This window comes from Callorhinchus milii, unplaced genomic scaffold, assembly GCF_018977255.1.
Source record: "Callorhinchus milii isolate IMCB2004 unplaced genomic scaffold, IMCB_Cmil_1.0 Scaffold37, whole genome shotgun sequence".
Classification (NCBI taxonomy): domain Eukaryota; kingdom Metazoa; phylum Chordata; class Chondrichthyes; order Chimaeriformes; family Callorhinchidae; genus Callorhinchus; species Callorhinchus milii.
In genome coordinates this window covers 36,900-108,988 of record NW_024704778.1, presented here as the reverse complement: position 1 = coordinate 108,988, position 72,089 = coordinate 36,900, and the positions used below count along the sequence as shown (strand labels likewise).

The 72,089-nt window shown below is 47.7% G+C and overlaps 2 protein-coding genes across 4 annotated transcripts in view; both read left to right on the top strand.

Annotated features, from left to right (window-relative positions):
- The first annotated feature begins 13,571 nt into the window (after window positions 1-13,571).
- On the top strand, window positions 13,572-60,372 carry LOC103190588 (leucine-rich repeat transmembrane protein FLRT1). 3 transcript variants are annotated; one of them, XM_007911426.2, is made up of 4 exons: window positions 13,572-13,835; window positions 46,796-46,946; window positions 47,223-47,593; window positions 57,945-60,372. In XM_007911426.2, the coding sequence occupies exon 4, from the start codon at window positions 57,991-57,993 to the stop codon at window positions 59,941-59,943; it is 1,953 nt and encodes a 650-aa protein (XP_007909617.2). In that variant the 5' UTR covers window positions 13,572-13,835; window positions 46,796-46,946; window positions 47,223-47,593; window positions 57,945-57,990; the 3' UTR covers window positions 59,944-60,372. The 3 variants fall into 3 exon arrangements, with proteins under 3 accessions (XP_007909617.2, XP_007909618.2, XP_007909619.2); XM_007911427.2 differs by lacking the exons at window positions 13,572-13,835; window positions 46,796-46,946 and adding an exon at window positions 46,953-47,054; XM_007911428.2 differs by lacking the exons at window positions 13,572-13,835; window positions 46,796-46,946; window positions 47,223-47,593 and adding an exon at window positions 52,269-52,378.
- Window positions 60,373-71,692: 11,320 nt separating this feature from the next.
- The window catches only part of LOC121851419 (RILP-like protein 2), a 1,005-nt gene continuing 608 nt past the window's right edge, over window positions 71,693-72,089 (top strand). Inside the window, exons 1-2 of the mRNA XM_042345278.1 lie at window positions 71,693-71,757; window positions 71,866-72,089. The exon at window positions 71,866-72,089 is cut by the window's right edge and continues 608 nt beyond it. Coding sequence (XP_042201212.1) covers window positions 71,901-72,089 — 189 coding nt within the window. The 5' untranslated portion in view covers window positions 71,693-71,757; window positions 71,866-71,900. The remainder of the gene's footprint in view (window positions 71,758-71,865) is intronic.

Sequence of the window (72,089 nt, the reverse complement as noted above, 5' to 3'; positions counted from 1 at the left end):
TGTGGGCGAAACGCATATTATATTAGATACAGAAATAATATTATTATTATTGCGACACATACAATCCAGTCATCTCTTCACAATGCTATTGATCACGTTCGTTATGATTATTCCTGTTGTTTTGCTCACAAAACACACGGTCACTGCACTTTACAGTGCGTTCCGTGATGCGCTTTGAGACTTCGCGCAGACCTGATAGGGCCCTGTATCAAGCGCAGGGACTATTATAATTTCGCCGCTCTGCGTTGAACGCAGCGGTTTGCCACTTGTCTGTCGCCGCGAAATAAGTTATTAATTTGTTAAGACTCGCAGATAACAATGAAATGTGTTTGCAGCTGACAAACATTGGGGAAATCTCCACAACAGGTTGACTGCCTGCCCACATCCACCAGCTCCCAGATAATTAGTTTCCAACACAATCTACTCCCCAGGACACCCTGAGGCCACGGAGCCACAAGGCAATCACTGGTAGTGGCTCCTGCGTGGGCTCTGCCTGCGACAAAACCTCCGGCTGCTTCGCAGGCGCTCTCAGCCTCTCGCGGGTTCTCCATCGGGGTAACGATCGTAATCCGTTGCGTTTGACCCGGCGCCATGTCACGTCTTCGAGGCGTCTCAAAGCGCTTCACGGGACACGCCGTCGAGTGGAGTGGCTGTGTGTGTTCTGTGGGCGAAACGCGGCAGCCGATCGCGCCCGGCGACGTCCTCACAAACAGTCGTGGGGTTGAGTGACCGAATTATTATTATTATTATTATTTTGTTTTGAAGGGATTATTGCCCCCGGAAAAGAGATCCACCAATCGACTGAACTGGGTTCCTACTGAGTGCTAGGTGTACATGTGTGTGTGTGAGTACGTGTGTGTGCATATGTGTGTGAGTAAGTGTGTGTGTGTGCGTGTGCGCATGAGTGTACGTGTGAGTATGTGTGTATGTATGTTCGTGTGTGCGTGAGTGTAGTGTGTGTGTGAATGTGTATTTGAAAACGTGCGTGAGTGTATGCGTGAGAGTACGTGTGCGTGGAGTGTACGTGTGAGTATATGTGTGTGTGTGTTTGTGTGTGCGCGTGAGCGTACGTGTGCGTGAGTGGAGTGTGTGTGCCATCCAGGCTGGGGAATGCGGTCGGGATGAAAGGGACCTGGGTGAATGCAGGCGGACAGGATGGAGTGTTTCTAGGTGTGCCGGGACTGGCTTTGTAAACACAGTCAGTTAGTGGTATTACTGACTGCGGGTGACACATCATCAATACGGCACCAATCTTTCCTTTCGTTGTGCTGACAACCTACTTAACGTGACGGCTTGAAGTCCTGTTGTGCCTTGTAATCAGCTTGTGCATCGAACCGTCCAGCGGGCAGGAGGCCCACCTCTAACCTCCCCGTCTGTGGCGTCCTTCAAATCAGACGTCACTGGGATTGAACGGGGGTCCTGGGATGCCAGAGGATGAGACGGACGCACCGAAGGAACTTTTTCCTGCGGATGTTCGGGCTGGGTTTCCCGCTGGCACTGTTGACCCTTTCGTTTCCTTACTCCGCGCACGCGCGCGCGCGCACTCACACACGTTTACCTCGCAGTAAGTAGGAACTTGGTTGTTAATCCATTGGTTTTCTGGGAGGGGGTGGGGGGGGGAGAGGGGGGTAACAATCCCTTCAAGAAAATAAACAAATAAGAAATAATAATAATCATTTGGTCACTTCAACCCACGGCTGTTTGTGGGGACGTCGCTGGGCGCAACGGGCTGCCCGCGTTTCGCCCACAAAATACACAGTCACTGCGCTTTACAGTGTAATCCCGTGAAGCGCTTTGAGACGTCTCGAAGGCGTGATGAGGTGCCGGGTCAAAGGCAAGGATTATTATTGCTGTTAGTTCGCACACGAGCACACACACTCAGGCACGCACGCGCACACACAGACAGACACACACACACACGCACGCAGAGTGACTCGCACACATACACACACTTTGCCGGTTCTCTGCCCTAGTACGCATCCCCGGACACGCGCGCGCGCACACACACACACACTACTGAGTACTACACACATTGTAGGACTGTACAAGATGCCAGACGGTCCTGTGATAAATCTGACTACACCAGCGCTAAAGTGTTGGTCAGCAAGAAAAGCAGCAAAGTACTTTATGACAAAGTGATTCACTACCGCGATCACGATGTGAAACAAATGGAATATCCCGGCTCGACTTCAGCTCTAACCACTGCATGTTTATGCACATGTTATTTCCGTGTGCTTTGGGAGCTGTGAAGGTGGTTGATGCGTGTGTCGTGTCAGCCTGGCCCAGTTAGTACCTTAAGCGCTCTGAGACGCTATCCTGCGTGTCCAGGTGTGGGGGGGGGTGTGGGGAATTCTACAGTCGGGTTTGGAGACTCTTAAGCAACGGTGACGGGTTTTCGTGTGTGTGTCAGACACCCGGCCGGTCACGGTGACGGGTTTCCGTGTGTGTCAGACACCCGGCCGGTCACGGTGACGGGTTTCCGTGTGTGTCAGACACCCGACCAGTCACGGTGACGGGTTTCCGTGTGTGTCAGACACCCGGCCGGTCACGGTGACGGGTTTCCGTGTGTGTCAGACACCCGACCGGTCACGGTGACGGGTTTCCGTGTGTGTCAGACACCCGACCGGTCACGGTGACGGGTTTACGTGTGTGTCAGACACCCGGCCGGTCACGGTGACGGGTGTCCGTGCGTGTCAGACACCCGACCGGTCACGGTGACGGGTTTCCGTGCATGTCAGACACCCGGCTGGTCTCGGTCACGGGTTTCCGTGTGTGTCAGACACCCGGCCGGTCACGGTGACGGGTGTCCGTGCGTGTCAGACACCCGGCCGACCTCAAAAATATTTCTTTCTGGTTGTACTTTGAAAAATAGGCTTTAAGGTTGACTTTGAGATAGTTTTCCAACCCTTCTGCCCGAACTTTAAGGCTCAAACCTTCGGCTTGAGAGGAAACGACAGGGATAAAGCGGGAGTGGGAGAGAGAGGCGGATAGGATCGTGGGATAAAGGGGATGAAGAGAACAGCGCTTACCTCCACCTCCTCCCAACAATGAAGAGTTTGCTGCAAAGAGAGAGAAAAGATGGGTTCAGAAACTGTGCGCGCAATACCCACATATAAAATAACAATGATAATAATCCTCACATTTGTGACAGCGCCTTATCACGTCTTCAAGACGTCTGAAAGCCCTTCACGGGATAATACTGTAAAATGTAGTGACTGTGTGTTTCGCGGGCGAAACGCGGCAGCCAATTGCGCCCAGCGACGTCCCACAAGTGACCTCACTGTTATTATCATTATTATTATTTTTTAAGAGATCATTGCCCTCCGAGAAAGCCGATCGACTAACAACCGGGTTCCCGCTTACCGCGAGGTACGCAGAGGGCCGTGTGCGGAGAGCTGGGGAGGTGACATCGAGCCGCTCGGCGATAGGAAGCCTGGCGAGGATGGGCGAGAGCGGAGAAGCAGTCACCCTCTCACCTCGTCGGGACGTGTTCTCCCCATTACCATCCCACGTGCAAATCTGCGTCTGCCTTGGGAGCTGTTTCCAGGGACGTGTCAGCCAATTAACTGGTTATTAACGAGGGACATGTATAGCTTGTCACTGAGTCTTGCAACACGCCCTCCCTCCCACTGCGAGCGACAACACAAACCGCCCCCCCCCCCGCCCACCCCCCACCGCTCAAACCCACCGCCCGGTGTTTTGATTTGATTTTCACACATCCGATTTCTGTCTGACGTGCTCAGACTCCTCATTCCTGCCTGAAAGGGACCCCCTACAGGGAGAAATTATAAAGATGGCTTCTACATCGTTTGCTCTGTTTACCAGCGGTGAATAGGAACCCCGCTTGTTAGTCGATTGGCAGATCGCTTTGCGAGGGTGGGAGAGGGGGGGGGGGTAATAATCCCTTCAAGAATAATAATAACGCGGCCACTCAATCCGCGAACGTTTGTGGGACGCTGCTGTGCGCAATTGACGGGCACATTACCCCCAGAAAAGCGATCCTCCAATCGACTAACAAGCGGTTCCTACTTACTTAAACACAGGCGTGTGTGTGTGTGTGTGTGTGTGTGTGTGTGTGTGGAGTAAGGAAACTGCCTAACATGTTGCCCTGACCCTTTACACATCCACAGGCAATAAGAAATGAGGGTGGATGTGTACAGGGACATGGTTTTACCGGTGAGTCAGAGGATGTGGATGTGGATGTGGAGCACAGCTGGCGGCGCTGATATTGTTAAGGAGCATTGAGAACCCGTGCTCTAGCTCTGAGACGTCGCTTTTCAAAGGACCGCAGGCGGCGTTGACAAGTTAACACTTAATGCCAGTCGCTGCTTCTCAATGCCTGGTCGCTTTAGGCTGAGGATGGGGCAGGAAGGGGGCAAGACAGAGGGAGGGATAGAGGGAGAGAGTGACAGAGTTTCGGGGGGCGTCGTGGCTGAAGGGATTATTACCCCCAGGAAATCGACTGGCAAACGGGGTTCCTACTTACTGCCGGGTAATAAGAATAAAACAATCCTTGCATTTGATGTAGCGCCTTATCACGTCGTTGAGACGTCTCAAAGCGCTTCACAGAATCCACTGTAAATTGTGGTGATGGCTGTGTGTTTTGTGGGTGAAAATACACGGGTCAACAGGGGCGTGGTGCGTGCGAGCGTGTGAGTGTGCGGGTGGAGTAAGGAAACTTGCCCAACGTTTCGCCCGGCCCGACCCTGAAGGGTTATGATCGAACCCGGGTCCTCTCGCTTGCGCGCGAGGCGAATGCTCTCACCGCTGAGCTCCAGGACTTCGTGCAAGGAGTTAAAATAAAGTGGCTGAGCCGAGCTGAGTTTCAACCCGAGCTTTAACGTGGGGAGTGTACGACGGTGTCACCCGGAGTGAAAGGCCTCCCACGGGAGCAGCCACCGCGACGGAGCCACTGCACACTTGTCATTTGCCGAGCGGTTCGGGGTTTGATGTGGGTTCCAGCTGCTGTTTCAGACAGATCTCGGCAGGAGCCGTGTCCTGTGGGGGCGGACTGACTGACGCTCAGAACTCTCTGCCTTTCTCGCGCTCGGTTCTTTTGGGAGCCCAGCAGAGAAGCGTGCGTGAAGGGTTGACAGAGGTGTCCCATCCCACGGGCTCTAACCCGGGCTAATTAATGTTCAACAGGCGGCAAGAAGGCAGCGCAGATGAGGACAGGCGTCACGCGCAACTTGTCAATGTTACACTGAGAAAGAAAGATGGTGCCTGGATGGTGCACAACAGCTCCGATCAGGACCCGAAATAGACAGCCAATCTCAAAGCGCTTCACGGAAAGCGAATCAAATTACTGTTATCGTTAGAATTTTTCTGCTGGGATTATTACCCCCCCCCCCCCCGGTTTGCGGGTCGCTGCCGTGCGCAACCGGCTGCTGCGTTTCGCCCACAAAATACCCACTCAATTAATTTTACAGCGTATCCTGCGAAGCGCTTTGAGACGACCCGAAGACGTGATAAGGCGCAAGGATTATTATTGTTATTATTTTAAACGGAAGGCGAAATTGAGACCGGCCCCTGAGACACAAGAGAGCATCCACAGGACTCGCTATTTACTAATCCATTTGCAAATTGTGCAATTTAGACTTCTGAAATTCCAAGCAACTGCTTTCACGGAGAGAGAGCGAGTGAGAGAGAAAGACAGCCCATTCTCCTGTGCTAATTATCACATAATTTCCACGCAGCAGGCAATGAATTGGTGTTTTTTAGCTGCTCGCTACTTAATGGACTATGATATTAGGCTGTCATGTTAAACAGCGGTTTTCCGTTTGCTTTGCTGATATTATACTTCGCAGCCAAAGACATTTTCTAAGCGTTATAAAAACACTCCAAAAAAAAAAAATGTCAGATCCGTGACGGTTTCAGAATAATGATGAACCACGATTCGGGCAAGGTTCAAAATAGCGTTCCCACCTCTGAACCTGTTTGTGGAGTCCTGCATCTTAGTGGTGAGAGTGCTCGCCTCGCAAGCGAGAGGACCTGGGTTTGGTTCCCGCGTGGACCGGGCTAAACATTGGGCAAGTTTCCTTACTCCACACACACCCACGCACACACCCACACACACCCACACACGCGCGCGCGCGCCTCTGTTTACTTAGCTTAAGTAGTAACTCGGTTGTTAGTCGATCGGCGGATCGATTTTCCGGGGGTAACAGACCCTCTTAAAAAAAAATAATAACAGTAAATTTGGTCACTGAACCCGCCACTGTTTGTGGGGACGTCGCTGGGCGCAGGTGGCTTCCGCGTTTGGCCCGCGAGCGACACAGTCACCGCACTTTACAGTACATCCTGTGAAGCGCTTTGAGACGTCTCGAAGACCCGAGATCGGGCTATACCAAAGCGCTTCACGGAATTCAAGTGAGTTGACTGTATATTGCTCTAGGTGAACAGAGGCGCGTGTATGTGCGTGCGTGCGTATGCGTGTGCGTGGTAAGGAAACTTGCCCAACGTTTCGGCCTGACCCTGCCCGGCCCGGGAATCGAGCCCAGGTCCTCTCGCTCGCGAGGCGGGGGCACTAACCGCTGCGCTGCAGGACTCCACTGCTGCCACGTTCCGCTACCCCTCTCTCTGGCGTGGCGCCCGAGCTGGAGGCCGGCCGGCGAGTTCCTGCCAAAGGCACAGTGTGCGCACTTAATTGCCCAGGTCAGCGAGAACAATGCGGGTCAAACCTCTCCCGTTTCCTTTCCTTTCTGCCCGCCCGCCCGCCAGCTGCAGGCTCCTTCCCCCCCAGTGTCAGTCTGAGGCCCTGCGGCATTCCTCTGGCGGGCTTCAGGAAATGCTTTCTCAAATGAGGATTAAACGTGAGCTGAAACAATGGGTGTTGGTCTTGGCTCAGTTCCCCGTCTGTACACTCAACATAAACTCTCTCTCTCTCTCTCTCGCTCTCTCGCGAGGAGGAGTCCTTGTAGCTCAGTGGTTAGAGCGAGCGAGAGGACCTTGGGGTTCGATCAGGGCAAGTTTCCTTGCTCCGCGCTCGCACACACACACACACAAGCCTCTGTCTACCAGCAGTCCGTAGGAACCCAGTTGTTGAGTCGATCGACGGATCGCTTTTCCAGGGAATAACCCCTTCAAAAAAATAATAATGATAATAATTTGGTCACCTAATCCCCGACTGTTTGGGGGGGGACGGGACGCTGCTGTGTGCAATCGGCTGCCGCATTTTGCCCCGTCAAGTCACTTCTACTGAGTGTTCCGTAAGCGCTTTGAGACGTCTCAAAGATGTGATGCTTACTGCTCGGTAAACAAGAGGCGCGCGCGCGTGAGTGTGTGTGTGTGTGGTGTGTGATGTGTGTGCGGTGTGTGTGTGTGTGGAGTAAGGAAACTTGCCCAACCTTTTGGCACTGACCCTGCCCGGCCCGGGAATCGAACCCAGGTCCTCTCACCCGCTTGCCAGGCGAGGGGGGGGGGGGGGGGGTCTAACCCGCTGAGCTACGGGACTCTGCGAGGAACGAGCTGCTTCGGCGGTGGGTGTGGAGTGTGAGCAATTAGCCGAGGCTTGGCTCGGTTTGGAACAGCGCTGCCTGAACACATTCACGGCGGGCGTTTTAATTTTACACAGCGGACGGAATTAGCCGCATTCAGACCTCGGCAGTCAGACCCTTTGGAGGGCGAAGATTAATGTGCAAATGACAACATGTCCCTGAATGTGAGCAGAGCTCTGATGACGCTCCCAGATAACTACTCCCAGCCACGCGTTGCCATGCACTCGCAGACGCCAAGCTTTCCCACAGCCAATTTTCTTGTTGACGCGGATGCGGCTCTGGGGAGAGCAGACGGTTTTAAGTGCGATATAAGCAGCCGCGAATCACGGGCTGACTGACTCCGAAAATAATAATAATAATAACTATTTGGTCGCTCAGTCCACAATTCGCTGTTCGTGGGGACGTCGCCGGGCGCAATTGGCTGTACGGTCACTGCACTTTACAGTATATTCTGTGCAGCGCTTTGAGACGTCTCGGAGACCCATAATCCTGGGTCAAACGCCAGGATTATGTATACTGTGTTTTGCGTGTGAGCGCACGGTCCAGGGGCTGACATTCCAATAGAGTCCTGGGGAAGTGCTGTATTATCAGAGATCCTGTCATCATTATAATAATATTAATCCGCGCGTTTGACCCGGCGCCTCATCACGTCTTCGAGACGTCTCAAAGCGCTTCACGGGATACCCCGTCAAGCGTAGCGACTGCGTGTTTGGTGGATGCAACCCGGCAGCCAATCTGAAGATGGGGAAGGAAGGGGGCAAGGCGGAGGGAGCGAGGGAGGGAGAGAGGGAGGGAGAGAAGGAGGGAGGGAGGGAGAGAGAGAGAGAGGGAGGGAAGGATTGATTGATTGATTGAGGGAGTGTGTTCCAGAGTTTCGGGGCTGAGGACGGTGGAGAGGAGGGCAATAGGGACAAGCAGGAGCCCACTCTCTACGGCAGGATGTGAGGATGGAGTCAGCCATCGCGATTTCCTCATAAAAAAATAATCCCGTTACTGAATAAAAACGACGTCAACTCTTTGCCGTTTCCAGTGACGCTGCTGTGTTTCGCCTGATCTCAGCCGACCCCCTGCCGAGCCAAGCACACTCTCGCTGTAAGTACAGTAACCGTACTTATTGGAGCAATTAATGGTGCGGCCAGCGACTGAGTGACTCTCGGCCGCTGAAAGCTCTCTCTTTAGCAGGCTGGGTTCACTCAATCAGAAATAAATCAATGAGCTTGTCTTAACAGATCCATTCAGCCTTTAAAACTTCCCATCAGGATATCTGGGAAAGTGTTTCGGTAAATTTGAGACCGCATTTAACGCACCACAAAGTAGGCTGAACAATAAAAACATAATTGATCGCCATTCCTCCCCTCTCTTACAATCGGCCTAATTAAATGTCTCGCGAGCTGTGGATTGGCAGTGTGCTTCGTGGGCGACACGTGGCAGACCACTGCGCACGGCGTCCCGCGAGCAGCCGTGGACTGAGCGACCAATTTATTATCGGTAACAGTAATAACTCGCGCATTTGACGCAGCGCCTCGTCGTGTCTTCGGGCCGCCTCGAGGCGCTTCACAGGACACGTGTGGGTGACTGCGCATTTTGTGGGCGAAACGCGGGCCCCGGCGACGTCCCCCACAGACAGTCGTGGATTTAGTGACCAGATTATTATTATTCTGAAGCGTGACTCCCAGATAAAGCGATCCGACAATCAACTAACAAGGGCTTCCCCCCAAACACAGTTTGTGGATCGAGCGACCAAATTATTTGGCGACCGATCTTGTCACTCTCTCCCTCAATCCCTCCCTCCCTTCCCTTCCCATCTTCAGGTTGCGCGAAGAGACCTTCCTCTTTGACCAGTGCCTACGGTCACCTCTCTCCCCACCCCCCCCACCTTCTCGGATTCGTGCTCTGCCACTGTCAAATGCTTCGTGACTTTACCCTGTGTGTGGGGGGGGGAGGGCGGTGCTGTGTAAACGCAACCTCTTGTTGTTGGCTGAAAAATAAGCCTCGAAATTGTGGTACTCTCTTGTGTGGAGACCTCTCGTGGGTGGGTGACCTCACGCATTTTTGTTTTTGTGTTTGTTTTCCACGGAGCGGGTTATTTTTATATTTCTGGGAGAGGGTGAGGTGCGTGTGATCAGGTTTTTGGAACGCGTGTGTGTGTGCGTGCGTGCGCGCGCGCGTGTGTGTGTGTGGGCGCGGTAATTAAAATGGAAAAGGCTGAAGGAGGGGGAAGCCTTTATCACAGAGATGTCCGGGGACTCCTTGCACATCAGGGAACCGAGGGAAATGGGCTCAGCGCCAAAGCACAGCGCTGTGTGCTCATGTCCAGAACAGACTCTGTGACCGCTTTAACCGGGTCTCCAGTTACTTATTGTCCTTTCCTCCCCCCCCACCCTTCCCGCCCACCCCTCCGTACTCCTTATGCACTGAATTCTTGTGGGGCGAAAAGGGATTTGATGATAATAATAATAATCCCTGCCGGGTAGATGGTGTCAAGTGATAAAGGGATTCGATTGGGTGGCCGCAGAGAAACGGTTTGCTTTTTTGGGTGGAGGGGGAATCCAGAACAAGGAGAATCGTCTTAAAATTAGAGCCAAGGCCCGACCTGAAGGTGTGGAAGGAAGGGGGGGGCAAGGCGGAGGAAGGGAGGGATTGAGAGAGCGAGAGAGAGAGAGAGAGAGAGAGAGAGAGATTCGGGGCGTATTGGCTGAAGACGCATCCTCCGATGGTGGAGCGGAGGGCACGAGGGACAAGCAGGAGGCCGGGAGAAGTCGAGCGGGGGAAGGTGCTGGGGCGTGAAGGGGTTCGAACACCACCAAACCTCAGAGAGGCGACTGCCAAGGGGATAGACTGGCTTGCCTGTCAGCGCTGACAGTGACTGGCAAGCAGGGACTTGAATGGAAGAAAACGAAAGCCAGACAGTTATTCCCAGCGCTTGAGCCGGGGCTGGGGTTTGCCGCTGATGAGGATTTGTGCTTCCCTCTGGTGCGCTCACGGTCCAAGTGGATTAACGGGATGGGTTGACACACACACACAGACGCACACACAGACGCACGCGCGCACGCAGTGAGTGACTTGGGCAGTGCAGGCGACACCTGCTGCTGTCACTCAGACACTTAAGATTAACTGATCAACCTCTTGCCGGATGGGGAATTGGTAAATTCCCGAATACACATCCAACGCACAGCAAACAAAGCAGATCCCGCTGTCCTGCTGCCTCCAGGCTGCCTGGAACAACAATCCTTACCTCCAGTCAATGCTGTGAAGCGCTTTGAGACAAACCTGAAGACGCGATCAGTTGCTATCTCGAATGCGAGGATTATTATTGTCGGATAACGCCGACAAAGCGCTTCGCTGTCAAAGCGTAGTGGGCGTGTAATTGGGCGGGCGTAACGCGGCAGCCGACTGCGCGCAGCAGCGATCCCCCCACAAACAGCCGTGGGTCGAAGCGATGGAATTATTATTATTTTTTTAATGGCCGGAGACAGGAGTTCATCGCGTGGGGAGCCGGGCGGAGGACAAGCTGCTTTTGTGTTGGCCTCACAGCGCTGTCTGTTCACACATCAATGCTCTCCCAGCAGGGCTCAACGATCTGCCACTCGTCTTACCTCCACCCGCTGTCACCAACAGTGCCCAGATACCCACACACACACACACCACACACACACACCACGCCCGCACGCACGCACCACGGCACTCTGAACAACAAAGGGTATCTCTGTAAGGACACAACGCTGTGAAATGCCTTCTTTTGAACAGCATTTCCTCTGGCTCGCTGTGATTTTCTGCACCGTGGGAGGCCTTAAATTGCAGTGTTCCTTAACGGGATTCCTCGATAAGCAACTGCGTTAAATAGGGGCTCCTTCCACTCTCCGGGAGCACATCACGTCGACTTATCCATAATAATAATAATACTAATAATCCTCGCATTTGATACTGCGCCTTATCACATCGCTGAGGCATCTCAAAGCGCTTCACAGGGTATACTGTAGAGCGTAGTGACTGTATATTTTCTGGGCGGAACACAGCTGGAGATTGCATACAGCAGTGCCCCCACAAACAGCCGTGGATTGGGTGGCCAAATTATTATATTTTTATTGAAGGGATTATTGTTATCCCCAGAAAGTGATCAGTCAATGGACTGACAACCAGGTTCCTAGTTACTGCTCGGTCAACTTCGGCGCGTGTGGGCGTGTGCGCGTGTGCGTGTGCGTGTGTGGAGTAAGGAAACTTGCCTGAGGTTTCACCCCGACCCGCCCTGTCGGGAATCGAACCCGGGTCCTCTCGACTGCTTGCGAGGCGAGGGCTCTCACCACTGCAGTACAGGACTCCACAGCTCGTGCAGATGATTAAAAAATGACTCTGGCCCTCTCTTTTTTTTTAAAAGATGAATTATTGTGAGTGGAACGTAGCCAGCTCGTCCCAACTCTTAATCATAAGTGTAGTAATTGTTCATGTATAATGGTTTGCCTTCATATAAAATTAGTTCTAATGAGACTTCAGCTAACACAGTTCAGCCTCATGACTAATATTTCCACACACGGCACAACCTTAGCCTCGTAAATTATAATAAACAGCCACTCGGAGATTGATGTTAGAGGCTGGTTAATTGCAAATTTAAATTTAATAAAGAATTAACCCATCCACACCTTATAAATTGCAGGTTTATACATTGAATGTAGCGCAGGGTGGCAGCTATTGCGCTGTGATTGACCTCGCAGTAAGTAGGAACCCGGTTGTTAGTCGATTGGTGGATCGCTTTTCCGGAGGTAATAATCCCTTCCAAACAAACAATAATAATTTGGTCGCTCAATCCACGGCTGTTTGCGGGCCACTGGCTGCCGCCTTTCGCCCACGGTCACTACATCAGTACAGAATATTCTGTGCGGCGCTTTGAGACATCCCGAAGACGTGATAAGGCTCGGTATCAAATGCAAGTATTATTATTATATCAAATGCAAGGATTATTATTATTATTATTATATCAAATGCAAGGATTATTATTATTATTATTATTATATCAAATGCAAGGATTATTGTGATTGCGCGGCTCTGTGTTCTGGCCATGTCTGCGACAGCCTGATTGCCGTTTAGCTTCAGTTTAATTTACTGCCTGAACAGAGTAATCCTCTCCTTATCTCCCTCCCTGTTTAGTTTTGTTTCGTTTCTCTCCTCCGATAGCCTTTGCGGGTCATGTGCAGGCTGGGGCTGGGCAGGCTGGAACCGCGGTCCGCGATGAGGTAGCCGAACGCGGAGTCCTGTGGCGCTCTAAGCCCTCGCCTCGCAAGCGAGAGGACCTGGGTTCGATTCCCAGCCGGGCAGGGCGAAATGTTGGGCAAGTTTCCTTACTCCACACACGCGCACACGAACCACACACTAGCAGTAAGTACCAACCCGTTTGTTAATCGATTGGGGGCAATAATTCCTTCCAAAAGTAAAATTGCTGGCTCGATCCACGGCTTGTTCGCCGGGACCTCGCTGGGCGCAGTTGGCTGCCGCGTTTCGCCCGCAAAGCGGGCAGTCCCCGCGCTTGCCGAGGTGTCCCGAGGAGCGCTTCGAGATGTCTCTTGCATCGAACTGCGAGGATTTATTATTTTTCACCTTAACCTTCAAGGAGTGAAAGTGTGACATTTTCGAGGTAGTAATTCTGACGTCCAAGGTGGCACTTTTCACACTCACGCACACGCACACACGCCCATGAGCGCACCCACCCACGCGCGCACCCACCCACGCGCGCACCCACCCACGCGCGCACCCACCCACGCGCGCACCCACAGAGCCCCTTCCCTCCTGCCCATTATTCCTGCCTTTCATTTCGCTTGTGGTGTTGAGTGTAAGACACCCGACTGATTTACTGCGCTCTGCACGGAACAGCCCACTTAAGAGGGTGCAACTCACATCCCCTCAAGACGCCTGGAGATGCGAGAACCCGGGCACCTCACGGCCTGTCTGTCAAGCTCGCAGCCCGGCCCACTGGAGACCTCGTCACACTCACATTCACAGTGAGCCTGGCAGCAGCTCTCGCTCTCTCTCGCTCTCTCTCTCTCTCTCTCACACACAGTTGCAGTTGAGCTGTGAGCTCTGGCAGTGGGTAGTGACAGACTCGACCAAGGAATCGGTGGCAGCTTCCAGCTCCCAGACCTCCACTGCTTGTTTCGGCGTGTGCTCGCTCTCTCGCTCTCTCGCTCGACCGCCCGGTGGCTTTTTAACTCGCCCTTCGTGCCCAGCGACTTCGGGAATGTTCCTGTACTTTTGCCCGCCCTCCCTTGTTGGAATATCCGAGTGTGCGTTGACGCGGTGGAGGGTTTGATTTGAGCCGCTGCTTTGCGAGGATGCGTAAACCTTGACCGGGTAAGTTACGTCGTTCGTTAACTGGGATGTGTACAGCCCTTTACTTTGCAAATTGTCGCCCACGTGTTTGTTGGAGGGGAACCAGCTGTGGAAGCCTGGGCTACCCAACACACACAAGTTTCTCGCCGTGTCTAGTGGACACGGGCAGATGTGAGCACAAGTGAAGTGGGAGGGGGGGGGTGGTGGGGGGTGGTGAAATGGGGAGCTTTAACCCTGCAGGGACTAGAGCCCTCTACACCTCTCAGAATAGCTCCGACTTGCATTCCGAGTCCCCCGACGGTGACGATTTTCTGAAGAGGAATGTTAAAAAGAAGACTTTTGCTTCAACCCTGAAGTTATACGGAATTTAAGTGGTTAACGTTCATCTGTCTGTAATCTTGGATTAGGGTCATGCAACTGCGTCCTTCCTTTTTTTGCCCCCCATCATGATCTTTGCCTGGATAATTCACTCACTCACTCACTCACACACTCGCTCACTCGCTCGCTCGACCACTAACTTCTCTCTGGAGGTGGAAAGTTACACTTGACGTTGGCTTTTTTAGTTATCAAATGGGAAATGTAGTGGTTTGATTCATTCACAGCCGCCTCGGTTTTCTCCTGTGTCCTTTGTGATGTAGAAACAGTTGTGGTGGACAACCCTCGGATACTCTCGATCCCCTTTCTCTGCCGATACAAAGCCATTTTGCTGTTTAGGGGGTCTGGTTGGGTGATCAACCATGGCGGTGTGGGCGAACGCATATTAGCAGGAGCAACGGTTAATGATCGGTTTCGTGGGGGCATTGAGGAGCAACGGGCAAATAATCCCTTAAAACTAACCACCCCGTGCTCTTCAACTATCTTTACTACGAGTCTTTGTAACCTAGAAGCAGGGAACCAGTGTGGTGCTGATTCAATCCAGAAAGAAAGAGAATCGATGTGGACCCGAGCCGCTATTCAGACATTAATAATAATCCCCGCGTTTGATACAGCGCCTTATCACGTCTTGGAGATGTCTCAAAGCGCTTCACAGGATACGCTGTAAAAGCGAATTGACTGAGTGTTTTTGTGGACGAAATGCGGCAGCCAATTGCGCACGGCATTTGCTTTTGAGACGTCCAACCGACCGAACATGCGGCAGCTTCCAAAGCAGTTTTGAAGTCCTTCTACCCCACACCCTGCCTCGTAACGTTCAGCTGCAAAGGCAAAACCTTACACCTCCCCACCACGCCAGCCTTTCCTTCTACCCCTTCCCTCTTCCCCCTTTCCCTTCTCTCTCCACACGACTGAATTTGGGAGCAGACAAATGAAGTATAATCCTCACCCCCCCCCCCCCCATCAAACCCACTGCACAGAATCCTGCTGTCTCTTTCCTCAGCTCTTTCCCGCAATCTCTAAACTCACTCCGGCTACAGTACATCGTTGCAAGGTTTTCAACAGCAGTATTTCTGTGTGTTTTTTTGTTGGAACATCTTGAATATTGTCCTGCTCCCCTCCCAAAAGTGTCCTCTAGCATCGTAATAATAATAATAATAATAATCCTCTCATTCGACACAGCGCCTTATCGCGTCTTCGAGACGTCTCAAAGCGCTTCACAGGATACACTGTGCAGTGAATTGACTGTGTATTTTTGTGGGCGAAACCCTACAGCTGTGTTTTGGGTGGAAGCTGTTGTGCGACGCGCTGTGTGAATGGCACATCTATAGCTCCTCTGCTTTCATGCCTAGATTTAAGAACCATTTGTACTGGTTTACAGATTATTCTCAAGGAGAAATTAGTTATGCTTTTTTACTGTTTGATGCGCTGACTGTTAATGAATCCGTGGAAAGAGCTTTAGGGCTCAAACAGCAGATGCTTCGCAGATATCGCAGACAGAAGTGAGACCACGAACGAGACATGAGAAAACTGATGGAAAGAATAAGGTCGAGTGGAGTCCTGTAGCTCAGTGGTTAGAGCGCTCGCGAGCGAGAGGACCTGGGTTTGATTCCCGCGCAGACCTAGCGAAACATTGGGCAAGTTTCCTTACTCCGCACACACACACACACACACACGCCTCTGTTTACCGAGCAGTAACCCAGTTGTTAGTGGATAGGCCGATCGCTTTTCCGGAGGTAATAATCCCTTAGAAAAATAAATAAATGGGTGTGTGTCTGGCTCCTGCTCACTGCGCCGTCTTGATTTGCTTCGAAGGTGAGGCGCGGCCTTTTATTACAAATAATAACAAATAATCCTTGCATTTGCTACAGCGCCTTATCACGTCATCGAGACGTCTCGCAGCGCTTCACAGGATACGCTGTCAAGTGAACTGACGGTCCTGCTTTGTCTTAAACCACCCGGGGAAAAGTGCAGGAGCTTCGCCTCGCCTGCGAAGGATTACTTGCCTCTTTCAGTGGAAGCCGCGACAATTTAGGCAGCCTTTAACAGTCCTCTGCACGGCTGAGTGAGTGTCAGGGCTGAGTGAGCTCTGTGTGTGTGTGTGTGCGTGTGTGTGAGAGAGCAGGTTTATCACCAGTCGCGCTCCCCCTCTGGCTTCCAAATCTAGGCGTCCATCCAGCCTTACAATAACATTTATAATCCTTGCATTTGACCCGGCGCCTGATCACCTCTTCGAGGCGTCTCAAAGCGCTTCACAGGATACACTGCAAAGTGGAGCGACTGTATATTTCGTGGGCGAAACCCGGCAGCCAATTGCGCTCAGCAGCGTATCCACAAGCAGTCGTGGATTGAGCGACCGAGTTATTATTATTTATTGATCGATGTGTGGGGCACATTTGTGAGACACTCATTTTATTTAGCAATTTCCTATTAATAATTACCGTATCTCTTTCAAAGCGATCGGCCAAACGACTAACAACCGGGTTCCTACTGACTGGTAAACAGAGGCGTATATGTGTGTGTGTGTGTGTGTGGAGTAAGGAAATTTGCCCAACGTTTCGCCCGGGAATCGAATCCGGGTCCTCTCGCTCGCCAGGCGAGTGCTCTAACCACGGAATTACGGCTTAAATACAAGGCTCAAATAATCTTGTTAATATATTCAATGCTTTCAGATGCGCAGGGAGATGACCTTTGTTTTGGATCCTCGACTTTGTGGAAGAGTAACTAATATTCCGGCTGTCAGTTTCTGAATGCGCAACACTTTTAAAAGGCTTTTAAGGAACACGAAGGCATTTTGTTTTAATGGCACTTGATTGGAGGGCACGACGACCACAACGACTTGCGGTTGCATCGCGCGCCCCCTCACGCAGGGTAGGGTACCGGAGCGATGATTCCAGTCGAGTGTAGTGACTGTTTTCGCTGGAACGGATGGAGGTTGTGCAGTGATTGCATTGTGCACTGTCTGCCTTTGACAAGCTCTCATTCATGCCTCTGCCCCTAAGAGTATATATAGCGACGCTTGTTGACAAATTACTAAACCCTTCTCTGTTTGACAATTACAGAGGATTCTCTTAGATCAGACTGACGGGGACAGACCACAAACGTTGTATTATAAGTCAGGCTTCTATCTAACGGAACGCAGTCCATGACTGGCTACTGAGACAGCATAAGCATTCCTGTGTCTTCTCCCTGTCACCGGCTTTGTCTGCGGACAGCAGCATTCGCACTTGGGGACAGATTGTATATTCGGAGCAAAAAACGTCTCTGAATCTGTGAACTTCCTCTCTGACCTTACAATTCAGAACCCGGCCTGTTATGGTCGTTTGAGGGACACGTCGTGTTTTTTTTTAATATGTTCTATTACGTGTGAAACCTCTCAAAGCGCCCTCGCCATAATTCCTGTCAAGTGCGGTGACTGTCAAGTGTGGTGACCGCCCAGAAAATACGCAGCCAATGATAATAATAATAATCCTTGCATCTGATACTGCGCCTCATCACGTCTTCGGGAAGTCTCAAAGCGCTTCGCGGGGTACGCTGGCGAGTGAATTGACCGTATATTTTGTGGGTGAAACGCGGCAGCCGATTGCGCACAGCCACGTCAAGCTGTGGATTGAGTGACCAAATAATTTTTTTAAATATATTTTGCTGGAAGGATTATTACCCCCGAAAAGCGATCCGCCAATCGACTAACAACCGGGTTCCTATTTACTGCCGGGTAACCAGAGGCGTGTGAGAGGAGTAAGGAAACTTGCCCAACATTTCACTTTACAGTATATCCTGTGAAGCACTGTGTGACGTCTCAAAGGCACAATATCAAATGCAAGGATTATCGTTATTATTATTTTATTATTTAGTCTCTGCTAAATTTAGCAAGTTGCCAAGAGACTTGGCAAATGGTGGAAAGCTTCTTAGGGCGTACCAACCCACAGACCTGCTCAACTCCGCTCTGAATTACAGTCCAGATAAAATGCTTCGGGGATTAATTACAGTGCCGCACAGTTTTGCTGAAGATTTTTTTTTCTCCAAGGTTAATCGAAATCAGTCTGGCTCCATGAAGTGCCTGTGTACCAACAAGCTGTCACACAAAGCTGCAGCTCGGGGCCTCTCTGGAACACGGTACGCGTGGGCGCTGGTGAGCTCAGAGCGAAATTTAATCGGAAATTGCTCAATAAAACGAACGTCTCCCAAACACCCCGCACACATCGATCGATAGATGAGGTAAAGAAATAATCAGAAAGTGGTCGCTCAATCCACGTGTCGTGCGTGTGTGGGACATCGCCGGGCGCAATTGGAACGAGCTAGGGGTAAGAGAGGGAGAGTCTGTCTGGAACAGCTCTGCCGCTGCCTGGGAGCAGAGGCAGTAAGCTAATGTTGAATTGCTCTCGCCTGGCAGCGGTGGTATTGGCAAGGACAAGTTAAACACCGAGGTTTGTTTTCATCAAGCAGCAAATTTCCCTCCGAGTTCACGTGTGGGTGAGGGTTTCAGCAAATCCACTATTGTTCTAAAGAAAGGCTGTATCAGGTTACGGATTGAACGGAAAGGGCTACAATCCTCACCATTCATCTCTCTTTACTGCTCAAAGCGTAGGTGAGCTTTTAAATCATAACTGCGTGGAGTTCTAATAATAATAATAATAATAATAATCCTTGCATTTGATACAGCGCCTTATCACGTCTTCGAGACGTCGCAAAGCGCTGCACAGGATAGGTACACTACTCTCCACCCCTCCTGATACCAACCCCACCCCTGTTCAGCTCGGGGCCAAATCCCTGACTGTCCAGCACCTTGGGACGTCCTCCCCGCGCGAAAGGCGCTGTGCAGATGTAACTTGGTAGTGCATAAAGATGCCTTGGTATTGATTAGAACGGTGCCCTCAGAGCCTGGGCACGTCAGCAGATTGTATACAATTACCTCCTCAAGTGAGAAATATTGGATATTGCCCACTTACCCGCTGCACAGACCCACCAGCCTCTTGTGCTGTTGACCCCTCGGGGCAACGAACAGTGCGATGTTGTCAGAGCGCACCACCCTGGTGACTGGGAGGATTCGGTTGATTGGCACATTTTTAAAGCACCAGCGACTTTAATAGGAAATGCTTCTGGTTGAGTTAGTATCTCAGATGGGGGAATACATTCCCTTCCCATCGTACGTCAGTCACCAGCAAACGCCACATGCTAACTTTGAGCCGCGTATAATAATAGAAAGTGCCTTTATTATTTCGATAACTAGCGGTCAGATCGCTCCCCTCCCGAGCGAAAGGACCGGGGTTCGATTCCCGGGCGGGCAGGGCGAAACCTTTGGCAAATTTCCGTACTCGGCGGATTGTTTTTCCGAGGGTAACAGTCCCTCAAAAATTTGTCGCTCAGTTCACGGCTGTTCGCGGGGACGCTGCTGTGCGCGGTTGGCTGCCGCGTTTCACCCACAGGATATGCAGTCGGTTCGCTTTACAGCGTATCCTGCGAAGCGCTTTGAGACGTCTCGAAGACGTGATGAGGCGCTGTATCAAACGCGAGGCTTATTGGTATTATTATTATTACTTCCTGTGCGGAACGTACAATATTTCTTGGGATCATTCTCTCACCTCGATCTCCCCTGAGCGCGAGTTTACAGCGACTGGAGGCGGAGGGGTGAAAATCGTGAGGTGTTAATTGACACCTGTGGTGCTAATTAACACTTGAGTTGAGGTTAACGACCTGATGAAAATTAACACATTGACTGGTCCTTGGGGTGTTGGAGACTTTCCCCCATCCCCTCGACACCCTCAAGGATTTGGGGCTGCAGGGATTTAACTAACCAAAAAAACACGCACACGCAAACCGGCAGCACCGCCTCGCACGAACCATTGTTTTCTGGTCTGATGTCGGTGTGAAGCGTCCGAGTTCCTGACTGCTTGATCGGTTGGATGTTGACCTATAACGCCCGCAGTGTGTGGCAGCACTGAGGAGCCTGGGCCACTCTCTCTGTGCCGATTCCGCTCGCTTTCAAATCTCCTCAAGCCCTGTCCTCTCCGTCCTGCTCGCTCCCCAACCCGCCACCCGTTGCCTCCGCTCCACTGGCTCCGGCCTCCTGCTTGTCCCTCGTGACCACCCCCCCCATCATCGGTGGTCCCACTTTCAGCCACTACGCCCCAAAACTCTGGAGCACTCCTCCTCTACCCGTTCCCTCCGTCTTGTCCCTTACGTCCCCATTCGGTCACCTCCCCACTTCCCCGGAGGGACTGCGTGTGTAAACGCAAACTGTTGTCGTGGTGGTTGGGCTGCAGTGGTTTGTGCCGGTTACAAAGGGACTCGCTAACCCAACCACCTCTGTAAGCAAGGCCTCCTCGCAGCAGCGATAATAATAATAATTTGACCCGGCGCCTTATCACATCTTCGAGATGTCTCAAAGCGCTTCACAGGATGCACTGTCAAGTGTAGTTACTGTGTATTTTGTGGGCGAAAGGTGGCAGCCAATTGCGCACAGCGACGTCCCCACAAGCAGTGGTGCATTGAGCGACCAAATTATGATTATTCTTTTTGTTGAAGGGATTGTTATCCCCGGAAAAACGATGCGCCGATCGACTAACAACTGTTTTTCCTGTGACTGCCTCTCTCTCTCTGCCACGGAGGCAGTGAGGTTGGGCTTCACGTCAGCCTCGCATTGCGTTGAACAATCAAACTGAGCTAAATTCCTGTCAACATGTTTTCAGCTTCAAACTGAAAGGCCGGGCCTCGTTTAGACGATTTGACAATGAGCAATGACAACTATTAGATGAATTCCTAACAGGAACTCTCGCCAACGCTGAGCTCTCCTTAAAGGGTAACTGGATCTCTGCTCACCCACCAGGAAACAGACAGCGCACACCCTTTACAGGACACTACCCTCTCTATTCTCTCTCTCTCTCTCTCTCACTGCCAAGTGGCTCACAAAAACATATTAATCCGCTATCTGCCCGCGATACTTTTCATTTGCCTTGACAGCCTTTTAGTTAATTGTTGAAATCTCTTCAAATCGCTGCCCCCTTTCGCGCACGAAATGCAGTCAATCTACTTTATCCCGTGAAGCGCTTTGCGACGTCTCAAAGACGTGATAAGGCGCTGTATCAAATGCAAGGATTATTATTATTATTATTATTATTATTGGAGCGCCACGCAGTTATGATTTAAAAGTTCACCTACCCTTTGAGCAGTAAAAGAGAGGTTCCTTACAAACCCGACTGGTGAGGGCTGCAGCCCATTCTGTACAGTCTGTAACCTGATACTTACTGCCGCCTTTCACCCACAACAAATGCACAGTCACTACACTTCACAATGTATCCTGGGAAGCGCTTTCAGACGTCTCGAAGTGGTGATGAGGCGCTGTATTAATTGCAAGGATTATTACTATTAACTATATTCCGATGCTAAGCCTTGCCTGCAGTCCTCCTGACGTGAAAAGCAGCTTTTATATATATAAATGTAATTTTGTTGTTGTTGTTGTTGCAGTTCAGACTCCAATGATACTGCAATGTGACTTCTAACTCTGTGAACATGAACCTCATTTTCCCTTTTGCCAATAACATTTATCTTGTCTGTACGACACGTTCACATTATTCTCCTCCGCATTGCTGTCTCCCTTATTACCTAATTACCTTTTTCAATTTGCTCGGTTTTCACACAGGGGCACTGTCTAACTTCCCATCCAGGAAAAGCGGAGGAAAGTAGCGTTCAATTGTTCACGCCTTTGGAAGGGATTGGCATTCAGCCTCTCTGCCCCCACACTCTGGAACTATAATAATCCTTGCCTTTGATAACAGCGCCTGATCACGTCTCGGAGACGTCTCAAAGCGCTTCACAGAATATCCTGTAAACTGTAAACTGTATACTTTGGGGGTGAAACGCGGCAGCCAATTGCGCACAGCAGCGTCCCCACAAACAGTCGTGGTCTGAGTGACCAAATTATTATGGATTCATCTTTTTTTTAAGGGATTATTACCCCCGGAAAAGCGATCCTACTTACTGGAAAACAGAGGCGTGTGTGTGGAGTAAGGTAACGTGCCCAAATTTTGGCCCTGCCCGACCACGATTCGAACCCAAGTCCTCTCGCTTGCGAGACTAGTGCTCTAACCACTAAGCTGCCGGACTCCACGAGTTAAGATCTGTACTGAAGTGGATTAAAAGATGTTTAAATGATCTCCAAAGCTCTTTGAGATGTCATTCGAACAGGGTCCATCCAGAATATCGTCACCTGCATCGCTGCACAAATCCTCCCTCTTAATTATAATCACAGCAAAGATCAGCAAATGCAGGCCGTTTACTTGATGTGCCATTAGTAAGTCTATGAATGTTTACCTATATTATATGCGAGGTAGTAAATAATTTGTCAGTATAAAGCAAAAAGTCACCTTTCAGCACTTCTGCAAGTTAGATTCATGTTATTTATATCACAAACCGTATGGAGATGAATCTGGATAAACCTACAACTCATTTGCCAAGAAATCTTCTGCTTAGATCAGGAATTCTACGAATGCAGACGGAAGCAGCCAATTTGCAAAGCTAAATCACCCGAATTCACGATTTATTCCAAATAATAACAATAATAATCCTTGCATTTGATACAGTGCCTTATCACGTTTGCGAGACGTCTCAAAGCGCTTCACAAAATATACCGTAATGGGAATTGGCTGTATTTTGCGGGCGAAATAAACACAAACAGTTTACATAGCTTCTGCTTATGAAATGCCACGGTTCCTCTAAATCACATTAGCCTTAAGTGATGTGTATCGTTACAATTGTGGAGTCTTGTAGCATAGTGGTTAGAGAGCTCGCCTCACAAGTGAGGACCTGGGTTTGATTCCCAGGCGGGGGCGAAACTTTTGGGCAAGTTTCCTTACTCCACACGCCTCTGTTTACCTATTGGTGAGTCGATTGGTGGATCGGGGGGGGGGGGGTAATAATCCTGTCGAAATTCACTTTACAGTATATTCTGTGAAGTGCTTGAGACGTTTTGAAGATATGATACGGCGTTATATCAAATGCAAGGATTATTAATTTTATTATTATTGATCTGACCTTGCATCCAAAACACAGATATTAAATCCCACGCCAATGTTAAAGTACAGCTCCTACTTAATGAACACATTTGCCTTATTAATTGCAAGAGTACAAACCTCAGCAAATGTAATGCTCTGTTTGTCACAGCTCGAGCAATTATTTTAATGTTTGCCTCACAATATATTGGTCTCATTCCCCAGTAAGTCCAGCGTCCTCGCCTTCAAAGCCCCCAATGGCCTTGCTCGTCCCTGCTTCTGTGACCTGCTAACCGTATATCAACCTGTCCACTCCCTGCGCTCAGTGGACTCCGGCTTGCTCCCCGCCCGATCCACCCCACCATCTTCTCTGCCCCCACCCTCTGGAACTGCATCCCACAGTCCCTTCATCTTGCTTCCTCCCTTGCTTCCTCCAACGCCCATCGCCAGACCCTCCTGTTCGACCTGCTCAGCCACCCTCCTACCCCTAACCTCCCTGCCCTCCACCCCCTCCTGATCCCAACCCCCCCCCAGTTCAGCTCGTGTCCAAATCCCCGACCATCCTGTCCAGCGCCTTGGGACGTCCTCCCTCCGGCCGTGAGAGCGAGTCGCTGCGCAAATATCAAGTGTTGTTGTTGATGTTGAACGTGGCTGGATCGGAATCAATCATCCTGTGTCGTTACCCGCTTCATATTGATTCTGAATTTCCTTACTCCCAACACTGCCTTTGAATTTGCCTGGGAATGGTTACACAGCACGCTCACGCATTTGTACATTTTCACATCAATTGAGAATTTCTCTCTCTTTCTCTCTCTTCTACACAGACCGCCTCCATCTCTCGCTCTCTCTCTCTCTTCCAAACATACCGCCTCTGCCTCTCTCCCTCTTTCTTTAGAGACTGTGTGTGAATGCTTCATCTAATGAATGGCACCTCGCCCAAATGACTACTCTTTCCCCTGTGTGAGCCCGGCCCAGACAATCTGTCTCAGAACGCCACTCAATCACGGAAAGCCTGACTGCCAAGCACTGAAGCATTCACACGCTATCTACATGCGTGCACTTTCCATCGGAGGTCACTGGGTACGGTTGAGAAGGGTTCACCTCCTGGCTCACTGTTCTCTCGCCTGTCACGGAGCAGCTGACAGCACACCATTCAGTCCTGTGGAGTGAGTCCCTGTAGCTCAGTGGTCCAAGCATTCGGGTCGCAAGCGAGAGGACCTGGGTTTGATCCCCGGCCGGGCAGGGCAGAGACAGGGAGAAAAAGTTGGGCAAGTTTCCTTACTCCACACACACACTTGCGCGCACACACACCGCTGTTTAACTAGCAGTACGTCGGTTGTTAGTCGATTGGCAGATCGCTTTTCCGGGGGGAATAATTCCTTCAAAAAAATAATAATACATCGGTCACTTCAATCCACGGCTGTTTGTGGGGACACTGCTGTGCGCAATTGGCTGCCGCGTTTCGCCCGCAAAATGTACAGTCGATTCACTTTGCGGTGCATTTGGTGAAGCGCTTTGAGACGTCTCGAAGACGCGATGAGACGCTGTACCAAATGCAAGGATCTCCTTATCATTTACGGCACCGAGGCGCACATGCGAGAAAGAGCCAAGCAGATTAGCTTTGCTTCCCTCACAGTACAAGGCTCGCAGTACAGTTTCCCTTCTGTGCTTTCTATCCCAGTCAGGTATTCATTACCACAAGTTTACAGCAGATTAAGTAGCCACCCTGCGGAGGGCCTGCAAGTGGAGTAACAGTGAAATAAATGCCGGAGACAGAAAGCCGGTCAGACTGAGTTCCTCCCTTCTCTGAACATGTGGAGCTCCAGTGGGGTGTGTGAGCAGGCCACACGGTACCTCATTAAACCCATCTCGGGGGAGACGCAACTCTCCAATAATAAGATTACCAAAGCCACAAGTCAACTCGTGAGATTAGGCGCAAGATTTTCTGAAACCACGATGCAGGGCACAAGGTAGAGACGCTAAAGCGTTGCATATTTCAAGGTAATTTATTCACTTGCAACAGGAGTTAATGCTCTGATGCCCACAGCTATTGCAGACTTATTTTTCTCCTCACGTAGTGGGTGGAAGCTGCAGAAAATGCCCTGTTAATATTGTTTCCTCCCAGCGGCGTACATCATAACGGTGCTGGAGTGCAGGATTGTGTAGGCGACCGTGTTTATCTTCTTAACCTCTCCCCCTTCTCGCTGGTTTTCAAATCCCTTCATGCCCTGGAGCCTCCATACCTCTCCGATCTGCTTACCCCCCCACTTCAAGCTCTGCTCTGCTGGCTCTGGCCTCCTGTTTGTGCCTCGTCCCCTCCGCTCCACCATCGGTGGCCTTGCCTTCAGCCACTACGCCCCGAAACACTGGAACACTCTCCCCTCCCTCCCCACTTTCAACACCCCCCCACCCCCTAATGACCCTCCTTTTTGATCGTGCTTATGGTCGCCACCCCCCCTCCCTCTCTCCAGGCTTGTTGTCAGACTCCATCACTGTCAAGCTCTCCGGGACACTACCCCTCTATTCAAGTGCAAGTTGCTGTTGTCAGTCACACAACCAACCCCAGGGTTGTGTTTACCAGCAGTAAGTAGGAACCTTCTTGTTAGTCGATTGGCGGATCGCTTTCTGGGCGTAATAATCCCTTAAAAAAAATAATAATGTGGTCACTCAGTCTCCGACTGTTTGTGGGACACTGCCGTGCGCAATTGGCTGCCGCGTTTCGCCCACAAAACACGCAGTCGCGCTTTAAGACGTCTCGAAGACGCGATAAGGCGCTGTGTCAAAGACAAGGATTATAATTATTGTTAATATTATTTCATTTAAGCAAACTCCTGGTCTCCTGTGAACCAGAACTGTATGGTGTAGCATTCATCTTGTTATGTAGTGTGGAGTTTCAGGATTTACATTATCACCTCATTCGAGCTCTGTCTCCTACTCTGCTCTGTTCTTTTGGGAAGACTTTGGGGAAGTATTGTAATCCGACAGAACCTTTTTGCCAATTAAAACAAAATAAGTTTATTCGGAGCAATTAAAACAATGGCAAAATAACTACCCTGAAGAACACTATCATCAGTCATAACTGGTACGTCCCAAAATAGATGCGGGAATTAAAACAGACATTTGCAAGAGAAAATAATCATAATGGTTTATGCATTTGATATAAAAATCAATTCAATTAAAAAAAAAATAATTTAGTTACTCAATCCACGAGTGCTTGTGGAACACTGCTGTGCGCAATTAGAGGTGCATTTTGCTGGAGAAAATGTCTCTCTGGAGGGATGGGTCCTGATTATCCAATTCCGGAGAGTCTTAGGTGCCGGTTGGGCGCGAGCCAAGGCTTGTGGGGGTGGGGGGGAGCCCAGAGTGTGCGTTGGGGTAACTGCTGGAGTCTATCCAGCTAAACCCACACACAGCTTGCCAAAGCTCAGGTCAAAGCAGAGGTCTCGCACACTTGGCCGTCAATCCCTCCCAGAAGCTCATTACATCCTGAAGCACGTTATCTGCTGCACTTTCCCCAGACCACCACGTGACGTGTAGCTGTCAATTTGTCAGCACCAGACAGCGTTCATTCCCACCGTCAGCCTCCCTCTCGGAGCTCTTGCGAAGCTGAGTGTCTGGCAAGTCTAGTGCTAACATCGCTGAGAAGCTGACAGGGTTAGAGTAAGACACGGCCAGGACACCGCCCGAATGACGATCTTAAATGCAGTGTCAAGTCGTAAGTTCAAGTTCACCTTTGACAATCCGAATTCGGGATCTGTCGTACTTCATGAAATAGTGAAAGCAAAATAGCGCTTTAGGTCTGGAAACGCAATACTAAACAAATAATAATTCTTGCAGTTCATACAGCGCCTTGTCACGTCTTCGAGACGACTCAAAGCGCTTTCATGGGACACACTGTAAAGTGTAGTGACTGTGTGTTTTGTGGGCGAAACACGGCAGCCGATTGCGCCCAGCGACGTCCCCACAAACAGTCATGGATTGAGTGACCACACTAAAGTGATCCACCATTGGACTAACAACCGGGTTCCTATTTACTGCTAGGTAAATAGAGGCGTGTGTGTGCGTCTGTGTGTGTGTGTGTGTGTGTGTGTGTGGTGTGGTGTGGGGGGGGGTAGGAGTAAGGACACTTGCCCAACGTCTCACCCTGACCCTGCCCGGCCGGGAATCGAGCCCGGGTCCTCTGGCTCGTGAGGCGAGAGCTCTAACCCCTGAGCTACAGGGACCCCACAACGACTGGTCTGCATTTCGCACACTTGCTAAAGAGGAGCAATGTTTAATCTGTGGAGACTTCGGGCCGAGAGCTAGAGTGAGGCAGGTGTTGTGGGGAACTGGTCTGCGCTGCTGACTGTGCACTCCGCACAGAGCACCATGATGGATTGCTTTGCAACATCTGCAAAGCGATTTGCCACACGCTCAACCGAGGGAAGATGCCAGTCAGGGTTAAGTGTCCATCTCTCTCTCTCTCTCTCTCTCTCTCTTTCAGCGTCAAAGATGCTCACTGATCCCTCGACCTTGGCTCGCGCACAATCCAATATTGGCAGAGCAGAGCCGAGAGTCTCGGAGCCCATTAAGAAACCTTGTGCTGCCTTTAGTGAACTCACAAAAAGGCCTGTTTGAGCCAAACTGTTCGGCGTAGGTTGGTTTACTGAAGAAACAGAAGCTCGGGGAAAGATATTCATGATCCCAAAGGGTGCAAATAACTGGACCGTTTACAGTAGGATCCTGTATTGTGAGGATATATGTGAGGGGATACTGGGAATCCATAAAATCTCAACCCATCTGACAACTAGCCAGTCAGTCCGCGTTTTCACCCAGCGAGCAGCCGGAGGCTACTGTGCCAGTAACATCAGGAGGGAATTTGGCGACAAACTGGATTGAGGAACGTGTGAGATTTGTGTGTTGGCCTGGCTCAGACTTGCAGTCTTGGTCAGAAGCCTTCAGCCTCTCTACCCCCCCACCCCCCACCCACAGTCCATCCCACAGTCCCTGCTGCTCGCTCCCTCTCCCTTCCTCGCCTCCTTCAAGACCCTCCTCTTTCGACCACGCCTTCGGTCACCCTCCTCCCCACGCCCTGATGCCAACCCCCTGTTCAGCTCGGGTCCAAATCCCTGGCTGTCCAGCGCCTTGGGACGTCCTCCCGACGTGAAAGGCAGGCGCTGGGGGAAATGTCATTTGTGGTTGTGGGGGCTTTAAGATGTGCCGCGACATAACATACGTGCTTGAAAATAGACGTACGTTCAGCTCAGCAGATTTAGGAAGCGTAAACGTAATTACACTAGTGCTGTGCTGTGTAATGGGATCGGGTCCTGATGATGCTACAACTTTGGGATATGCCGTCGATAAACCCCCTGAATCTCTCATTCATTTATATACTCTCCAAGTGTTTTGCTTGCTTATGGGCCAACCATATCATTGTAAAGGCTTTTTAATGTGTATTCATGCATTGTTTGTGAGGAGCTGACATCATTCGTGACTGTCTGACACCCAAGGGCATAATAATAATATAATAATAATAATAATAATAATAATAATAATAATCATAATCCTTCCATTTGTTACAGCGCCTTATCACGTCTTTGTGACGTCTCTGAGAAGCTACCCTGGGTGGAGGGTGCGATGTAAGTGCAAGTTATTGTTGTTGTTATTGTCTCAAAGCGCTTCACGGGATACGCTGTAAAGTGTAGTGCCTGTATATTTTGTGGGCGAAACCCGGCAGCCAATTGCGCACAGCAGTGTCCCCACAAACAGTCGTGGATTGAGTGACCAAATTAAATTCATAATTAGGGATTATTACCCCCGGAAAAGCGATACGCCAATCGACTAACAACCGCTTTCCTACTTACTGCCAGGTAACCAGAGGCGTGCGTGTGCGTGTGTGGAGTAAGAAAACTTGCCAAGGTTTCGTCCTGCCCGCCCGAGAATCCAACCCAGGTTCTCTCGCTTGCGAGGCGAGGGCTCTAACCACTGAGCTACAGGACTCCCCAATGAAGCCTGGATTTAAGAACTCAGAAGGTAGAGTTTGGGGACCCAAATGAGAGCAGGAGATGCACAGAGTGAAAAGGGAGTGAATGTGTAGGTCTCAGCTGGTCGTTACTGAGCTACCGGCAGTACCACAGGCCTTCAACTGAAGGTTAATCTGCCATCAGCAACAAAGCACAAAGATGATTGTCTGTCTCTCGCTGTACTACACTTGATCTGTCGTTCCACACCGAAGCGTAAGGTTAGCGAGTTTAAAGTCACAGCACCCTGAAAAGTACATTCTACTGCTTGGCCATCAGCTTGGCTCAGTTTGTAGCGCCGTGAATCAGAAGATTGGCTGCTGCTCTTCGCCCACAAAATACACAGTCTCTACACTTTACAATATATCCTGTGAAGCACTTTTCAGACACGTCAACTCGATAGGACGCTAGCAAGGTGCAAGTTCTTTCTTTTCTCGAATGAAATCGACGGTGGTGCAGGGGGGCGCGGGGGGGGGGGGGGGGGGGGAGAGAGGGAGATTAAAAGAAGTAAAGGCCAGTTTTTTCTCTGATGGAGAGGGTAATTCTCACAAAATAATCTCTCCGATTTGTCTCTCACTATATTTAGAAGATTCCCGTTGCTGCTGGGCGAATAAATGGCATTATAATAATCCTTGCGTTTGATGTAGCGCCTTATCACGTCTTCGAGACGTCTCAAAGGGCTTCACAGAATAGACGGTAAAGTGGATTGACTGTATATTATGTGGGCGAAACGTTCTTAAAACACAAAATAAATCCTCTGAGCTACAGGGATGGGTTAGGCACCAGGTACTGTCTATCTCAGTGGGGGGAACCCGTTGCTGAGCAACAGCTTGGTCTGATGGAGCAAGACTTAGACTCATTACTTGAGACTCACTCCAGAATCAAACTGAGACAAAGTGTACAGCCGTGGAGCTGTTTAATACTGTTTAGCATTCATTTATATTCCACCATTTATTCCCTACTCTATTTACTGGGTAATAAGTCACATTGGCCCAATTTACATGAAATCAATAATGTACGTTTCTTTTGTCTCCCAGTTAAATCGAGTTGACAAAATAGGGCAAACTTGCTATTCTAAGCCTTTTGTCTGCTGTTGTGCGGTTGACCGGATTGGAGTGGGATAACTAGCGCGCTCGCACATCGTAGCCAGTTCTGTGGCTTTCAGTGGGCACGCGCTGTCATCTCGTACGCTATTTGATGCAGCGCCTGATCACGTCTTCGAGACGTCTCAAAGCGCTTCACTGAATATGCTGTGCATTTTGTGGGCGAAACCGGCAGCCAACTGCACGCAGCAGTGGCCCACAAGCAGTCGTGGATTGAAATAACCAATTTATTATGATTTTTTTTTAAGGAATTATTGTAGTGCAGTGGAAAAGACGATCCCGTCCATACCACTCCTCAATTTTTACAAAAGGTTCCCTTCAGCTTCAGCCTGATGTGTGTCTGCTTATCCGGAGAATTCCCGACTCGGGATTTAACTCGGGTATCAAATTCAGGATGACTTGGCACTGCCCTGTCTGTAAAATCAATCGCGTCTAACACGTTTGGCCTCTATTCTCCACGACCAATGCACGTTTGCTGCAAAATTCACCCAAAGCTCTGATTTCTTCCGAAGGGCCTGCAGATGACCAGACATAGGATGATAGACTGTACAGCAGACAGACAGGTCATTTGGCCCAACCAGACCATAGTGCTGTTTGGACTCCGCTTTTGCCTGATGCCCACACTCCTGTGATCCTATTCAGACAAGGAACTTCTATATATCCTGGGCAGGGTCAGGGCAAAATATAAGGCAAGTTTCCTTACTCCAAACACACACACACACACACACACGCCTCTGTTTGCCTATCAGTAAGTAGGAACCCGGTATTCAGTTGATTGGCGGATCGCTTTTCCAGATAATAATAATTTGGTCACTCAATCCACGACTGTTTGTGGGGACGCTGCTGTGCGCAAATAGCTGCCGCGTTTCACCCACAAAATGTACAGTCAATTCACTTTACAATATGTTCTGTGAAGCGCTTTGAGAAGTCTCGAAGGCGCGATATCAAATGCCAGGATTATTGTTATTATTGTATAATATAAACTCAAGTTGTTGCTGTTGCTGCTGCTTGACTGAGCTTGACGGTAAATTTAATACAGTAATAATACGCCTATTTTTTTCTTGACTCGTGCTCTTTCAAGCAAACCCACATCTAAGCTGAACTGCAGCACGCTCAATCACTAAACTGGTTGAGTGTGCAGGGAGCTTTAACCAAATATCAATTTGTTTGTCAGCTCTTTGAACGAGGGGTATTGATCAAATGAGCTCAATACGCTTATTTTGTAGACCTAAAAAGAATAAAGAATAATTGGCAAAAGAACCAGAGGGGAGACGGGGAAACATTCCAGGTCTGGAATGCACAGCCTGAAAAGGTGGTGGAAGCAGATTTGCTGGTAGATTTCAAAAGGGAATTGGATAGGGACTTAAAAAGAGCTATTGGGTAAGAGCGGGGGAGTGGGACGAGGACTAGTTGGGGTAAGAGCGGGGGAGTGGGACTAGATGGGATAAGAGCGGGGGGGTGGGACTAGTTGGGGTAAGAGCGGGGGAGTGGGACTAGTTGGGGTAAGAGCGGGGAGTGGGACAACTTGGGGTAAGAGCGGGGGAGTGGGACAACTTGGGGTAAGAGCGGGGGAGTGGGACAACTTGGGGTAAGAGCGGGGGAGTGGGACAAGATGGGGTAAGAGCGAGGGGAGTGGGGACTAGTTAGTAGCCAGCACAGGCACGATGGGCGAATGGCCTCCTTCTGTGCTGTAAGATTCATGACTCTGTTAAGCCAACAAAGGCAATAGTTTAAATATTTTAACTCCCTACAAACTGCCGTCTCCACTCCCCAGGGTATTTTTTTGTGGTGCTGCAGAAAGAAAGCTGTGTGTTTCCCATTTCTATTAATGGTTGGTAAATCGGAAAGGGAGGAATAAGGTTTAAGCTTGATGGATGGCAGAGCAAACTGTGAGGAAGCAAGCAGGGAACCCCAGGCTGTCGTAAATCACCTTGCAGAGTGGGCAGACGGGTGGCAGACGCAGTTTGTTGTTGAGAGAAAGGTGTATTATCCAATCTCTTTTGGTTTCGTGAACATCCACCGTATTTGAGAGGAGAAAAATGACTAGTTGTGAACTCTCTCGACCTTCTTGACTGCTACGTTTCGCCCACAGTCACTACATTTTACAGTGTATTGCGGCCATCAAGACCTCTTTGACTGTGCCTTCGGTCACCCTGTTTGTCCAGCGCTTTGGAAAGTTCTCCCGACGTGATAAGGCGCTGCTGCATCAAAGGCAAGGATTATTATTATCAAAGTGAAAGGCAGCAACAGAATAATCTTGATTAGAATGGCCTCCTTGTGCTGTATTTTCAATGAATGCTGTGTTTGCTCCCTTTGCTCCTCAAAGTAAGGGAGAGCGAGCGAGAGAGAGGGAGCGATATACTAATCTCTGGAAATTGTTAGATGTGGGAATCAATGTACAGGCTTTGCAGCTTCACAAAGGGGAGATAAATAAATAGTAATTATTTAGTTTAATTGGGCTGACATCTCCCTCAGGTCACAGGGTGTGAGCACAAGGATGTGCCTGCCCTCGGCTGAAAATCGCCTGACATTTGAACACTTTTTCTTTTTTTTAAAAAAGAACTGCTTTAGTTTCAAATTGAAATTCAGCATTTTTCTGCGGAAGGTAAGAATCTCGATGTGGAGGAGCCAAGTTTTCACTTTGGGCAGAAAGCAATCTGAACAATTTGGGCGCGATGGTCGGTCTGACTGCCTTGGGGGTCAGCAGGCACATCCGATCAAACCAAATTAAATAGCTGAACGGGCAGTGGGCGGAGGAATCCTTCGCCTCACGCTGTAACATTCACCGAAAGATGCTGAACGCTGAGGATTTTTCTTATTGAACAATTTATCTTTAAGAACCAAAGTCCTGAGTAATTAATCACAAGCGAGAAGGGGCCATTTGTTGCTTCCAACGCCTCTTCCAAAAGTTCTGCCTAATGTGCTTGAGAGAGCAGAGGAACAGTCTGCAGGCACTTCCATGAATATCATCAACACCGAACATTAATAGGCTTGACAAGATGCTAAATGAACTGAGATCCATGGAGTGCGCAGATACAGTCAACGCTCTTGTTTACCTCGCAGTAACTGGTTGTTAGTCGATTGACAGTGTATCCTGCGAAGAGCTTTGAGACATCTCAACGACCTGAGAATCATAAAAATAATCCTTGCATTTTGATACAGCGCCTGATCACGTCCTCGGGGCGTCTCAAAGCGCTTCACAGAATATACTCTAAAGTGAACTGACTGTATATATTTGTGGACGAAACGCGTGATAAGGCGCTATATCAAATGGAAGGATCATTATTATTATTATTTTTACTATTATTATTATTATGGTCTATTAACCTCCACCTGGACTTTTACCCGGACGGACTAATGAGACCTCAGTATAATGATTTAGGACCGAGAAGGTTTAAATCACATACAACAAAGAACTTGAAAAGTCGGAGGGGTTTACTTTTAACCCCAAGGTTGGAGTCAAGCCTTTAGCTTTCAGAGCCTTGGGACGTCCTCCTGACGTGATGAGTGCCATACAAATGGAATTTTTTGTTGTTGTTGGGCGTTGTTTAAGATTTGGCGAGAAATTAATCCAAAAAGCAAAACTGGTCGCCCTGTGAGCAGTTCCACGTTTTCAACCCCCTGCCGACAACAAACACGCAACAAGCGACGAGAGAGAACACAACTTGTTTCTTGTGAACCCTTGGATACGTTCCAGTCATCGAATTCTTTGTTCCACATGGGCCGCCGCGGGTGTGTGGAATGATGAGGAAAGTAATGACTGTAGATTCAGTATAAATGAGAGAAGCTCATATTCTGTTAATAAATGCACTCAAAGTAAATTTACTGTCGCATGCTATAATTGCGATCTGCCAGACTGAATTGATGCACTGGCTATTGCCTTTCATGTTAGTCTGTCCACACCATGTAATAACAATCCTTACCTAATCCTTGATACAGCGCCTTGTCACGTCTTCGAGACATCTCAAAGCGCCTCACGGGATATACTGTCAAGTGTAGTGACTGCGCATTTTGTGGGCGAAACCCGGCAACCAATTGTGCACAGCAATGTCCCACAAACAGTCGTGGATTGAGCGACCAAATCATTATTATTTTTTGAAAGGATTATTACCCCACGTTAAAGCGATCCGCCAATCGACTGACAACTTGGTTCCTATTTACTGCTTTACAGTTGTTTAATCAGTTCACTTTACAGCGCATCCTGTGAAGTGCTTTGAGACGTCTCAAAGGCAAGGATTATTATCAATATTATCAGTAAAAACACCAATGCAAGCGCGTCCCAACACTTATATAAATCCTCAGCCGTTTTCAGTTGTAACATGTCAGTAACTTAGCCCAGTTATCGGATTTTGCACGAAGATTGTAACTTCGGATTTCCTAAAACATTCCTCAGGAGACGTGGTGGACTTGAGTTTGAGTCTGTGTCGGCCCCAATCATCCCTCAGGCTAACTGGTTGTTTTAATTGTGCTGACTGGCTCGCTCCCTCGAGGGCTACAGGTGGCCTTTTACTGTAGCAAAGAGAATGACGCCGGGTAATTCTTTAGTTAAATAAATATATGCTCACTCTGATTTCTACTGCTCCCAGGGGCTGCGCCTTTAAACTGTGTGACAAGGCTTGAGTAGGTAATGAAAACATTTCACCGTGCTTCTTGTGCTGTTTCTGGGACGCGGGATTTGTGGAATGCAGGTAGGAGACTGTTTATTTAACCTCCTGCTGTCCCGGAGGACACTCTCCTCCCTTCAAAACGTGCTCTTTCCTTCCATGGGATTGGGAATGTCTGCCCTGTTTCCGTATCTGCAATGGGACGGGGTCCTAAGTATTGTGGATAACAGGCTCGATACTGTAGGTAGCCAAGTGGGGGACCGAACATCAGCACAGACGCCGTGCTGTTCACTGGGGGTCAGCCGAGTGTCTGACACGTCCATCACCGCGCTCAAGAGTCTCCAAACCCAACTGAGAATGCCGCACATCACATGGAAATCCCAGAGATAGGTTGTCGGAATGGAATGCGCTCTCTCTCTTGCTCTCCCTGGAGGGACGCTCCCCCCCACCCACCCCCCCACCCCTCTTACTTAATTCCGGAGAGTATTAGGCGCAGGTTGGGCGAGAGCCAAGGCTTGGGGGAGCCCAGAGTGTGTGTTGGGGTAAATGCTGGAGTTTAACCAGCTACAATCACACATAGCTAGGGTATTGTGAGAGAGAGAGAGAGAGAGAGGGCTGTCTGGCCAAGCTTTCCCATTGCTTGTCCAGATAGGACCACCCACCCCGTTAGTTAGGGGGTTTGGCTCCCCAGGCGTTAAAGCGGAAGATGACAGGGACAGAATGGGGGAGCTTCAGCGCAGGAGCGAGCAGCACCACAGGCACGATGGGGGAAGAGTGATGGGGAGAGCTCCAGCACGGACGCGAGAACAACAACAACGCAGGACATTTACACAGCGCCCGTCTTTCACGTCGGGAGGATGTCCCAAGGCAGGGAGGGTGGGGAGAGCAGAGTGAGAGAATGGAATAAGAGTAGATAACAGCAGGCGGGTATTCAATGAGCTAAGTGGCCACCTGCGTTGCAATTTCAATGACTCCGATGCTCGGAGCAGACTGATGCGTGTCACAGCGAAGTAGGTTCCATGTTATCACCTCAGGATTCACTTGACAATTCTTCCCATCGGAAGACACTCTTCTGTATGTCTCTATGCAACTGCTCCATTGTATGTGTGCAGGAGATACTCATACATGTTAGGCAGCTGGCTGCAACAGTCTGTTCTGTTCTTTGCAAAACACAAGCAGCTGTAGAATTAATGGGCGCCCGAAGGGTGAACAATACTATGTCACAACAATGCACCATTTGTATCGGAGGTTATAGGGTATCAGAGAGGCAAGGGCTTGGCTACATGGCTTGGAAATATAAACCCTCTGCTTGGCTTACACGCCACTTTATAAAATGCCGCTTATAAGTCATTCCTGCCCCGTCTGGCTTCCTCTGCACATGGGGCTGTGACTTTATGGAATCTTACAGCACAGAGGGAGGCCATTCGGCCCTTCGTGGCTGTATACCGGCTCGTTGGCAGTGTTTGTGGGACACTGCCGGGCGCAATTGGCTGCTGCGTTTCACCCACAAAATACACAGCCAATTCACTTGACAGTCAATTCCGCTTTGGGACGTCTCGAAGACACGATGAGGCGCGATATCAAATGCAAGGATTATTATTATTATTCAAGGCATGGAGAAACTGTACACTGAGCTGCCACAGCAAATCACTTTAAACCACAGCAACATCTGCCACTCTGTATTAACACTCTGAACTGCTTGTGAATCAAACGCGAGTGTTACAAGAAATTAGCCCCGGCTGACAATGCCTGACCTCCCGATTCTTCGGAGAATCAACTTAATTCGCACTAACAGGGGAGAGAAACGGATGGCAATCGAGTTTCCGATGTACGTAATGAAGTAAGTGTCTGGAAGACTAGATCACCTTACACGCGCTTCGGGGTTTAATGCAACGTCTTGCCACGACAGAGGTGCGCCTGGCAGCTTGAGTGTGTAATGGAACACCGTACACTTCCCAGCACTGTTCGGCTCCCAGCGGTAGCTTCCAGTCAGTCACCGGGCAGGGCTGACATCAAGCCACATGGGCAAATGACACGGGCGCCAGCGAGGGGGTGAATCATACAGTCATACCATCTTACAGCACAGAAGGAGGCCATTCGGCCTAGCATGTCTGTGCCAGCTCTTCTGAAAGAGCTACCAACTGGCCCCACTCCCCCGCTCTTACCCCAACTAGTCCCACTCCCCCGCTCGTAGCCCACGGCCCTGCACATGTTTCCTTCTTAAAGTACCTCTTGAAAGCTACTATTGCCCCACAGAAAACACAGCGGATTCACTTTACCGCATATTATGGGTAGTGCTTTGAGACTTTTCGAAGACCTGATAAGTCGCTGTATCAAATGCAAGGATTATTATTATTATTATGATGATGATGACGATGAAGAGAAATTTCAGGCCTCAGTTATTTAAACAGGGCTGCTCATTAAACCCCGAGACTTGATCGCACTGTGCAGCAGGCAGGCAATCAAACAACATGCCCAGTGTAAATAAAGCACAGCAAATGGAAGCTCTGGGCCAGCTGCTCCGCTAGTTAAAGCCCAAATCCACGTTGGCACCAGTGTGACCACTGTGGGACACAGCTGTACGGTTTCTTGACAACATGATGTCTCCCACGGACGCTCGAGTGCGGTGGACGCTGCAGAGCTGCCAGGCGTGGGCAACTGCTCGCTATAGCAAGATGTACACACAGCAGCCAAGCTGGAGAAGCTATGATGCTTCACCGGGCAAATCCACTCAGACTGTCTTCCTTGCCGCCCAGCAGTGCCAGCAATAATCTAACCATGACAATAATCCAATAATCCCCCCCCACCCAAAAAAAATAATAATAATAATAATTTGGTCGCTTCAATCCTCCACCGTTTGTGGGGACACTGCTGTGCGCCATTGGCTGCCGCAAGTTGCCCACAAAATATACAGTCACTCCGCTTTACAGTATATGCTGTGAAGCGCTTTGAGATGTCTCGAAGACGTGATCAGGCGCCAGATCAAATGCAAGGATTATTATTAGCTACAGCTCTATCTACAGCCGCGCGGCAGCCAATTGCGCCCAGCAGTGTCCCACAAACTGTCATGATTTAGTGACAAAATTATTATTATTTTGAAGGAATTACCGGAAAAGCAATCTGCCAATCGACTAACAACCGGGTTCCTGTTTATTGCAAGGTAAACAGAGGTGTGAGTGTGTGTGCGGAGTAAGGCCACTTGCCTAAGGTTTCGCCCTGCCCACCCAGGAATCAAACCCAGGTCCTCTCGCTTGCGGGGCGAGCGCTCTAACCACTGAGCTGCAGGATTCCACGTAACAAAATGTGGATTGGCATTACGATTGCAGCGGTAATCAGAGAATTACAGCAGCAAATGAATAAAGCGCCTAATTCTGTTTGTGGTGAGTAGTTGGGAGCAGATCATTTATATGTAAATTACTGCAAGATGGTCATCGACAACGAACAAAGGCAGCCAGGATGCTGCACTATAATCTCCTTGAGAAATAGAGGCAAAGAATTGAAAAGGGACAAAGGAACGATTTCTCAAGACTTGCCCAATTTATGAACCCATTTCTTTTTGGACTTTATTTAGGCACGAACACCGTTGCGCACCAAGATACCATTATTTTTCTGATTCCGAGCAGTCATTTACATTTTACAAGTCAGATCCTTAAAACCCAGCTTAGTCGAGTCCTGTAGCTTAGTGGTGAGAGCGCTCGCCTCGCAAGCGAGAGGGCCTGGGTTTGATTCCCAGGATGGTGAACAAATTATTTATTGATGATTTTTTTTTGAAGGGATTATTACCCCTGGAAAAGCGATCTGCCAATCGACTAACAACTGGGATCCTACTTCGTACTGGTAAATAGGCTCGTGTGTGTGTGTGTGTGTGTGTGTGTGGAGTAAGGAAACTTGCCTAACATTTCACCCTGCCTGCCCGGGAATCGAACCCTCACTTGCGAGGTGAGCACTCCAAACATTAAGCTGCAGGACTCCACATAAATCTTTAAGGGACCTAAAGTGAGTGGAACAAGGGGCGAACAGGAGCTACAAAACATAATAAATAACCACTTCCAGGAGGGTTTTTTTTCCCCCGGGGAGGACAGTCAAAGCATGCCATCTGAAATACGGTATCTGTCAGGACTTATGACGTGAGTGCGGTTAAGGCTCTATATAGGCTTAAGGGGCTGTAGAATAAATCCCGGGACAGATGAACTGTACCCAAGGGTATTTGAAGAGACAAGGCAGGAGATTTGTGAAGCACTGACAGACACTTTAAAGGAGGGAGTCAGTGATGAGGTTCCAACGGATCAGAAACAGCAAATGTGGCTCCTACATTCAAGAAAGACAAGTGAGCCGAACGTGGTTACCGCAGACCCTTTGGCCCCAGCTCAATAATTAGAATACTTAGAGGAAAAAATTAAAGAGCGTCTGTATTAAATTAATAATAATAATCCTTGCATTTGAGACAGCACCTTATCACGTCTTCTAGACGTCTCAAAGCGCTTCTCAGAATACACTGTAAAGTGAATATACTGTACTGTACGATTTGTGCTCCCAACGCAGTCGCCAATTGCGCACAGCAGCGTCCCACAAATGGTCGTGCATTGAGTCACCAAATTCTTATTATTTTATTAAGGACAGGTCCAGCAATTTTAGGATGAAGAGAAATGATTTCTTGACACAGAAGGCAATCCAAAGGCTAGAACTGCGAAAGGCCAGAACGCTGAAACTCATTTAAGAACCAGCTCGATCGTGTAACTGGAATATAAAAGACTGGAAGATGGGTAGTAGCCAGGATCATCGTGTTAGATTTACGGTTAAAGTCTCACTCGCTGTTTACGATGAAGAAACAATTTATTTAGGTAAAATTAAAAGTTTACCGCACAAAATGCACAATTCACTTCGGTTTATTCTGTGAAGCGTTTTGAGGCGTCTCGAAGACGTGATAAGGCTGTGTCCTTGCCTGGGATAAGGCAAGAATTATTATTATTATTATTATTATCATTAAGCAAACGACAATATTCCAGCAGTTCATGTCTGGGAATCAGTGGCACAGAGGCTTAAAACATCTGTGTGATGGATGAGCGTAAAGTTAAACTATTACATTCTTATAGGAGGAGGTACATCACCAATTTATTTCTGTCCTGTAACTGTGCACAATGTAAGTGAATGACTATGCCAGGGGCTCCTATATATATTGCATCTTTCTTTTTACGCTCTTTTTACGCTCCACACATTCCTTAGCCCAATAAGCAGCATAGCAATATATCCATTATACCTGAACTCATTCATCTTTGCTTAATGGGGCCCACTCTACCATCGGCAGCCTTCCTGCCTCGCTCCCTCCCTTGCCTCCTTCTAGACCCGTCTCAAGACCCTTCTCTTCGTCCGTGCCTTTGGTCACCCTCCTACCCTTACCCTCCCTGCCCTCCACCCCTCCTGTTCCCAACCCCTCTGCTCGGGTCCAAATCCCTGACTGACCTGTCCAGCGCCTTGGGACGTCCTCCCGACGTGAAAGGCGATGTGTAAATGTTATCTTGTAATGTATTGTGCTGGGATAACACTACCTCTGAGCTTTTTGCTAATTAAAAGGTCGATATCCTGCTAATTGAAAGCGAAGAGAATTCTCCAAAAGAATAATCCTAATCAGTTGGTCACTCAATCCACGACTGTTTGTTGGATGGACGTCGCGGTGCGCAATTGGCTGCCGCATTTCGCCCACAAAATGTACAGTCACTGCAGTTGACAGTATATCCTGTGAAGCGCTTTGAGACATCTCGAAGACATGATAAGGCGCTGTATCAAATGTTTAGGATTATTATATAATCTCAACAGCGAATGTCATCGGGAGATTTCCCAACAAAGAGTCATGAGAACCCAACCGTGCCTTACTTGTTCCTATAAGAACATAAGAAATACTAGGTAAGAAAAAGACCAAAGTCTATCTAGTTCTCCTTCCACCTTCCTGGCGGTCACTTGCACGCTATGTCCCAAACTCCCAATGCACTATATCCTATCATGTTATATCCTAAAAGAAAAGGACCTTTTCTGCGTTTGAAGGAATCCAACATCTCCAGCTTCAACCGTCTCCATAAAGAAACGTGCTCTACATGTGCTGTCCTCCAGACTTGATTAAAATATTAAATGCGGGGCTAAAACATATGCACGCATTCTCCCTTAAAAGCTTACCTCACAGTGATTACGTCAGCACCATTAGCGTTCCATTAGCCGGACTGAAAAACAAATTGTCGATTGCTGAGTGGGCTGATGGCTGTTTGTGAGGTTGGATCGTGAACTCTTTTGAGTTCCTTCCATCAGTTTAAAATGCAACGCCGCTGAGGTATAAATGTTTTTATGACGGAATATTTTTTCCCTGGGTTGAATCAACGACTTTCTATCATAAGTGAAATGTTTATGCGCCTCTCTAATCAATAGCTGGTGAAACAAGTGCGAGAGGCGAGCGTAGAGCTTTGCCCAGCCCGTCACTGCGCCAATAACACTGCGCGGAAAGCTGTGGTCGTGTTCTGTTTTATTTATTTGTTTGTTGATTCTGCAGCGGCTGGTGCTAATTTTACGGCAGGTTACTTAACGTGGATTCTCCCCGGCGATGTTCAACGCGATGAGATGAAACATGTGGTTTCGTAACCGGTTCGATGTGAATTATCGCAGATTACCGGATTCTGAATCACCCCACACAGAATCGGCCGTCCAACTTAGTATTTTTCCATCTGTCCTATTTACTTATTTCTTTGGGAGGGAATATTACCTCCTAGGAAAACCAATCTGCCAATTGACAAAGCGTTCCCGTTTACTGTTAGGTAAACAGAGGCGCGCGTGTGTGTGTGTGTGTGTGTGTGTGTGCGTGTGTGTGTGTGGATTAAGGAAACTTGGTCAATGTTTCGCCCTGACCCGGCTGGGAATCAAACCTCGGTCCTCTCGCTCGCGAGGCGAGACTACAGGACTCCACAATGATGTTAAATTGCTCTGCTTCTACCCCTCAGGCTTTCGACGTGCAAAAATATAAAAAGCAGCCCCACTTTTATCGGTGCAATAATAATAATACTAATCCTCGCATTTGATATAGCGCCTTATCACGTCTGTTTCATTAGTCCAGAATAGTAAAACCAGAGGACACGGGGGGGGGGGGGGTAAATTCAGAACGTATCTACGGAAACACTATGTCGGTGAGCGAATAATAAACCTGTGGAACAGGCTCCCTAGGGAGACAGATGGTTGAAGCAGGAAATGTTGATTCCTTCAAACACAGATTAGATAGTTTTCTTTTAGGAAATAACATGATGGGATACAGTACATAGGGAGATCGAGACATGTGTGCAAGTGAGCGCGAGGAACTAACATTTCTTATGTTCTTATGTCTTCGAGATGTCTCAAAGCACTTCACAGAATATACTGTAAAGTGAATCGACTGTACATTTAATGGGAGCAACACATCTGGATTTATAATTAATCAGCCGTGACCATTTCATCAGGAAAACATTTACTTCTTGCGCGGGATTTTAATAATGAGGTCACACTGAACCACGCAAGCAATTTAATGAAATATCTGTCTGCACTGATAGTCCATTTAAAGATCATCACTCCTAATTTATTACGCATTTGTGCAGCAAGTTGTCTGGTGCGAGGTGGGTATTTAAAAACGCGTGCTGAAATTTATGTGCTCGTTAGCGAAATGTAAGTATGAAGGCTTTACATGATCACATTGTGAGACGGAAACTCATTTGAAAGAAGTTTAATGTGAAATGTGATTTCCAGAGTGTTCACAAAGCAAGATGCCCAAGATTTAAAGTGGTTGCTTTGCAAAGAGGTACATTTCTCAGCCTTACTGCTAAATCCTGCAGGCTTAAGCTATAATACTGCCACAAATCGCATTCCACCATGTGTGGAGAGATGATGGAAAGGAAAGTCTTGTAATAATACTCTAAAATTCGATTGCTCTATCAAATAATGATGAAATGCTTGTGGTGTTCAGGGCAGAAAGCATCCAGATCACCAGAGGGGGTATGGATTGCAGAGATTTTTTCTACCTGTGGTTCTGAAAAATGTGATTTTAATTGAGTAATATAGGAGGAACTTATGGTATTTCCGCTTGTTTTATGCCAAATAGATTTTAGAGTCACTGCGTCCCAAAACTCTGTGACTCTCTCCCTCAATCCCTCCATCTTTCCCCCTCCATCCCTCCCCACCTTCAAGACCCACCCGGCTAAAGACCTTTTTTGATTGTGCTTAAGGTCACCTCTCTCTCCCTCTCCCCCGGCTTGTTGTCAGACTCTGCCACCGTCAAGAGAATTGGATAAGTATTTGACAAGGAAAAATGTGCAGGGCTAAGAGCAGGGGAGTGGGGCTAGTTGGGGTAAGAGCAGGGGAGTGGGGGCTAGTTGGGGTAAGAGCAGGGGAGTGGGGGCTAGTTGGGGTAAGAGCGGGGGAGTGGGGGCTAGTTGGGGTAAGAGCGGGGGAGTGGGGGCTAGTTGGGGTAAGAGCAACGGACCCTCTTTTTGGAGCAAGGATCCGCGGGACTGACTGCTGACTCCCCCACAAGACGAATTGGAGAAGACACAAAAACATCAAAATAACTTAAAAGCCACGGCAGGTGGTGCATCACTGTGTTCTGTGTTGAGTGCTAAGTCAGAAGTCATTTGCAGCATTGATAATGTCGTTTAAAATTTCAGTGCCAGCAGTAACTAAATATTCATTACTTTCCACTTTCTCCCATTAGCAAGATAAATCTTTGTACACAGTCGCGCATCCTAATAACGGGAACGACACAATCTATCAGGGAGAGAGATGAGGTGATGTTATTGAAGTGGTCACACCATTTTCCCTTCTGCTTAATGGACTTTCAGTGAGCACTGTGCTCACTTACGAAGGCAACCGATTCACACTGCAGCAAAATGGAAGCTGGTTGAAAGGTTTTCGGTGAAGGGACCCGTGTTTGGGTATGGTTTCCCACAAACATTACTCCCGCTGTGCCTTTCTGTAGCGCAGTGATCAGAGCGCTCCCTTCACAAGCGAGAGGAACTGGGTGCGATTCCCGGGCAGGGCGAAACATTGGGCAAGTTATCTTACTCCACACACACACACACACACACACACACACGTGCCTCTGTTTATCTCGCAGTAATTATGAAGTTGATTGGCGGATCGCTTTCCGGGGTTAATAATCTTTTCCAAAATATAATAATAATAATTTGGTCGCTCCCTCCACAACCGTTTGTGCGGGGACGCTGCTGTGCGCAATTGGCTGCCGCGTTTCGCCCACAAAATACAGTCACTGCACTTTACTGCGTGTCCGGTGAAGCGCTTTGAGACGTCTCCAAGACGTGATAAGACGCTGTTATCAAAGGTAAGGATTATTATTGTCGCCATTGTAGTGGAGGGGGACACAAAGATTTAAAGGGCACTCAAACCCCAGAGAGGTTACAGCCGGGCGGGTTGCGTGCTGCTTGCAATAACGAGTTTATCATCCCCGAACTGTGTGCTTATGCCTCAGATCAACTCGTGCCACTTGACAAATGTTCTGTCAACATTTCCCTTTAAAACAATTTAAACCCTTAACGCAGCGTTCACTTGATGACATACATTTGTCGTGTGAGAATGTTGCAGAATTAACAAGGCAAGATGAACAGGGAGAGATTATCGTAAGGCGGAAAACACGGCTGCCCGTGTTTTGAACATAAAATGTTCCTGGTGAATTCGTCGCAAGATAACCGCCCGCTGTTTAACGAGCTGTAAGCAGGAACCAATCTGTCACTCAATTCCGCGGCCGTGTGTGGGAACGTTGGCTGCGTGCAACTGCCTGCCACGTTTCGCCCCGCATAATGCACAGTCACTGCGCACTCTACAATATATTCGGCGAAGCGCTTTGAGACGATGTGATACGGCGCTGCATCAAATGCAAGGATTATTAATATTACTAATATTATTTTTGCTAAGAAAATCTTCACCGGCGACAGATTTAAACGCAACAGTCAGAACAGAACCCGTGCCTCTGTTTCGATATTTTAAGCAGGCGCTTAACGTTGCCCGTAACTCTCACACCTGACCGCCCACGCCAAAGTTAAGGCTCGCTTATCTTTTCACCGTGCAAATCAGAGAGATGGAGAATGAAGCTGGTGTGAGGTAAGCTTTGCTGACAGCAGCTTCACACTGACTGGAAGCTTTCAGTCGATGATCAATAACAGAGAGGTAGAATCAGACAGGCAGGTCAGCCCAGGCTTGTTCAGATCGAGCAGAACAGAAGCTGGGGCTGAGCGATGGCTGAATATCAAGCAGCCTTTGCCCCTGGCGGTTTCCCTGCGCTCCTGTTATTTTGGTAGCGGTGATTTAGCAAAGACATTCCTGAAGGCGTTACGTACAGAGTGAGGTCAACCTGGCGCTGTCGGTAACACTCTCGCCTCTGGCAGACGGCTGTAGGCTCGAGCCCCGCGATGTGACTTCGAAATCTTAGTCGTCTACCGGGGTGGTCCGAAGGGTGGCCCGCGGGTCGATTTCGTCACCCCCCTCCCCACCAGCACCCACTCCATTTCATCTGGGCCACCCACCCCCTCCTTCCATGATAATACTGCTACTAATAATAACAGCCCTTGGATTTGATAGTTACTCCTTATCGCGGCTTCCAAGACGTCTCGAAGCGCTTCATTCCGCCCGCAAAATACGCAATCGATTCACTTTACAGTATATTCCGTGATGCGCTTTGAGACGTCTCGAAGACGTGATAATTAAGGCGCTGTACCAAATGCGAGGATTATTACTATTAAACCTCTTGTTTAGGACAGGTTTTAAGATGTGTTTTATCCGTGTTTCTGTCCATCTGCTAATTGTCACTTCGTGTGAAGTGCTTTGAGACTTTGACAGCATAATAAAGGTCCTGGATCTCATGTACAAGCATTATTATTCATAAGGATTATTATTAGTTCAGCTCTGCATATTGTTGTAGCTGGAAATGTTAACAATGAGGGCGAAAGTCTGTGATATCGCTTCTTCCGTGGGGCCTGGATTAATCAGTTAGGTAGCAATCATGCTACCCTTAAGCTACTGCTTCACATAATCCTTCCTCTAAGTGTCAACCGCAGTGGAGTTAGGAGTGAAAAGCAGCCAAGTATCTGCTTTGAAAGAAAATTGTTCTGAAATGCGTTCCCAGCAAGCGACCACATTTGCTGATAAACATTTCGACGTCTTGATTTTTCTAATAAAAGAACAAGTCATGTTGACAGCTCAAGCCTAGAATTGGGGCCAGATAAAACCCTTACTCTGGATGTGTCAAGCCAGTAGCTTGTCTTTGGACGGACTGGTTCACGGTGGAGACCTCTTCTGTAATAATAATAGGAATAATAATAACCCTTGCATTTGATATAATGCTTTATCACGTCTTCGAGATGTCTCAAAGCCCTTCACCGATTGTACCGTAAAGCAAATTGACTGTATATTTTGTGAGCAAAAGGCAGCAGCCAATTGCGCACAGCAGCGACCCCACAAACAATTGTGGATTGAATAAATGACTAAATAGCTCCTTCCTACCTCTGCGATCTACTTACGCCAGATCAACCTGTTCGCTCCCTCGGCTCAGCGGGCTCCAGCCTGCTCCACATCACCCGCCCGGCCTGCTTCACCATCAACGGTCGGGCCTCCAGCTTCTCTGCCCCCACTATTCGGAAATCCATCCCACAGTCCCTTCACCTCACTCCCTCCCTTCCCTCCTTCAAGACCTATCTCAAGACCCTCCTCTTTGACTGCACCTTCGGTCACCCTCCTACCCCCACCCTCGCTGCCCTCCATCCCCCTCCGATCCCAAGCCCAAGCTCCGGTCCAAATCCCTAACTGTCCAACACCTTGGAACGTCCTCCTGGCGTGAAAGGTGCTGTGTAAAGGTCCCTTGTTGTCGTGCGGCTAATTTTCATGTTACTGTCTGTCTGCGTGTAGGGGAAAATCAGCGGCTGCTTTTAACAAGAAGACAGAGACGGGCCAGGACAGCAACATCAACAAAAGAAAGTTTCCTTTTGAAAAAGAAAGCACAGTCGTTTTACAATATCTGTCGTCTGCCGAAGAAATATTATCAGCAACTGGAGGACGGGTCTGTACCGGGAACCCGTGGGTTGCTTAAAGGTCGCTACTGGGGTTGAGTTCTTCTCAGGATCCCTGACAGCTCAGATTGGCGTGTCAACTGATTGAACAGATAAAGGTCAGCCATCTGAAGTACTGTGTGATGGACACACAACACCCACAGTCCCACCTACTTCACTCTGGAGACTGACTGAGCTCCCGAATAGCAAAACTGTATTCACAATCCTTTCCATCCTCAGTTCCCTTACTCTCTCTCTCTCTCTCTCTGTTGTCTTGTCACACGCAGAATTAGCTCAGTGGCTAGGAAGTAGCTCGCGAGAGAGAACACCGCTGGGGATAAAAAAAAAAGAACTTAAACACAGAAAAGGAAGAGAGGAAGAGAGGAAGAGGGAGACAGCTGCATTTACAAGGCATTTGACATTTTGACGTCTTTGCTTTGAAACTAACAAGGAGAGGGACGATCAGACTGAACTTTCGACACACACCGTGGGATTTGTGAGGGATTCGGCTGCATAAGTGGGAGAATGCAGCCCCGCTGATTTATGCTTGAACTGAGAGGGAAAGGAGTTCAAAGAAGTCGCTAGGTTTCAGCAGCTGAATGTCTATCAAGCGCCTTTCACTTAATCAGATGCAACAAGAGGTGAAGCTGCAACAGAGGTAAGATATTGATGTCACACTACTCTGTTAGCTTCCATTAGCGATTCACGTTTACCAGCTGAATACACTTCATGGAATAGGACGTTTCCAGTGAGTTCAGGAATGAATCTGAATTACCATTAATTGCATTGTTTAATAATAATAGTAATAATAATCCTTGCATTTGATATAGCGTCTCATCACATCTTTGAGATGGCTCAAAGCGCTTCACAGAATAGACTGTAATGTGCAGTGACTATATATTATGTGTGCGAAACACAGGGGCCAATTGCGCGCACAGCAGTGTACCACAAACAGTCGTGGATTGGGTGACCAAATGATTATTATTTTTTTGAAGGGATTATTACCCCCAGAAAAGCCATCGGACAATCGACTAACAAGTGGGTTCCTACTAACTGCCGGTAAACAGAGGCGTGTGTGTGTGTGTCTGTGGAGTGAGGAAACTTGCCTTAGGTTTCGCCCTGCCCCGCCGGGAATCAAACCCAAGCGCTCTCGCTTGTGAGGCGAGTGCTCTAACCACTAAGCTACACGACTCCAAGGAAAAGGTTGTTTCCAGCAAGCTTAGAGGTTGAGTTCAGGAATAAATCTGAACTGGCATTAAGTGCAGTGTTATTTGGAGCAAAGCAGGACAACAAACACATTTCGTAACCGAGACGTTCATCGAAATGGAAATGACAGCTTATAACTTGTACATCTTCCACCCATCACAGCAAATCCGAGAAGAAATGTATCCCTTTTTCAAGGTCATCCTCAGGAAAACAGAAAAAAAAAATTCAAAGGATCTTGAGGATCAGCTTCTAAATGAAAACATACGAGTTCAGCTTCCCTCATTCCCTCACTGATCAGCTTCAATCGTTCTTTTTCGAGGCTGCGCACGTGTGTCCAGCGATCGATAATCCTGGTCTTTTTTTAAAAAAAAAGTAATTGCTCTTTTGTCGTTTCCACGACGTACAATTTACTCCGTATAAAACTATGCTGTTACCGGATGCCGCACTTCAATTGAACGAATCCATTTAGATTCCCAACAATTTGAATTACAGCACTGGTGGGCCACTTGGCCTTTTTTGAGGTGTAGAACGTAAAATTTCCTTGGCGAAATAAGACTAATCCATCCAATTTGCCTTCCACCACCCTGGCAGTCGCTTAACCTGTCGTATCCCCAAACTACATACTGTACTATCCCCAGATATTATTTTCTAGCAGTAATCTACCTCATTTGTTCCTGAAACAAACAACACTCACTACTTCCACCGTCTGTCTTCCCGGAGAACCTGTTCTGCTCCAATAAGTTTACTACTCGCTCACTATTTTTTTAAAAAAAAGTTAAGGAATCTATTTTCTTTTTGGAACAAGAATGAAACATGTCCTGTGTAGTAATCTCTCGTCCTATTCTGCTGCTGTCACACTACGTCCTTCGGATTCCAGTCTATTTCCCAACCCTTTTCATCCCGGTCAGCCTTGCCTTCCTCGCCTCGGCCACCTGTCTCCCAAATCTCTCTACCTCATTTCCACTCTCTCTCTTCCTTTGACGCCTTCTTACAAACCCCCTTTGGAGTCCTGTAGCTTAGCGGTTAGAGCACTCGCCTCGCAAGCGAGAAGACCTGGATTTGATTCAATTTGTGCGCAATTGGCTGACTTTACAGTATATTATGTGAAGCGCTTTGAGACGTCTCAAAGACGCGATAACGCGCTATATCAAATGCAACCATTTATTACTATATTGTTATTTGTTATACTCTATGATTGTGCTTCAAGGTAGCATTCTTTTTACTGCTCAGTGCTCCACATTATATCTGTGATGCACTTTCAGAAGCTCGTCCTGGGTGATAGGCCCTAGACGTTGTCAATTAGAGTCACAATACTGGCAATCAGGAATCCTCCAGGCACAGAATTCTTTAGTTAAACCTGTTCCTCGCAGCTATTTCTGCCTCGTTTCCATAAGAAGCAGAGAAAACGCAGCATGGTAATAACACACGTATTGAAACTTCAGTCTGTCACGTTCTACTGTGGTAAGCCACAAGCTCACAGCAGTGACTCCCAATACAGGGCTCCTGATCTCAGCTTTGCAATGCTGTTGTTAGTGGATGATGAGTAGCCAGGACAGCAACGTGACTAAGGGAGGGAGTGAGTGAGTGAGTGTGTGAGTGTGTGAGAGACTGAGTGAGGGTGTGAGAGACTGAGTGAGGGTGTGAGAGAGGGAGTGATTGAGCGAGTGAGACAGAGTGAGTGTGGGGGGGGGTGGGGGGGAACGAGTGAGTGAGGGAATGAGTCCACCCGAACAGGCAGACGTGACGGACTCTGTGAAACCATCTCATTTTAAGGACGGCACCCCCGGTAATGTAGCACTTCCCGAGTATTGCATTAGAGTGTGGGCCAAAGTCCCCTCCACCAAATATCTCATGTTACCTGAATCTCTCGAATGAACGAACCACTTTGTCGACCATTCCCAGCCCCCAGACCCCACTCCGCGCCCTCCTTTATACGTCCGAACAAACAGCAACTTCTTTCAGACTTGTATTATTCGGCTTCAGACTTTCATTCCTTTCGTTTCCTCGGTGGTTAGAACGCTCGCCTGGCAAGCGAGAGGTCCTGGGTTCGATTCCCGGCTGGGCAGGGCGAAACGTTGGGCAAGTTTCCTTACTCCACTCGCACCTCCTCTGTTTACTTGGCAGTAACTAGGAACCCGGGTGTTAGTCAACTGACGGATCGCATTTCCTGGGTAATATTCCCTTCAACAAGAATAAAATAATAATCTGGTCGCTCAATCCACGACTGTTTGTGGGGACGCTGCTGTGCGCAATTGGCTGCCCACAAAACATACAGTCAATTCGCTTTACGGTGTATCCCGGTGCAGCGCTTTGAGACGTCTCGACGACATGATAAGGCGCTGTATCAAATGCAGGGATTATTATTATTATTATTAAAGGAAAGATTTGAATGGGTTCCCGTAAAAGCCGCTTGCTTTATTGGATGGAAAAGAAGCTGTGCCTCAAAGAGGTCTGAGAAACGTGACTTGTGTTTTCTCAGAATGGTGGTGGGGGGGGGTGGGGGTGGGGGGAGAGGGGCCAGGTCTCGCTTGAACCTAAACTCAGAGAGCGAGTTATTTATGGGCTAGAAAACACGCCATTAAACTAACTGTAAAACAGGCCTGGTTCACAGAGCGCCAGCAGAACTAAGTGAGAACACATGCACTTCTGTTGATTCAGTTAGCGAACAGGCAGCTTTGTGGAGCCTGCTACAAAAATCCGACACCGAGCAACAACTGTAATAACAGTTCGCGGCGAGAGGGCTCCAGGAATGGCCCGACAGACATGTGCTTCCTCAGTACTCAGCCATTCTTCAGTCAGTCTCCCCCCCACCCCCCCTCTCTCTCTCTCTCTCTCTCTCTCTCCTTCCTCCTCTCCCTCCCCCCCCCCCTCTAACCCACAACTTCTTTCACGCAGCTGCAATGAAAAATCCATGACACCAAGAATGGGTCCTCTCTCACTCCCACATTCACTTAATAACACTAATAATAATAATAATCCTTGCATTTGATACGGCGCCTGATCACGCCTTCGACGCGTCTCAAAGCGCTTCGCAGGAAATATTGTAAAGTGTAGTGACTGTGTAGTTTGTGGGCGAAACGCGGCAGCCAATTGCGCACAGCAGTGTCCCACAAACAGCCGTGGATTGAGTGACTGAACTATTATTGTTTATCTTTTGGAGGGATTATTACTCCCGGAAAGCGATCTGCCAATCGACTAATAAGCGGATTCCTACTTACCTTTAGGTAAACAGAGGCGTGTGTGCGTGTGTGTGTGTATGTGCGCGCGTGTGTGTGTGTGCGTGTGTGTGTGTGTGTGTGCGTGTGGAGTAGGGAAACTTGCCTAAGATTTCGTCTTGTTCGGGAAGCGCGAAAGGTAATCTGAGTGCGGGGCTGTGCTGATTGATATAGTGGAACAGTGGCACTTATCTGAAACACTTATCTAAAACAAATTATGCAAAACAACACCTTCAGCTTAACGTGGAATCCAACCGTACCAGAAATGAGCGACAACAGCTGGCTTCTGGATATACCATTCCACTTAGAACCGTTCTGCTTAACCCCCTACTCCACTACCCACCGCCTCCGCCCGGCTGGCTCCGGCCTCCTGTTTGTCCCTTGTCCCCTCCGCTCCACCATCGGTGGCCGTGCTTTCAGCCACTACGTCCCGAAAACCCTGTGACTCTCTCCGCCATGCCCCCTCCCTCCCAGCGTAAAGATCTTCCTTTTTGACTCGTCCCTCCCTCCCTCCCTCCCTCTCTCTCTCTCTCTCTCTCTCTCTCCCCCGGCTTGGGGTCAGACTCCGCCACAGTCAAGCACTCCAGGACGCTACCCCCTCATGAAGGACGCTATATAGATAAATGCAAGTTGTTGCTGTAAGAAGCGACAAGCTGTCTGCGGGTGAAATCTTTGCGCAAGTCCTCTCAATCGGTAGCTTAGCTTCGGCAGGGGGAAAAAAAAAAGTTTGCTTGCTTATTCCCGCTCCCTATCGAGTCCCCCAAGCTCAATTTTGTTATTAGAAGATTTTTGAAAACTTCAGCCAAGCCTATAAATGATTGGCTACCAGAAACTGAAGGTCAATCAAAGGCGCAACAGAGGAAGGCAATGAAATTCCTGGGTCTCTTGTTTCATTGAATTCGCTCTGCCTCAGGGAAGCCTCTGCAGTTCGCGCCCGTAACAGAGGAGTGTTCAATATTCCTGCATCAGAAACGTTGCTGAACCAGAGCTTGCTCGACTGCAAGCTGGAAGGAAGGAGATGGGTAATGGAACCGCGGCTCTTTTGCTTTTGCTCTAAGTGAAAAGTACACAACTATTTTTGGCTGCACTGTTTCGCTGACACTTGGCTGGATTTGTTGGCAGCAGTTTGTGTTTGTGTTGAGGCAACGCTGATATGTTTAGGTAAGAAAACGTCTTGACTTTTGAGTAAACATAGGAAACATGGCTGAACTATGATGTCTTCACACCAGTCCTAGCCAGGCTCCACTGGCTCCCTATCACCCGCACTAAACTCCGTCCCCCCTTCACCCCGGCCCTCGCCAAGCTCCACTGCCTCCCTATCGCCGAACGGATCGATTTCAAGGTCCTCTCGCTCGTTTTCAAATCCCTTCACGCCCTGGCACCTCCCTACCTCTCCAACCTGCTCACCCCCTAACCGCTGCCTCCGCTCGACTAGATCCGGCCTGCTGCTTGCCCCTCGTGCCCTTCGTCCCACCATTGGTGGCCGAGCTATCAGCCAGGACTCCCCGAAACTCTGGCACACTCTTCCTCTATCCCTCCCTCCGCCATGCCCCTTCCTTCCCCATCTTCTGGTCATGCCTGAAGACTTTCCTCTTCGACCGTGCTTATGGTCACCTCTCTTCCCCCTCCCTCAAAAAGCCTTGGTTTTCACCAATGTGCGCCTGATACTTTCCGGAATTAAGTAAGCAGGATGCATCCCTCCAGGGAAAGAGAGAGAGAGATTAGAACGATCTATCTCTGGGATTTCCATCTGTATACTCAGCTTGGTTGGGAAACTCTTAAGTACGATGACGGATTTCCGCGTGTGTCAGACACCTAGGGTTAGGGACATGGAAATTAACTAGGATTAGGATGCCTGGCCCTCAGTATAACGACTGTATTTAAGAATACTTTGTAAAGGAGAAAGAAGTCAACTGTACACTGTGGATTCGGAGGATATTGCAAGGAAAAAAAAAGGCATGAAACTTGTATTCATATTATTCCTATGAGATTTGACCCGACCTTCTAATGTACTGCGATGCTCTCTGAGACATTCACTATATAAAAGGTACTGGCTACCTGCTAGGAAAGCAACACCCTCTTATGCCCCTGGGTTAAGGGGGTATGTAACTGCAATCATATTCTGATTGCTAGCCAGGAATGCCTTCTGAAAAGTGCATGTGTGTGATCTGATCTAACCTGACCTAGGGAAGGGAAAGAGAGCATCCGAGTCCTGTAACTCAGTGGTTAGAGCACTCACCTCGTAAGTGAGAGGACCTGGGTGTGATCTGCAGCCAGGGCAAAAACCTAGGCAAGTTTCCTTACTCCACACGCCTCTGTTTGCCTCAGCAGTGAGTAAAACCTGTTTGTCGATTGGCAGATTGCTTTCCTGGGGGGGTAATAATCTCTTAAAAAAATAATTATTTGGCCACTGAATCCACGAGTGTTGGTGGGATGCCGCTGTGCGCAATTGGCCGCCGCGTTTCACCCACAAAACGCACAGTCAATTTACTTTACAGTATAGTAAAGTGAATTGACTGTGTGTTTTGTGGGCGAAACGTGTCTGTCCCATATTTTGAGGGATTAGCAAATTGCTACACAAGTGACACCGGATATAGTAGATTTCTAATTTATGGTAATCTATGAATGAAATCCAGACCAGACCACATTAGCTTTAAGAGACATATGGAAGTGCTTAAAGACAATATAAGCCTCGTGTCACCTTCAGCTCCTGAGAACACCTGCTAATTATTATTATCTCAAAACATGAGCCTATTCTGTTCCTGGTTCTACTTTACTACAACGATCTCACACTCGCTGGTCAGAAACAATAGGAACAATTTCAGACTGCCAGCCCAGTCCCACAGTCTTTATCAATGATAATAATCCTTGCTTTTGATACAGCGCCTTATCATGTCTTCGAGACGTCTCAAAGCGCTTCACAGGATACGCTGCAAAGTGTAGTCACTGTATATTTTGAGGGCGAAATACGGCAGCCAATCGCGCACAGCAGCGTCCCACAAACAGTCGTGGATTGAGTGACCAAATTCTTATTCGTTTTTTGAAGGGATTATTACCCCCCCGACTAGGAAACGACTAACAACTGGGCTCCTACACACTGCTAGGTAAACAGAGACGTGTGTAGTAAGGAAACTTACCCAAGGTTTCGCTGTGCCCGCCCTGGAATCGAACCCATGTCCACTCGCTTGCGAGCTGAGCGCTCTAACCCCTGAGCTACAAGACTCCACACCCCTCGAGATTTGAGGGGTGATATGATTACGGTCTTTAAGATTCTGAAAGGATTGGATAATGTAGACCACGACAAGCTGTTTTATCTTCTACTGAACAGCAGAACCAGAGGACACGGCCTGCGACTGAAAGTGGGGTAAATTCAGAACAAATCTGCGGAAACACTACTTTTGTGAGCGAGTGGTAAACTTATGGAACAGAACGGGCTCCTGAGCTAGACAGACGAAGGAAGCAGAAAGTGTTGCTTGTTTTTCAATGAGATAGATTTCGGTTAGGACATAATATTTGCGGATAATACAGTATACAGTTCGGGGGCACGACATGTCAAGCGACTGCCAGGATGGTGGAAGGTGAGCTGGATGGTCCTTGATCTTCTTGTGACGAGCAAATTCTAACAAAAAATACAAGCGCAGAGTAAGGAAGGCATTATAAACAATAGGAATCCTGAAAACAAAATCAGCTTCTGTGCTAAACCAGAGACAACGACAAGAAATGTTGGCGGAAAGACGTCCCAGGGCGCTGGACAGTCAGTGGGTTTTGGACCCGAGCTGGGAGCGGGGGGTCGGGAGGGGTGGAGGGCAGCAGTGGCAGCCTTCGACGTAGCTGTGGCGTTGATGCTTTTAATAAGATGGCTCTTGAAGACACGACTATGTGGGGCCGAGCAGGAGGAGCAGCCGCATTTCAAGTCTGTGCACGTGTCGCGGTAAGCAGAGCAATCACACCAGATGCGCCAAACATCATTAGAAATTTATTTTTTCAATCACGGCTGCCTAAATGACGGTAGCAGAGGCCAGGAGCTTGTGCAGCCTTTATTGGCAGCTCACAGCACAGAACGCACTGATGTTCTGTGAAAGGAGGATTCTGTGCTGTGCTCCCCTGAAGCCACGACCACTTAAGCACAGCTCTCCTGAAATCTCGACCGGCTAGACGGATATGCGATTCTGTGAAGAGAAGGGCTTGGAGGGCTCAGCAGGACCTGGAAGGGCAGACCAGTCACTGGGGGCAGGGGATCCTCCCCACTCAGCTCCCGTTAAACCTGCAAAGCCAAAGCCCTCACAGGTAGGGTGGTCCTCGCGGGAAAGCTTGCCAGTCAGCGCTCTTGACGGCAAGTTATGCGGGTTTAGCTGGTTAGACTCCAGCAGTTGCCCCAACGCACACTCTGGGCTCCCCCCGCCAAGCCTTGGCTCTCGCCCAAGGAAACTCTTAAGTAACGGTGATGGGTTTCTGCAAGTGTCGGACACCCGGCTGGCCAAAAATAAATAAAGAGAGGATTTGGAGTGACCAGACTCAAGAGGAAGAAGAAGGTTTGACCCTTGAGGTCAGCGAAAACTACCGACTGCTTTCCACTGGTGATATAACGACCCCATCACCCCATAGTTTAGGGCTAAAATCTGCAGTTCCCGAACCGAGGAGTAATAATAATAATTATTTGGTCACTCAATCCACGACCGTTTGTGGGGACGCTGCCGTGCGCAATCGGCTGCCGCATTTCGCCCACAAAATATACAGCCGATTCACTTTACGGTGTAATCCTGTGAAGCGCTTTGCCACGTCTCGAAGACGTGACAAGGCGCTGTATCAAATGCGAGGATTATTCTTGTTGTTATTATTAAGAGAGAGTAGCTAGGAGGTGTAAAATTGGCTTTTGCGCGTGGCTTTCGCACTGTAAGTTCCCTTTAAGAACCCAGAGGGTAAGCGAGCGCTTGAGAACAGTGAAGGAGAACAGCTGGAAGGCTAAAGGACCCAAAATAAATCGAAAACCTCTTGTCAGATGCATTTGAAACGGGGAGGGAAGATGGTGGCAAGGTGATACCCATGTTAACCTGCTTCCAAGCCCAGGTCCAGTTGAAGAACTTGCAATAATTCTTCATTAGTTATGCTTCTCCTGTTACACTCTCATGCTCTACCCACCCCCCCCCACACCCCACCCCCCGCCGCCGTTACAGAACCCTCCACGCTGTACGCTTACAGACGCCAAGCATGCTGCAACCAAATCCCTTTCTCAGTGGGGGGGCGGGGGGGGAAGCCTCAGGACAATTCACAAACCTGATTTAATAATCTTTGCGTTTGATACAGCGCCTTATCGCGTCCTTGCGATGTCTCAAAGCGCTTCACAGGATATACTGTAAGGTCTAGTGACTGTGCACAGCAGCGTCCCACAAACAGTTCTGGATTGCATGACCAATTTTGGTATTTTTGTAAAGGAATTATTACCCCCAGAAAAGCCATCTGCCAATCGACTAATAAACGGGTTCCTACAAACAGAGGTGTGCGTGCAGAGTAGGAAAACTTGTCCAGTGTTTCGCCCCGCCCAGGAATCAAACCCAGGTCCTCTCGCTTATTACCCCCGGAAAAGCGATCTGCTAATTGACTGACATTGTGGGACATTGCTGTGCGCAATTGGCTGCCGCGTTCGCCCACAAATATACAGTCAATTCACTTTACAGTGTGTTCTGTAAAGCGCTTTGGGACGTCCTCCCGACGTGAAAAGCGCTATATCAAATGCAAGGATTATTATTATTATTATTATTATAACTGGGTTCCAATTCACTGAGGTAAACAGAGGTGTGTGTGTGTATGGAATAAGGAAACTTGCCTATGGTTTCACCCAGGAATCAAAACTTTCATCTTGTATAGCTTAGTACTACGCTGCCCCTGTCCACTGAGCCATCTTCGCAGATGTACCTTTAAGGCAAGATAGATTAAATAGATTCTGTAAAATGGAAACCGTGTTCAAATTTCCAGGCCTTTTCAACTCAGGCCCTGTAACAGAAGTGGATGTCAGTGAGGCACGTATTAGAAAGTGTGTCAGAGAGTGAAATGCCTGGAAGCATCTGAGCTGAAGGAAAGCGTGGATTTGAAAGCGAAAATAAATTTCTAATCGGTTGGGGCCTGCGTGAAGTTGTTGTGCCATTTACACACTGCACGCAGAACATCCTGAGATGCAGTGCTCCCCATTGCAGAGTCAGACCTTCTTCTTCGACCTATGGTCACCTCCCCCACTCCCTCCCCCCGGCTTGGGGTCCTGCTCAGCCACTGTCAAGCACTCTGTGGCGCTACCCTCGGTGAGGGGTTGCTGTGTAAATGCAAGTTGTTGTTGTTGTCCATCTACCGCTGCCAGAGACTGAAGTGAGCGCCCTTGATGTTAGACGTCACAGAGAGGTTATGAAGAAGGGAAAAGCAAATAATAATAATAATAATAATAATAAACCTTGCATTTGATACAGCGCCTTAGCACATCTTCGAGACGTCTCAAAGCGCTTCGCAAGACTAAAACCGCAAATTGAATCGACGGTATATTTTTGTGGGCGAAACGGGTTCGCTGACGTACGATTTGTATTTATTTCCCCCCCCCCCCAGCAGATTGAACTGAGCGAAGGAAGAAGTAGAAGCGATCGACGGACGAATGCAGTTGCACACCATGGGTTCTGAAGGCAGCCTGCTGCTGCTGGCCGTGATACCAGTGCTGCTGATGCCAAGCGTCCTCGCCAGCTGTCCCTCGATGTGTCGATGTGACAATGGGTTTGTCTACTGCAACGACCGGGGCTTGATGTCCATTCCCCCCAAGATCCCCGAGGACTCCACGACGCTCTTCCTCCAGAACAACAGGATCAATAACATCGGGATTCCCGTGCAGCTGAAACACCTCCTGAGCATAGAGGTGATCTACCTGTATCAAAACACGTTGGATGAGTTCCCCGTCAACCTGCCCAAATCTCTGAGAGAACTTCACCTCCAGGACAACAACATCAGGGCTGTCACCAGAGATGCGCTCTCGAGGATTCCGCTGTTGGAGAAGTTGCATCTGGACGATAACTCTGTTTCCACGGTTAGCATTGAGGAAGACGCTTTTGCCGACAGTAAACACCTCCGATTGCTCTTTCTCTCCAGGAACCATCTCAGTAGCATCCCCAGCAAGCTCCCCACGACCCTGGAGGAGTTGCGGCTGGATGACAACCGCATTGCCACCATTCCCCAGTACGCCTTCAAGGGCTTGGTGAACCTGCGGCGCTTAATCCTGGATGGCAACCTGTTAGCCAACCAAAGGATAGCCGACGAGACCTTTAGCCGACTGCAGAACCTGAGCGAGCTCTCGCTGGTCAGGAACTCTTTGGTCTTCCCACCGCCGAATCTGCCCGGTTCGAACCTGCAGAAGCTCCACCTGCAAGACAACCTCATCAGCTACATCCGGCCAAATGCCTTTGCAAAAATGCGACAACTCCAACGTTTGGACATGTCCAACAATAACCTCACGTCTTTGCCCAAAGGAGTCTTTGATGACCTGGAGAGCTTAAGTCAGCTCTTCTTACGGAATAACCCCTGGCACTGTGGCTGCAGAATGATGTGGCTTAGGGACTGGATGAGAACGACTGCGTTTCATGTCAACGTGCGAGGGCTGATGTGCCAAGGGCCAGATAAAGTCCGAGGAATGGCCATCAAAGACATCAACGCAGAGATGGACGAGTGTTTCAAAATCACTTTGCAAGGCAGCGATGCGTTGGTGAAAACGACCCCAATCGTGCACACATTGTCGGCCACTCAAGGACTGCAGTTCACGTACAGACCAAGGCAGCCGAACTTCAAGCCTCCAGGTTTGGGAGCAGACAATCTGCTGCCGGGCGGGGGGTCAACCTCCAAGTCGTTGGTGATCAAAGTGGTGCCCTTGACCGCTGACAGCATCCGTATCACATGGAGAACCAAGCTACCAGTCACCTCCTACAGGCTCAGCTGGTTGAGGTTAGGCCACAGCCCCTCGGTGGGCTCCATCACTGAAACGCTGGTACAGGGAGACAGGAATGAGTACCTGCTCACAGCCCTTGAGCCCAAGTCAAGCTACATCATATGTTTGGTCACGATGGAGACCGCGAATATCTACACGCACGACGAGACTCCAGTCTGCACGAAAGCCGAGACGGGCGATCTGTACAGTCCCACCACAACGTTAAACAGGGAGCAGGAGGAATCGGACCAAGCTAGTCTTCCGCTGGCCGGTATAATAGGGGGCGCAGCAGCCTTGGTCTTCCTCATCGTCGCCCTCGCCGCCTTCTGCTGCTACGTCAACAACAACAGGAGCGTGTTTTCCCAGGACCAGGCGTACAGCAGAGGTTGCAGGAAGAAGGACGATTACGCGGAAGCAGGGACAAAGAAAGATAACTCCATTTTAGAGATCCGAGGGGGTGGCTTTCAGATGATTCCCCTCAACAATCAGCAACAGCGGCCAAAGGAGGACTACATAATACACACCATATTCCCATCGAACGGGACCCATCTTTACAAGAGCCCCCACAGTACGGCACTCAGTACTAACCGCGGTTACAGAGACGGTGGGATACCAGACGCGGAATATTCTTACACGTGATGGGAGAGATTCCCAATCCCGCCCCCCAATATCCACTGCACTGCAAACCAAACTACAGAACAAAAAAAAATGTTTAGGGATTAAAAAAACACACACAAAGTACCAGCAGACGACGATGCTGGGAACCATATTTTGTACATTTGTCACATAATTTATATTTAATACACTTAAGTGAATATTAAGGGGGAAAAAAAAACGCTGGACAATTAGAAAGAAAAAACACAGCTACCTAATTGTGAACGAGCCACATTTTTTTTCCTGCATTTTAGATAGAATTGGGACAGAGTAATGAGGCAATATAACGACCCCAAACTCCTTTAGAGTCTGACATAAAAGCATCCTTCATACTTTATTGTAACACGTCTCATGCTTGAGAAAGACTGAAGGAATATCAAAGGGTCACCTGAAGCAAACCAATTGGCTGCCGCGTTTCGCCCACAAAATATACAGTCAATTCACTTTACAGTATATTCCGTGAAGCGCTTTGAGACGTCTTGAAGACGTGATAAGGCGCTATATCAAATGCAAGGATTATTATTATTATTTTTTTTATCATTTACACCCCACAGATGTCTCCCTTTACCTTTCAGATACAATGAGGGCGAAAATATATTTTTCCAAAGAAACAAAAAGGTCCCTCTTTTCATACAGCTTTGATGATTTTCCTTCCTGTCTTTTTAGCAGATTCATTTGCCCGGTTGACGTATGCTTTCCCTTCTGTACATGATTAGAAAAACGGGGACAATTCAGATGTTTTGTTTGCTCTCTTCATTAACTGGAACAATGGAGACTTTCACAGCTATTTCTAAATCTTTGCTGAAAAGGGATCCTCGGGGTTTATTTTGCGGTGCGATTTGGGACGTGATGAGTGTCAAACATGGTGGCAGAATATCCATCGTTTGCACGGCTATTTGAATGTTTCGAAGGATATTGAGTACCAATTCACTTTACAGTATATTCTGTGAAGCTCTTCTGAGACGTCTCACTCCAAGACTGTGTGTGGGACGCTGCTGTGCGCAATTGACTGCCGCGTTTCGCCCACAAAATACACAGTCACTGTTGTTATTATCATGAGCTCTGCTATGTGCGTCACTTCACTACTTGATTTCACCCACGTGAGTCTCCCCAAGTGACAGCAACAAGCTTTTTTTTTCCGCAAAAAAACGCATATTAATTTCTACATCAAAAATAATTATTACGTGAATAATACTAATTATGCCTCAACTCCAGGTTGATATGATACAAGGTATGGGTGCTATTAAGTTATACTTTTCGCAGAAAAGCTCCGAAATAGTGTGAAATAAGTGAAGCAAAACAAAGAAGGGAATCCTCAAACATATTTTCCCCGCAATTTTGTTCCTAATTGCTTTTCCTTTCAAGGCTCCCTTCACTCCCTGGAAAGATAAGCAGATGGTTGTACTGTATGGGCAGCAAGCAGCTCAGTGGTGAGTGTTGTCGCAGGATAGACGACCCGGGTTCGATTCCCGACTGGGCAGGGCAAAACGTGGGGCAAGTTTCCTTACCCCACACATACGCCTCTGTGTGTCAAACCTGGGTGTTTGTCGATTGGCTGTTCGCTTTTCCGGGGGTAAAATAAGCCCTTCGAAAAAAAAAAATTCAATAATAACGATAATTTGGTCACTCAATCCACGACTGTTTGTGGGACACTACTGGGTGCATTTCGCCCACAAAATATACAGTCACTACACTTTACAGTATATCCTGCGAAGCGCTTTGAGACATGATAAGGCGCTGTATCAAATGCAAGGATTTTTATTATTATTACTATTGTTATGAAGCATCCCTTCCTTTTCATCATTGCTGTAAACACTGCACTTTCCAAAAGGAAATTGGAGAGAAACCAAAGATAACTGCACTTCCATTTCTTTAGTCAGAATGTCATACAATCATTTACCACAATAAGTGCTGTGGGCAATTAACAAGACTGTTATTTAGTCCCTGCCATTCACAGGGCAAGGAAAAGAACAACATCCCCTTGTCTCCTTGGTGTAAAGTAAATTAAGTTTCTATCTATCTGAATGTAATGCTCAATCTGGCCAATAACACCATGAGCCAGTCATGGCAGTGGACAGAACAAAGTTGTGTTCACGACAAAATTTCGCCCACGTTCATACCAACATTTCGCCCACAGCACATACAGTCAGTTCACAGTCTATTCTGTGAAGCTCTTTGAGACGTCTCAAAGACGTGATAAGGCACTATGACAAACCAAGGATCATTATTGTTATTATATTATTAAAATCATCAATTTCAAATCTAAAATACAACGCTATTCCGTTCCCCCCTTCGCAAAATTTCTCCTCCAATGATTAAGATGGGTGCTGTGAACTAAACATTGCGGGTTTACATTTGCGAGTAACATCCTGATGTGATAAAAATGCAAGTCTTTTTCTCTCTCTCTCTCTCTCTTTCTTTATACAAGTGTTGTCTTTCCCCCCCCGCATGAGAAAATCTGTTGAAATTTGGGAATGGAAGATAAGGAAGAAGTTAGACTGGGAGCCAAACATTGCGAGTGGCGGTGTACTTGTTTCAAGTAACTCAGGAGGGAGAGTGCTGACGTTTCAGAGATTTCACAACTTAAGCTACACTGAAGCTTGGCACTTGTGATATAAGAGGAATAATTTACTTCAGAGACACTCGATTGAGAGAAGTTTAATTGGTTTAAACAACAACTTGCATTTATATCGTGCCCTTCAAGCAAGATCGAGTGTCAGGGCTGCACAGTGGCGGGGTTAGAGGCAAGCAAGGCACAAGGGGGAGGTGACCATAGGTGCGGTCACAGAGGTAAGTCTTCAAGTGGGATTTAAAGATAAAGAGGGGGGCAAGGCGGAGGGATTGAAGCAGGTACTTCCAGAGTTTAAGAGCGTAGTGCGTAGTGGGTGAAGACATGGCCACCGATTGTGGTGCGGAGGGATCGAGGGATGAGTGAAGGGGGTATCGAGTAGGTCAGAGAGATAGAGAAGTGCTAAAACATCGTTCCTTTTTTTTTTTTTGTCTGTTCGGCATTGCGTTGTTTAGGGTTGGCTTGCTGTGTTTTTGGCCAAGATAATTCTAAAACAGAACTGAGGATATTCAGAAGTCGAAGAACCAAAGTGCATTGTGAAGCCCTTCGGCCTCTCTATGTAGGTGCCTTGAAATTTCAATGTTGAGTGTGTGTTCCAACTGTAAAATGTTGACTTTCTTTCTCGTCCATACAGAATGTGACAATTTCCTTGTTCTCTTCAAAATAAAGATAAAACTGTTTGCTGGTTGGTCATTCTTACACGGGAGTTATTTAGGAAACGGCTTGATGCTGCAAAGTGAAGACAGTTGGGTGGGTATTCTAGATGGATGACCTCATAAATAACAATAAATAAATAAATTTGGTCACTCAATCCACGACTGTTTGTGGGACACTGCTGTGCGCAATTGGCTGCCGAGTTTCGCCCACAGAATACACAGGCACAACATCCTACAGTACATCCAGTAAAGCGCTTTGAAACATCTCAACGGCCTAATAGGGCGCTATATCAAATACAACGATTATTATTATTATGATGAGCTTCATTTCACTACTTGGTTTCACCCAAGTGAGTCTTCCCAGTTGACAACAAGAAGCTTTTTTCCACAATAAAACGCGGCTGAAAGGACTTCTTGTTGCTCAGGACCCATCTTGAAGGCTGGAGTGTGGAACTCACTTGCCATAGAGGTCAGTCATATGAAATATTACTAGAAGGTAGGAAACAGGTGAATATTCCTTTATTTATAATCTCTCAAATGATTCTTTTCCCAGAGCAGAGAGTACTCTAAGAGCAAAGCCTAACCCAGAGCTTGATTCTCAGAACAAGCCCCAGTCATCGCTTTAAATGAGAATGCAGAGATTTGGCTTTTCTTCTTCTATTATTGTGAGTGAATCAGAGATTCCTGCTTCTGTTCAATTAGATTCACGCTCCAGCGCATTTAGATTAGCAGCTTCTTTACATTTAGATAAAAGGCTGCACCTCGTTCTATCGGGGAAAGGGGAGTGGGGGATGGGGGGAGTAATGAAGCGAGGCAAATCAGAGATATTAAATTTCAGGCACAATGCCTCACAAAAAAAAGAGCATTTAATGATTCATCTGAAGAACAAGGCTTGCTGTGTGATTATTTGCATACCCTCATCCTGTGGAGTCCTGTAGCTCAGTCCTAAGAGAACTCGCCTCGCAAGCGAGAGACCTGGGTTTGATTCCCGGCGGGGCGAAACGTTGGGCAAGTTTACTTACTTACTCCACATGCCTCTGTTTACCTAGCAGTCAACATGAACCCGGTTGTTAGTCGATGGCCTCAGCCTCTCAGCCCCTAGGCTCTGGAACTCCATCCCCCAGTGCCTTCGACTTGCTTCCTCCCTTTCCTCCTTCAAGGACTTTCTCTTTGACTGTGCCTTCAGCTCCCCTCTCGACTCTCTACCCCCCTCCTCGCTCCCTCCCTTCCCTCCCCTCACCCTGACCATTTCCCCCCAATGCTCGGGTCCCGACCCAACTGTTCAGCGCCTTGGGACGTCCTCCCGAAGTGAAAGGCGCTCTATAAATGGAATCTTGTTGTTGTTGTTGTTGATTGGCGGATCGCTTTTCCTGGGATAATAATTCCTTCCAAAAAAAATGGGTCACTCACTCTACGGCTGTTTGTGCAACGCTGCAGTGCGTAAATTGGCGGCCGCCTTTTGTGCACAAAAACATAAAGTCAGTTCACTTTACGGTATATTCTGCGAAGTGCTTTGAGACGTCTCGAAGACGTGATAAGGCGCGATATCAAACGCGAGGATTATTATTATTATTATTTACAAAAATTGGTACGTGCAGACGAGCTGCGGGGTTCATGATCAAATGTGATTTCAAAATGTAATATCTGGTTAAGACTCCAGCAGTTAACCCCGACGGACACTCTGGGCTCCCCCCCAAGCCTTGGCTCTTGCCAACCTGTGCCTAATACTCTCTGGAATTAGGTAAACAGGACGCGTCCCTCCAGGGAGAGAGAGAGAGAGAGAGAGAGAGAGAGAGAGACGCATTCCATTCCGACAATTTATCTCTGGGATTTTCATGGGTAGTTGGAATGCAGGGAATTCTCAGCACCTGGTTGGCTTTTTTGCTGCCAAACAGGTAACGTGACAGGAGTGGGACCGAATTCTACCCGAGAGTGAAGCATCTCTCGGACAACAACAACAACAAGATTACATTTGTACACGTCGGGAAGACTTTCCCAAGGCGCTGGAACGTCTGAGAACATTTCTAACATCTCTAACCACTATGCTGCAAGACTGACAATGTCTGAGAACACAGAGCAAATAAGATAAGGGCTCTTATTAGCAGAGGACTGTGGATTATGTTCGGCCTCATTCAGTGTGGCACAGAAGTGCAACTTAAAGAGGGGAGAGATGAAAAGCTGCACTTTTATAATGTCTTCTTGACCAAAAACATCTCAAAGCAATTTACTGTCAGGCCTCGTCTCTCTCTCTCTACCTCATGTATTTTTAATTTGATCTGTTAAGCTGCTTGCATTCCGGCAATTGTCCAATATTGCCTCTGTAATATTTATGCAAACACGATTTGAGAATTTTAACAAGCCGCTGAACATACACCAGCTCACTTTAAGCATTCGTATCCATATGTAAAATTAATTCTTATTATTAATGTATGTAGAATGACATACGGAAGCATAGTAACAGTGAGCAATCAGGCACCAATACAGAAGCCCTCATAGGTAAAGTAGTTGTTTTCAATAATAACAATAATAATGCTTGCATATTATTATTTTTTAATTTATTTTTGAAGGGATTATTACCCCCAGAAAAGTGATCCACCAATCGACTAACAACCGGGTTCCTACTTACTGCTAGGTAAACATGTGTGTTATGGCGTGTGTGTGTGTGTGTGTGTGTGTGTGTGTGTGTGGAGTAAGAAAACCTGCCCAACAGGTCGCCCTGCCTGCGAACCAAACTCAGGTCCTCTCGCTTGCGAGGGGCGAGTGCTCTAACCACTACGCTACAAGACTCCAGTATCGCAATGGATGCATCCAGCAATTACACCGTAAGGGAAGCTCATACGCAATAGTACGTTCATGCACAAGGCATTTCTGAGAAAGTGGGTGCAACGCACGATATAATAATCAAAAGCTGAGAGCTAATTTGGGAGTATGAAGCACCAGAAATTCTCAAAATACTTTCAGTCACTTGAAACCTTGCCCAGCCGTCACCACCACTTTAGGCCAAGATTAATGAAGGGACAAAGAACTCATTGTGATTTTTAAAAAAATGTTAAATCACCTTTCAAGAACATTAAAGCTTCAGTGATCATACACATCTGGTTAATCTTCAACAATTAATAGCAAGTCAGCATAGGGAGCCCTTTATCAAACATTTTAGTTAGGAAATTAGAGAGAAAAACACCAGAAGGGAACCCAATACAGAACAATCAATCACCCGCCACACGTGCGGTTGAGACACATGGAAGAAAANCCCAAACAATGCTGAGAATGAAAATGTGACGGTCAACGTGATGGCCATCACCAGCAATGGAAACATAGAACCAGGAGGAGGCCATTCAGCCCCTTGAGCTTGTTCCGCCATTCTATAAGATCACGGCTGATCAGTACCTCAACTCCAATTACCGGCCCTACAGAGAGCAGTCAGGCACCAACACAAATAATACAAAAGCCCATATAAGAACTGTAGTTGTTTTCAATAATAATAACCCTTCCATTTGATATAGCACCTTATCAGGTCTAGAGCATGTTATTAAAGCATATTAGAGTGATATTATTTCACATGTGGAATTTCCACTGCTGTCGATGTCCCTGTCCACAGCCTCGTGAAAATGGATGATCTCAAAGCCACTCATTTGAACATCTACCTGAACAAGCTTCATCGACTTAACTGAACTTTTAAAGGAAAAGGGGTTTGAGACACCAAGAGAAATACAGCGGGATTTACTGTTACAAGGATTAGGAATGAAGAGACAGCTGCACTGAATGAGCTAAAACCAGCTCCGGCTCAATAAGTCAAAGGGCCTCCTTCAATTCTGTAATTCCTATGATTCGATCGACCCAGTTTCCTAAGCAGGGTGCGTCCCTCCAAGGAGAGAACGCTCATTCATTCCAGAATTCCTATTTTCTGCAAGATGAACGGAGGCGTGTGCGTGTGGAGTAAGGAAACTTGCCCAACGTTTCGCCCTGCCCAGGAATCAAACCCGGGTCCTCTCGCTTGCGAGGCGAGTGGTCTAACCACTACACTACAGGACTCCATGATTGCTACTCATATAGCATTTATATGGCGTCTTTCGAGTAAAATAATTGTCCGTAAGTGTTTTACAAATTAAAATTGATGAATAACTTGTGATCTCAACAACTACAATGGATTGAAATTGGGAGGACAGAACCATGGACAGGGCAGGAGTAATGAAAATCTTTTTATAAAACCTAACAGCACCTCCAGCAGACTGTCAGTAGTACTTCAACTAAATGATAATATAATAGCAATCCTTGCATCCTTGAGTCGTCTCAAAGCACTTCACAGGATACTCTGTAAAGTGGAGTGATTGTATATTTTGTGGGTGAAACACAGCAGAAAATTGGGCACAGCGACATGCCAGACGTGGATTGAGCGACTACATTTTTTAAAAAGGGATTATTACTCCCGGAAAGAGATCTGCCAATCAACTAACAACTGGGTTCCCTGATTACTGCTCGGTAAACAGAGGCGTGCGGAGTAAGGAAACTTGCTTAAGGTTTCGCCCCGCCTGGGAATCAAACCCCGATCCTCTCGCTTGCGAGGCGAGTGCTCTAACCAATACACTACGGGACTCGACAATGTAAAACGCATTTTTCTCACATTGTGATCAGGATTTACATTTGCGGATGTTTGAAATCCTACGCCCTACGAGCCGTTCTAAGACGTTTAAAAGACTGCAACGACAATGTAAAAGTGTACAAGGAAGAGCGGGGAATTAGGATTAGAGAATTTAGCTGCAGTGGACGAGCCAGCTCTACTTAGGCTCAATGGGCAAACAGTCTCCTCTGCACCGTTATCTGTTCTGCTATAAACCTTTGTGACAATTTTTGAAACTCCATCCCACAGTCCCTTCACCTCACTCCCTCCCTTTCCTCCTTCAAGGCCCTCCTCTTTGCTCGTGCTTTCAGTCACTCTCCCACCCTCCCTGCCCTCCAAACCTCCTGACCCACCTACAAGCTCGGATCCAAATACCTGACAGTCCAGCACCTTTGGACGTCCTCCTGACGAGAAAGGCGCTGTATAAATGTCATGTGTTTCTGTTGCTGTTATTTAATACTGTGCAGAAATACCACAAATTCACTTTGGATAGTAAATCACAATAAGTCACTGTTGAAGGTCAGAGTGTTTTGTGAATGGCAATGCAGGTTGTATCTCCGGTCTGATCTGAGGTAAGTAATCTCAACCAGGTTAACAGTACTGGTGGGGCAATTAGGCTCAGGACTAATGAGGTTAACGTTATTTGCAAAATACAGCCCCCGATAGTTCACAAGCAAATAGACAAAATCTCTTCTCCCCGCTCTGACCTATAATCTTCCTGATAAATAATTAATTATGCCATTATCTGGTGCACAATCTAATTAACAAAACACATGAAAAATTCATTTGTACCAGCGCATGGCAAGAGAGAAAAGACGAGATTGAATAGAGATTTGTTTTAGCCATCCTGTATTTTGCTCTAAAAAAAAGTATTCAGTGGAACATTTCTTAGTGTTAAGTCAAGATTCCCAGCACCTGTCAATCCACAAATACAGAAACGGGCCACAATATTGCTCACAAAATCAACATTATATATATATACACACACACATTCACAATGTACATATCATTCTCCAAACATCACAGCCTTTATGAAACACTCTTGCCACATTTCTATTTGTTATCTGGTCGACATTTAAAAAAACATTCCAGAGAGTTGTTACGGTCTGGAACGCACTGCCTGGAAACAGATTCAATAACGACTTTCAAAGGGAATTAGATAAGTACTTGAAAAGGAAAAACTTACGGGGATAGGTGGAAAGAAAGAGCGGGGGAGTGGGACTGATTGGGTAGCTCTTCCAAAGAGCCGCGTACAGGCACGATGGCTTGAATGGCCTCCTTCGGTGCTGTAAGATTCTATGGATTCTATGAGGGTAATGTGAAGGACTGTGTATCTCAGTGGTACATAGAGTGGTTTGTTGAATGAGGGAAAGTTACTACAGATGTAGTTTTGCCACCGTACTGACCTGCGTTGACAATGGCATCAATTTCCAGTTTGGTGATGTCCCCCTGAAAGAGCGAGACCTTCCCATTCAGAATATCGTCCTTCTTGTACTTGGACTCTGGGTTTTTAAGCTTTTCCACTGGGAAACAAAATGGGAGCAAGTTAAAGAGAGGGGGAGACAACCACATAAATTGTGACTGGGCTTTCAACCACTTTTTCAGCAATGATTATGGCTATAAATGTCATGTTCACAGATTACCAACCTCCTATATCTGGCACTGAAGCTTGGCAGTGTGTCCTGGCAGACCATCTAATTATTGGATTGGGATATCATATTTTCAAGGATCGTCAACAATCAAAATCCCAACCGTCTTAATTAGAAATTTGGACTCAAAATCGTTGTGCCTGTTAATTGAGACAGATTTCACCAATTATAATAATAATAATCCTTGTATTTGATATAGGGCCTTATTGCGACGTCTAAAAGCGCTTCACGGAATCTCCCACAGAGATTAATTTGGATAGCTCTTTTAAAGAGCCGGCATGGACACAATGGGCTGAAGTGTCCTCCTCCTGTGCTGTCTAATTCTATGATTCTAATATGCTGTAAAGTGTAGTGACTGTATATTTTGCGTAGAAAAGCAGCAGTCAATTATTGTTATCAATTATTATCACCTCGTAAAATAGCAAATCAGATTTGAAAGATGCAGCAAATGGAATATGAAATGCCCTAAGCAATTTTGTCGATGGTATATTAATTTATAAGTGAAATGCTTCCTGCTGTGCAAACATTGATTATTAGAAAGCGATACAAATAATTCTACAAGTTTAAGAGGAAACTGCTCTTCTTCTCTGTTTCGTTAAGTGCAGTTTAATACAATTACAAATCACTTTGCAGGCATTTATGTGAAACCCTCTCTGCCAAGAACAAAAATCCACATCATAATGAATTTGTAAGTTTTAAAAGGCGGTTGTCCAATCTGAATTTAATCATTGGTAATTTAACAAAATTACTAATTGCTTCCCTAATAGTTAAACGAACCATGTTACTTTCTAGTATTGTTTATCCTACATGTTGAATGCTCTTTCTCTCCGCTTTCCTCCCACGCTTGTGAACTGAGGTGTCAAAAGGAGAGCGAAGTAGAGGCACTCTCAACACAGAAGCGAATCTTGCAGAATGCAGATTTGATAGTAACAATAGTCCTTGTGTTTGACATAGCGCCTTATCACGTCTCCGAGACCTCTCAAAGCGCATCACAGAATACACTGTAAAGTGGAGTGACTGTATCTTTTGTGGACAAAACGCAGCAGCTAATTGCACACAGTAGTGTACCACAAAATGTCGTGGATTGAGTGACCAAACTATTGTTATTATTATTTTTTTGAAGGCATTATTACCCCCGGAAAAGTGATCCGCTAATCGACTAGCAAGCGGGTCCCTACTTACTGTTAGGTAAAAGACGCATGTATGTGGAGTAAGAAAACTTGCCTAAACTTTAAATCTGCCTAAGGTTCCAGCAGAGGGCTTGAACCCAGAGCCTTCCAGAAACGAGAGTGAGCCAAGCTGTCACAAAACTGTAATGATTAGATGCCATTAGACCCGGGCTATAAAATTAACACGTGTAAATCTATTTTCAATATAAATGGAAATGTACTCTTCCAGGCACAAGGCAATGCACATTAAAACCAGAGCAATATAAACGCTCAGTACATATTCATTACCTCGTTATTACACACAGCGTCCTCTTCTCACTAACTCATTTTTGAAATATTGCACCGCAAATGTCAGAACCACGAAGGAGGCGAAATAAAATCACTGAAAATATTATCAGGAAGCAGCATCTCATAGCTGGTTTTGGATTGACATTGATTTATAATAAATAATTGTAATCCTTGCGTTTGATACAGCTCCTTATTACGTCGTAGAGACATCTCAAAGCACCTCACAGAATATACTGTATCGTGCAGTGTGTAATTTGTGGGCGAAACACGCCAGCCAATTGCACACAGCAGTGTCCCACAAACAGTCGTGGATTGAGTGACCAAATCATTATTAATTTGTATTTTATTTATTTTTTGGAGGGATCATTACTTTATATGATTTTTTATATTAATTAGTACTTAATATTATTTTTTTGTGGGCGAAATACAGCAGTCAATTGTGCATAGCAGTATACCACAAACAGTTATGGATCGAGTGATCAAACTTTATCCCTCTTGGAGGGATTCTTACTTGATTTTTTAAAATATTATTAACAATAGTTATACTTTACACTATTTTAAAATAATTAATGATTCCTTTGTACTACATTTTATATCATTAATTATTTCTCTATATATTATGTTATATTATTAATTATTACTTGATATTGTTTTGCTATATTAATACAAAAAAGAGAAAAGCCAACATAGCAACGATCATTGTGGTCGCGTTGCTAAGGAAGCAGCAACCAAAAAGGGATTGGTGAAACCAAATGCTAATCAAACAAAACACAGAGCCTTTTCCTGTCATGTGAAAAGCACTTACAGAAAAAGGAAGCGACTGCTGGGGAGTCTGTGTGTGCAACATCAGGTAATTAAACACAAGCTGTGTATACTTATGGGATTTGTTTTTTGGTTTAAAGGCGTATAAGAACTTGTAAGTTTGGGACCCGTTTTTATCGGATGGTTTTATTTTCAGGCTAGGAAAATAGTCTGGCAGCAAGATAAACATTGATGGAAGACTTGGAGCCTGCCTCTGCCTTTGACAAGGATCCATTCGAGCTAACGGCAGAAGATGTCTACGATATATCTTATGTCATTGGCCGCGAGTTAATGAAAGTCAGCAGCCCCGTGGGCTGCCCTGGAGTCTCCGAGCTGCAGTATAAGATCATCCGCGTTTTGGAAATGTTCGAGTCCCTGGTG

Coding starts and splice junctions, on each gene's coding strand:
- LOC103190588 (XM_007911426.2), top strand. CDS start 57,991: ATGCAGTTGCACACCATGGGTTCTGAAGGCAGCCTGCTGCTGCTGGCC.